The sequence below is a fragment of the Gossypium arboreum genome, chromosome 11 (genome assembly GCF_025698485.1).
Source record: "Gossypium arboreum isolate Shixiya-1 chromosome 11, ASM2569848v2, whole genome shotgun sequence".
Taxonomy (NCBI): domain Eukaryota; kingdom Viridiplantae; phylum Streptophyta; class Magnoliopsida; order Malvales; family Malvaceae; genus Gossypium; species Gossypium arboreum.
Genome location: NC_069080.1, coordinates 105225081 through 105297169, shown reverse-complemented (window position 1 = coordinate 105297169; position 72089 = coordinate 105225081). Strand labels below are relative to the sequence as shown.

At 34.9% G+C, this 72089-nt stretch overlaps 2 protein-coding genes across 2 annotated transcripts; both read right to left on the bottom strand.

Annotated features, from left to right (window-relative positions):
- Positions 1-35776: 35776 nt before the first annotated feature.
- On the bottom strand, positions 35777-36817 carry LOC128284313 (probable lysophospholipase BODYGUARD 5). Its single transcript, XM_053022294.1, has 2 exons — positions 36645-36817; positions 35777-36321 (listed from the first exon to the last, which is right to left on the bottom strand). The coding sequence occupies exons 1-2, from the start codon at positions 36806-36808 to the stop codon at positions 35967-35969; spliced, it is 519 nt and encodes a 172-aa protein (XP_052878254.1). The 5' UTR covers positions 36809-36817; the 3' UTR covers positions 35777-35966.
- On the bottom strand, positions 36811-38311 carry LOC108466021 (probable lysophospholipase BODYGUARD 4). The gene is made up of 2 exons (XM_053021337.1): positions 37780-38311; positions 36811-37262 (listed from the first exon to the last, which is right to left on the bottom strand). Exons 1-2 carry the CDS (start codon positions 38276-38278, stop codon positions 36811-36813), a joined length of 951 nt encoding a protein of 316 aa, XP_052877297.1. The 5' UTR covers positions 38279-38311.
- Positions 38312-72089: the final 33778 nt, after the last annotated feature.

Here is a 72089-nt window from a genome sequence, read left to right as displayed (position 1 = left end):
TATTCCTAAGAATACCGAGTTGATTCAGAAGATTTTGCTTGAGGGTCATAGTGGTCATTTGTCTATGCATCCGAGTGGTACGAAAATGTACAATGACTTGAAGAAATTGTATTGGTGGCCGAGTATGAAAAGAGATATTTTCGAGTTTATTTCAAGATGCCTGATTTTTCAACAATTGAAAGCTGAACACCAAGTACCTTCAGGTTAACTTCAGCCTGTGATGGTTCCCGAGTGGAAATAGGACCGTATTACTATGGATTTCATGACGAGTTTGCCTTTGACACCGACAAAGAAAGATGTTGTATGGGTTGTTGTTGATCGATTTACAAAGTAGGCTCATTTTATATCAGTATGTATTGACTATTCACTTAACAAGCTAGCCGAGTTGTATATTTCTAAAATAGTGAGGTTGCACGTGGTGCCTTTATCGATTATATCGGATAGAGATCCGAGGTTCACTTCACGATTTTGGAAGAAGTTGCAGGAGGCTTTAGGTACAAAATTGAATTTTAGTACCGCTTTCAATCTGTAAACTGATGATCAGTCTGAGCGAGTAATTCAAATTCTTGAAGATATGTTATGGTGTTGTGTCCTTGAGTTCTAAGGTAATTGGAAAAAGTATTTGTAACACCCCGAACCCGAGACCATCGCCGGTGTCGGACACGAGGGGTTAGCAAGCCAAGTTCACTTGTTTTGCCCATCCATTGGACATTTCCAGTCAGGCTGGAAAAAACTGCGTCACTGTCGCCTTAAAAATCATATCTCGAGTTTCAAAACTCAGAAACTGGTTTCGTAAATTTTCCCTGAATTTAGACTCATATATCCATCCATGGATTTATTTCTAGAATTTTTGGTCGGGCCAATTGGTACAGTTTATTAGTTAAAGTCACCCATGTTACAGGGATCGACTGCTCTGACCTTCGCGCGGTATAACTTGAATATCTCTCTGTACAGGGATTTAATGCTGGTGCCATTTGTTTCTAATGAAACTAGACTCAAAATGGAATCTGTAAATATAAGGTATGTCTCCTAATTCTTTCTGGATAATTTATAGTAAATTTTTAAAGTTACGACAGGGAACCCAGAAACCGTTCTGGCCCTGTCTCACAATAGCTTTAATATCTCTTAACATGTAACTCCTATGACCATTTCGTTTCTTCCATATGAAAATAGACTCATCAATGTTCATTTACATAGCTGATTCACTATTTAATACCATTCCTACAAATTTTGGTGATTTTTCACATTCACGTTACTGCAGCTGGCAGCATCTGTTTTGAGGTAGGTCTTACCTATTTTGTAGTCTCCATGAACCAACTAGTCTTGCCTTACATAGGTCCACATATGATCATTTTAACCATGCCAATGGCTGATCATGTGACCAACATTCCCATTTCCAATTCATAGTCACATCATGACACCATATATATATATACAAACCGCAAATAGTTTAAGTTGATACTTCACTATTACGAGCCATTTTCGCATGGCCGTATACATATACATCATAACATATTTAAACCAACAAGGGGTAGTCCTATACATGCCATTTCAAGTTCAACCAAGAATTTATACCAAAATGGGGGCTTGATAGTGTGGATGACTTCGACTTCAACGATCCCGAATCCGATTGCTATCGGCGAAATCTAGAAAAGCGAGAGCCAAAGCGGCGGAGTAAGCATTTTTATGCTTAGTAAGTCTCAAGGAATATAATCAACTCTAATTACAGCAATACATTCACATAGTTAAATGCATCATTTCATTAGTGCACATTCACATAATCATACTTACTTCACCATCCCAACTCTTATGTTCATACACAAATAACGGCTTCATTAAGGCCGATAACTCGTTCTATCATAGGAGCGGATATTCACACGCTCTTACTCCTAGCGCGCAAAGCACACACCGCACTTACCTTGTCATTGGGAAATTTCACAAGTGCATTAGCTGAAATTTTCCAGCAAGCTTATAATTTTCAAATCACATACCTTCGAGTTTAACCGGTGTCGCTACTCGATCAATCGCCTTGGGGACATAGCCCGGTTATGGTAACCCGCACCAAGGCCTCACGGGACTTAACCCGGATATCACGATTTGCACAAATGCCTTCGGTCTTAGCCGGATAGAATGACTCGCACGAATGCCTTGGTCTTAGCCGGATGTAGCCACTAGCACAATTGCCTTGGTCTTAACCCGGTTATAATTTCCAGCATAATTGTCTTTGGGGCTTAGCCGGATATCATTCAATTTCTCATGCACACATACATCAATAATCATTGGACATACATATTTATTTTCGTTACTAAGGCTCAAACACAATTATAATCACTAACATAATCGCCTTGGGACTTAGCCGGGTATCATTCGAATACTCATACACACATAAATCAATAATCAATACATCCATATTTCATTCCACATAATTCAAGTAAGGTCACTTCTTGAGGACTTACCTCGGATGTTGTCGAGCGGCTTTTACGGCTATTCGATTACTTTTTCCTTCCCTTGTCCAATTGTGGCCCTCTTAGCTCTTGAGCTAATTCAAACAAATTCAATTTATCAAAACCTCATTGTGCTAGCTTATGGCGAATATGACAAGGAATTTAAATGGTCATATGGCCACCCTTTAGCTTGAATACACAATGGTCATGCACATTTTATACTACATCAAGCAATTCAATACAATTTATTCGAGCATCAAGGAAAAGCTAAGGCCTTCAATAGGCTACCCAAGGCCGAATATACTTGTCCATGTTGAGGCCAATTATGCACTTAATACCACACAAAACAGCATGCATTTTACTAGTTAATGCTTTGCATATTGTAGCTCAAAACTTACAATATAGCATCAAGCACTCATATGTGTGCTAGGCCGAATGTGCTTACAATTTCACAATTATTCTTCAACATCTTCTTCTTTAAAAAACTTATTCATCACTTCCTTCATAACCAAAACATCATGTGCAAGCATATATATACATATATGAGCATGGCGAATTTCAAGGTGTCCATAGCCATCCAAAACACAAATTTTAACTAACATGCAAGAAGCATGAACCATGCTCATGAATGCATCATGGCCGAATATGACAATCATGCTCCTTTTCAACTTCAATCATGATAAAACAAAAGAAAGCTCAAAATCTTACTCAAGAGTAGACAATCCATCATTGCATGCATCATCATCAAGCTTCACACTTAGCATGCAATGGCTTTATCACCATAACAACTTTGGCCAAATACCATTTCCATGGCTTAACAAAGATTTGAGCCATGGCTAACATGCACATCAAGTTAGCAACCAAAACATGCATGAAACTCCTAACACAACCTCATACATACCTTAATCTTGATGCAAACTTAGCCAAATCTCCTTCTAGATCTCTTCCAAACCAAGCATGAAGCAAAAATCCTCCTTCTTCCTTAGTTTTGGCTCAAAGAAAGGATGAACAAAATTTTTTCTTTCCTTCTCTACAACTCACGGCAATGGGGGGATTACCACACTCACACACATTTTTTTCATTTTTTATCACCCATACACCTTTGTTTATTATTTCACCCTAATGCACCAACAAAACATGTTTCATGACATGTTTAGCCCATCCTCCTTGTCATGGCCGCCACCACCTATAAAAGGGGAATTTGACATGCAAGTCCATTATTTTGCATGCATGCTTTAATTAGTCATCACACATTTCCTATCATACTTTCAAAGTTCATTACTAAGTCCTTTCTTGTGGAATTCACCCTTATAACACTAAATCAATCATCATAAAATGTCATACATGAGCACACACATATTATAGGCATCAAAATAAATTTTAATTATTTTTATGCCTCGGTTTTGTGGTCCCGAGACCACCTTCCGACTAGGGTCAATTTTGGGCTGTCACAACTCTCCCCACTTAAGAAATTTTCGTCCCCGAAAATCTTACCGTAAATAGGTTTGGATATCGCTCTTTCATAGAGTTCTCGGTCTCCCAAGTAGCTTCTTCTATCCCGTGCTTGAGCCATAACACTTTTACTAGCGTAACCCGCTTGTTTCACAACTCTTTCACTTCTCGTGATAGGATACGAATCGGTTCTTCCTCATAACTCATATTAGCTTGAATTTCAATTTCTGATGGACTAATCACGTGCGATGGATCGGATCTATAGCGTCGAAGCATCGAAACGTGAAAGACATCGTGAACCTTTTCGAGTTCGGGGAAAAATCAAACGATATGCCACCGGATCGACTCGCTCGGATATCTCATATGGCCCAACGAACCTTGGGCTCAACTTGCCCTTACTACCGAATCGAGTATCTTTTCCAAGGCGATACCTTGAGAAACACTTTATCACCCACCTAATACTCGATATCCTTACGCTTCAGTCCGCGCACGACTTCGACGATCGGAGGCTATCTTCAGACTTTCACGGATTACTTTCACTTTCATTCAAAGCATCCCTAATCAAATCCACCGAAAATCTTGCTTTCACCGAGCTCGGTCCAAAACAATGGTGTACGGCATTTACGATCGCACAAGGCCTCGTAGGTGCCATCTTAATACTTGATTGAAAGCTGTTGTTGTAAGCGAATTCAATCAACGGCAAATACCGTTCCCATGAACCACTAAACTCGAGGACGCAACATCTTAACATATCCTCAAGTATCTGAATTATCCGCTCGGATTGACCATCGGTTTGGGGGTGAAAGGCGGTGCTGAAATGCAACTTGGTACCCAAAGCTTCTTGCAACTTTTTCCAAAATCGCGAGGTAAATCTCGGATCTCTATCCGACACGATGGAAATAGGCACCCCGTGTAATCTCACAATCTGAGAAACGTACAATTCAGCTAATTTGTCCATTGAAAAATCCGTACGTACGGGGACAAAGTGGGCCGACTTAGTCAATCGATCTACCACGACCCAAACCGTATCCTTCTTACTTGCTGACAATGGCAGTCCGGATACAAAGTCCATTGTGACTCGATCCCATTTCCACTCGGGTATCGTGATTGGTCAAGTAATCCTCAAGGCACCGATGTTCCGCTTTCACTTGTTGACATATTAAACATCTCAAACAAAGTCGGAGATGTCTCGCTTCATACCATGCCACCAAAACCGACGTTTCAAATCATTGTACATCTTCGTACTCCTCGGGTGGATTGCCATTCGGCTACAATGGGCTTTATTTAGAATTATCGAAATGAGTTCCGAATTCTTTGGAACACACAGACGACTTTTGAACCTCAAACAATCGTCATCATCGATTTGAAACTCTGAATCCTTGTTCGGAACACACTCAGCCCGTTTTGCAGCCAACTCGTCGTCGACTTTCTGAGCTTCTCGAATTTGATGTATCAATAGTGGTTTGGCTTTCAATTCAGCTACTAACACACTATCGGATCGAACAAACAAGTGCACGTTCATCGCTCGTAAAGCGAATAATGATTTACGACTCAAGGCATCCGCAACCACATTCGCCTTTCCGGGTGATAGTCAATGACCAGCTCGTAATCCTTTAACAGCTCAAGCCAACGTCTTTGTTGCAAATTTAAGTCTCTTTGGATCATCAAATATTTGAGACTTTTGTGATCCGAGTATACATGGCACCTTTCACCAAATAAGTAATGTCGCCAAATCTTTAAGGCGAATACGATGGCGGCCAATTCGAGATCATGAGTCGGATAATTTTTCTCATGTGGCTTTAATTGCCTCGACGCATAGGCCACAACTCGACCTTCTTGCACTAATACGCAACCTAACCCAAGTAGAGAGGCGTCGCTATAGATGACAAACTCTTTGCCGGACTCGGGTTGCACTAGAATTGGGGCTTCAGTCAAATAAGTTTTCAGTTGATCGAAACTTTTTTGGCATTTCTCCGTCCATTCGAACTTAACATCCTTTTGGAGTAGCTTCGTCATCGGCGTGGCTATCGTTGAAAAGCCTTTTACAAATCGTCGGTAATAACCAGCAAGCCCCAAAAAGCTCCGAACCTCAGTAATATTTCTCGGAGGCTTCCAATTAAGTATGGCTGAAATTTTATTCGGGTCGACTCGAATACCCGATGCAGATACCACATGACCCAAGAAGCTAACTCTCTTAACCGTAACTCACACTTCTTGAACTTAGCATATAATTGCTTATCCCGTAAAATTTGCAAGCACTAACCGCGGTGTTCAGCATGTTCGGTCTCATTTCTTGAATAGACCAAGATGTCATCAATGAACACGACTACGAATCGATCCAAATATGGTCTAAAGATCCGATTCATTAAATCCATAAATACCGTAGGGCATTAGTGAGCCCAAACGGCATCACTAGGAACTCATAGTGACCATATCTCGCTCAAGGCGGTCTTGGGTACGTCCGAATCTCGGATTCGCAATTGATAATAGCCCGATCTCAAATCTATTTTCGAGAACACCGAGGCTCCTTTAGTTGATCGAACAAGTCATCGATACGTGGCAACGGATATTTGTTCTTCTTGTCGCTTTATTAAGTCGACGATAATCGATGCACAATTGCATGGTTCCATCCTTCTTTTCAGAACAACACCGGCGCACCCCAAGGCGAAAAACTCGGCGAGCAAAACCTCTATCCACCAATTCTTGCAACCGAGCTTCCAACTCCTTTAATTCCGTTGGTGCCATACGATACGGAGCTATCAAAATTGGAGTGGTACCGGTACCAATTTGATGCCAAATTCTATTTCCGAACAGTGGTAAACCCGCAATTCTTCAGGAAAACATCCGGTATTCACAAACCACGGCACGATTCGGGTTTCTTTTTCGATTCCTTGTCATCGAGCATGTACGCAAGGTACGCCGCACTCTTTTCTTACATATTTTCGGGCCAACATTGCGATATTACGGTGGCAACCCCTTTAAATCCGTAGACTTAACCCGAATTATCTCGTTATTCGCGCACCTCAAATCGATAGTCTTGTTTTTGCAATTTACGACCGCATCGTGCATGGTCAACCCATCCAAACCAAGAATAACGTCAATTCATCGAACGGCAAAAGCATCAAGTCCGCCGGAAACAAGAACCTCGGAACACTAGGGACTTTTCTTGCACACTTTGTTGACAAGCACGTAATGACCCAAGGGTTTGACACCGAATTACAAACTCGAGAGACTCAATAGGCAAAGTCTTCTTTGGATGCTAAGGTTTCACATATATAAGATTGAGTAGAACCGGGGTCAATCAAAGCAATCACATTAGTATTGAAAAGAGTGAAAGCACCGTAATGACATCCGGAGAGGTAGCATCCTCGGCGTCGCGCAGATGGCATAAGTCCTCGCAGAGCACGAGCCTCAGATCGATGGTAGCATCTCTAGATCCTCTCCGACCGCCATCGACATTGCCCATATTTCTAGGTGGCCTACCTCGGCGATGGTAGCACCCGAGTTTCCACTCGACTCACATTCTGTTCAAGCATCCTCGGGCAATCCTTCCTAAAGTGGTCGACCGATCCACACTTATAGCAGAGCGATCACGAAACCAACAGCTCCCGAATGCCCCATTTGCCACAATGTTGACACTCCGCCTCTCTCGGCGATCATTTCCACCATCTGGCGATCGAAGTGACTCGTGTGGTCACAGGGGTCGATCGCGTCCTCGTCTAGAAAAGCCCAAAGCGCCTCTAGACCGGTTCACATCATCTTGAAATCTCTTGATTGCTGTTGAAGAGACTTTCCGAGGACCTCTTCGAATTCTCCGGTTCCCACATCAGCTTTTTGTTTCTCCTTTCTAAGCTCTTCGACTTTACAAGCTCGCTCAACAAGTACTACGATCTCGTATTTCGAGAATGCCAACGAACATCCTTATATCATCATTCAGCCCATCCTCAAGCGTTTACATAATAGCTTCGGACGAAATGCATTCTCGCCAGATCGGCTAAGCCTCACAAATTTCCGTTCATAGTCGGTAACCGACATAGAACCTTGCTTAAGATCAAGAAATTCCCTTCGCTTTTGGTCGATGAATCTCACGAGATATACTTTTTTTTTTTGAACTTGGTTTGAAAGAATTCCCAAGTCACTTGCTCTCTAGGTACCACGAAGTCGAGTACTCCACCAATAGTAGGTGGAATCACGTAGCAAGGAGATGGTACACTTTAAGCACTCATCGGGTGTACAAGATAGCTCATCGAGCACCGGATAGTGTTGTCCAACCAAAATTCAGCTCGTTCGCATCATCATCATCCGTAGCTTTAAATTCAGTGGCCCCATGTTTTCGAATCCTATCGATTGGGGCTTACTTGACCTTATTTGGTCGATTACGGAGGTATTGTAGGTGCGGGGTTGCATTTGTGGGGAATGGAGGTTGTGGGACGATCGTGTTAGTTCGAATGTATTGATTAAACCATTCGTTCATCACACTATAAAAGTCTTGCCTAGCCTCATCATTCGGATTGCTGGCCATAGGTTGAGAGTCCATGGCGGTGTCCCTTGTCGGGAGCAGCGCCACACTCTCCACATCATCAGCTATTGCTCGGTTGGGATCGGGATCCATTGCTATAAACAAACTCAAAGTCAAATTGTCGAAATCACCACACTATCGATTCATCATTTAATGGCATGTATAGCTAGACCCCAAACACCTCACGGTAGTCCTAGAATCGACTAAACCGTGGCTCGATACCAATAAAATTGTAACACCCGAACCCGAGACCATCGCCGGTGTCGGACACGAGGGGTTAGCAAGCCAAGTTCACTTGTTTTGCCCATCCATTGGACATTTCAGTCAGGCTGGAAAAACTGCGTCACTGTCGCCTTAAAATCATATCTCGAGTTTCAAAACTCGGAAACTGGTTTCGTAAATTTTCCTGAATTTAGACTCATATATCCATCCATGGATTTATTTCTAGAATTTTGGTCGGGCCAATTGGTACAGTTTATTAGTTAAAGTCACCCATGTTACAGGGATCGACTGCTCTGACCTTCACGCGGTATAACTTGAATATCTCTCTGTACAGGATTTAATGCTGGTGCCGTTTGTTTCTAATGAAACTAGACTCAAAATGGAATCTGTAAATATAAGGTATGTCTCCTAATTCTTTCTGGATAATTTATAGTAAATTTTTAAAGTTGCGACAGGGAACCCAGAAAACGTTCTGGCCCTGTCTCACAATAGCTTTAATATCTCTTAACATGTAACTCCTATGACCATTTCGTTTCTTCCATATGAAAATAGACTCATCAATGTTCATTTACATATCTGATTCACTATTTAATACCATTCCTAAAAATTTTTGTGATTTTTCACATTCACGTTACTGCAGCTGGCAGCATCTGTTTTTGAGGTAGGTCTTACCTATTTTGTAGTCTCCATGAACCAACTAGTCTTGCCTTACATAGGTCCACATATGATCATTTTAACCATGCCAATGGCTGATCATGTGACCAACATTCCCATTTCCAATTCATAGTCACATCATGACACCATATATATATATACAAACCGCAAATAGTTTAAGTTGATACTTCACTATTACGAGCCATTTTCGCATGGCCGTACACATATACATCATAACATATTTAAACCAACAAGGGGTAGTCCTATACATGCCATTTCAAGTTCAACCAAGAATTTATACCAAAATGGGGGCTTGATAGTATGGATGGCTTCGACTTCAACAATCCCGAATCCGATTGCTATCGAGCGAAATCTAGAAAACCGAGAGCCAAAGCGGTGAGTAAGCATTTTTATGCTTAGTAAGTCTCAAGGAATATAATCAACTCTAATTACAGCAATACATTCACATAGTTAAATGCATCATTTCATTAGTGCACATTCACATAATCATACTTACTTCACCATCCCAACTCTTATGTTCATACACAAATAACGGCTTCATTAAGGCCGATAACTCGTTCCATCATAGGAGCGGATATTCACACGCTCTTACTCCTAGCGCGCAAAGCACACACCGCACTTACCTTGTCATTGGGAAATTTCACAAGTGCATTAGCTGAAATTTTCCAGCAAGCTTATAATTTTCAAATCACATACCTTCGAGTTTAACCGGTGTCGCTACTCGATCAATCGCCTTGGGGACATAGCCCGGTTATGGTAACCCGCACCAAGGCCTCACGGGACTTAACCCGGATATCACGATTTGCACAAATGCCTTCGGTCTTAGCTCGGATAGAATGACTCGCACGAATGCCTTCGGTCTTAGCCGGATGTAGCCACTAGCACAATTGCCTTCGGGTCTTAACCCGGTTATAATTTCCAGCATAATTGTCTTCGGGGCTTAGCCCGGATATCATTCAATTTCTCATGCACACATACATCAATAATCATTGGACATACATATTTATTTTCGTTACTAAGGCTCAAACACAATTATAATCACTAACATAATCGCCTTGGGACTTAGCCCGGTATCATTCGAATACTCATACACACATAAATCAATAATCAATACATCCATATTTCATTCCACATAATTCAAGTAAGGTCACTTCTTGAGGACTTACCTCGGATGTTGTCGAACGGCTTTTACGGCTATTCGATTACTTTTTCCTTCCCCTTGTCCAATTGTGGCCCTCTTAGCTCTTGAGCTAATTCAAACAAATTCAATTTATCAAAACCTCATTGTGCTAGCTTATGGCCGAATATGACAAGGAATTTAAATGGTCATATGGCCACCCTTTAGCTTGAATACACAATGGTCATGCACATTTTATACTACATCAAGCAATTCAATACAATTTATTCGAGCATCAAGGAAAAGCTAAGGCCTTCAATAGGCTACCCAAGGCCGAATATACTTGTCCATGTTGAGGCCAATTATGCACTTAATACCACACAAAAACAGCATGCATTTTACTAGTTAATGCTTTGCATATTGTAGCTCAAAACTTACAATATAGCATCAAGCACTCATATGTGTGCTAGGCCGAATGTGCTTACAATTTCACAATTATTCTTCAACATCTTCTTCTTTAAAAAACTTATTCATCACTTCCTTCATAACCAAAACATCATGTGCAAACATATATATACATATATGAGCATGGCGAATTTCAAGGTGTTCATAGCCATCCAAAACACAAATTTTAACTAACATGCAAGAAGCATGAACCATGCTCATGAATGCATCATGGCGAATATGACAATCATTCTCCTTTTCAACTTCAATCATGATAAAACAAAAGAAAGCTCAAAATCTTACTCAAGAGTAGACAATCCATCATTGCATGCATCATCATCAAGCTTCACACTTAGCATGCAATGGCTTTATCACCATAACAACTTTGGCCAAATACCATTTCCATGGCTTAACAAAGATTTGAGCCATGGCTAACATGCACATCAAGTTAGCAACCAAAACATGCATGAAACTCCTAACACAACCTCATACATACCTTAATCTTGATGCAAACTTAGCCAAATCTCCTTCTAGATCTCTTCCAAACCAAGCATGAAGCAAAATCCTCCTTCTTCCTTAGTTTTGGCTCAAAGAAAGGATGAACAAAATTTTTTCTTTCCTTCTCTACAACTCACGGCAATGGGGGATTACCACACTCACACACATTTTTTTTCATTTTTTATCACCCATACACCTTTGTTTATTATTTCACCCTAATGCACCAACAAAACATGTTTCATGACATGTTTAGCCCATCCTCCTTGTCATGGCCGCCACCACCTATAAAGGGGAATTTGACATGCAAGTCTATTATTTTGCATGCATGCTTTAATTAGTCATCACACATTTCCCTATCATACTTTCAAAGTTCATTACTAAGTCCTTTCTTGTGGAATTCACCCTTATAACACTAAATCAATCATCATAAAATGTCATACATGAGCACACACATATTATAGGCATCAAAATAAATTTTTAATTATTTTTATGCCTCGATTTTGTGGTCCCGAGACCACCTTCCGACTAGGGTCAATTTTGGGCTGTCACAGTATTTACCGTTGGTAGAATTTGCCTACAACAACAGTTTTCAAATGAGTTTAAAAATGGTGCCTTATGAGGCATTGTGTGGTCGTAAGTGTTGAACGCCTTTGTTTGGACTGAACTCAAAGAGAATCAGATTCACAGAGTTGATTTAGTCAGAGAAATCGAAGAAAAAGTAAAGATAATATGTGATTGTTTGAAAGCCGCTTTGGATAGACAGAAATCTTACGCAAATTTGAAACGAAAAGAGATTGAGTTTTAGGTCGATGATAAGGTATTTTTGAAAGTGTCTCCATGGAAAAAGGCTTTGAGATTTGGTAGGAAAGGCAAATTAAGTCCATGCTTTATTGGACCGTATGAGATCACCGAGAGAGTAGGGCCAGTTGCTTATCGGTTAGCTTACCATTCGAATTGGAAAGGATTCATGATGTGTTCCATGTGTCTATGTTGCACCGATACCGATCTAATCCTTCGCATGTGATTTCACCAACAAAGGTCGAGATTTGACCAGATATGACTTATGGAAAAAAGCCGATTAAGATTTTGGCCCGGGAAGTTAAACAATTGAGAAACAAAAGTATTGCCCTTGTGAAGGTTTTATGGCAAAGACATGGGGTTGAAGAGGCTACATGGGAGACTGAGGAAAACATGAGAAACCAATACCCAAACCTTTTCACCGGTAAGATTTTCGGAGACGAAAATCCCTAATGAGGGAGAGTTGCAACATCCCGAATTAGGCCCTAGTCAAAATGGTGGTTTTGAGACCACAAATCCGAAGTAGAAATAATTATTTTTTGATTATTAGGAGTTCTATAATATGATTGCATACTTGTGTGAAAACTTCATGAAGAAATTTCATTAATAAAGTGTCTAATTTGACATTTAGGACTAAATTGTAAAAGTTGCAAAATGTGAGTTCTATAAGCGTTAAGCATGAAATTGCCATGGATTATTAATTAGAGGTCCTTAAATAGCAATTTACCCAATTTCTATTTTTATGGAAAAAAATGGGTCTGAATAGGAAAAATTTGAAAGAAAGGCCTTAAGCGCATTTTTGTCATTTGGTTAATAAAAGAATAAAAAGGGAAAAATAAGTCAAAATTGTGTTCATCTTCTTCATGTGTGTGCCGAAAATTTGAAGAGCTATAGCTAGGTTTTTTACTTCAACTTTCAAGCTCGATTATAAATACTCCCTAGCCCCGTTTTTAATGTTTTTTATGTTTTTAAGATGTTTGAAGCATGATCTACCTATTTCTAGCCTTATTTTGAGTTAAGGTTCATGTTTAAAAAGTGACCCATATGTGACATGCATGTATTTTGATGTTTCATGGAAGAATATGAAAGTTTGATGTATGATAAACATCTTTTACTAAGTGGTTTTTCATGAAAACACATAAAAAGGACCTTTTTGTAAAAGGTCTAAAATGAGTAGTAAGATGTGTGTTTTAATGGGAAATGTGGGTTGATATGAGTATGGGTTAAGTTCGGCTAGGCTTGGGTAACAAAGAAAATGTACAAATTTCATTTTACGAGCCAATGGACTAATTTGTAAATATGTAAAAGTTTAGGGGAAAATTGTAATTTTTTCCTAAATATATTTTTTAGACTGATTTGAATAATGTGATGATTAAATGAACTAAATTTGCTATTATAAATTAAGAAAAATGGAGTTCAGACCGAGACCAGGGAAAGAACAAAATTTTGGACTAAATCGAATTAATTGTCCATATTTTGTACCGAGGTAAGTTCATGTGTAAATAATGCAATGTTGTATCATGTTTTAATGCTTTATTAATGTATGAACTTCTATGTTTAATTGTTATGATGAGTGTATGAATGACATAATGGTCAATGAAAACGACTTTGTGAACGAGTTCGACAACGATGTGACATCGAGAAAATCTCGTTTGAACCTTAGGAATAATTTAGGATACAATGTGACATGTCACTAGGAACTATGTGATTATGAGCTCATGAAATTATGTGTATATGTGACTATGTGAATTTGGGTACTAGTCTTGTACGTTCTACCGGTGGCTGGGTAGCCCGACATGTGTTGCGAGTACCTGTCAGCTTGTGTGAGCAGCCCAAGTAGTTACATCCTAACTGTCAGCTTATGTGAGTAGGACGTGATTAGCTTGAGAGCGAGCAATGTGTGATTGTTATATGAGATAGCATGTGGCTACGTTTGAAGCACTATGTGCAAGTCCTCCGTGTATCCGATAGTATTCCGAGTGTTCAACGGGTAAACCTGTGAGCTTTTCGACAAGTAAGTCAATGATGAGGAAACATAACAATGTGTTACGAGTTGGTATAGGTATATACGAAAAACTCATATGAATAAGCTCGATATGTGATGAACTTTTGGTAAGATTGAAAATGTGTAAGTTATGTCTACAAATTTAAGTTATGCCTATGAATTTATGATAACACATAAGTAAACTATGTTATGCCAATGGTGTTTATATATATATGATTATGTTGCTATTTATTTGCATGTGAACTTACTAAGCTTTATGCTTACTCCCCTCTCTTTTCCATTTTCTTATAGTATCGCCAAGCTAGCTCGGGAATCGAAAGACGTCGGAGACTCTATCACACTATTAACTGAACATTTGGGTATAGTTAGTCTCAACATTTTTTAGTATGGCATGTATAAGGACTTGGTCTTTTTGTTATATGTCATATTGGTCTAGCTAAATTTGTTGGCTTATCATAATATTGATTCATTTTGTATATGGCCATGTGATATGGTTCATATTGATTATTTGGTTTGTAACCCTAATTAATTATGCATGCATGCAAGGTGTTATGCTTGATGTGGTTGCTTGTGGATGATATGTGTGATGAATGATGTATGTGCTAAATGAATGAATCGTTGCTAATAAGTATGACCAAAGCTATGGTAAAATTGAGGAAATTGGAAGTAGGTTTACCATGAAGAATAAATATGAAATTGGTGTGGAATGCTATATGAAAGCATGATGGTTTGGATAGGTGATATGTTGACATTACAAAGTCATGGATTAACCAAGATTATGAGTATTTGAGTGACTAAATATACTATGTTGCATACCATAAAAAATGTATGAGTGAATGAGCATTTATGGGTGGCAAATGGCTTGGGAAATTAGCCTTAAAGTTGTCCACATGAGTGTGTGTCTAGGCTGTGTGTGACACATGGTCTGTCCCATGGGCGTGTGATTTGACCGTGTGTCCCCTGCACCCTAATTAATGCAAAACAGAATGCCCGGTAGTAAACACACGGGTAGAGACACGGGCATGTGTCTCTGCTGTGTGAAGGGCACGGCCTTAGGACATGAGCGTGTGCTCAGGCCGTGTAAACTCTACACCTGATTTTGGAATTTAATTCGCCACATGGTCTGAGCACATGAGCGTGTGACTTGGCCGTGTGACCCTAATTGTGTTGATAATGTCATAAATAGAGAGTTACACGAGCTGAGGACATGGGCGTGTCCCAAGCCACACACACGCCTACCCACACAGGTGTGTGACCCTGTTTCATGAAAATTTTTCTATGTTTTTCTAAAGTTCTCGGATTAGTCCTGAACTACTCCCGATGTATGTTTTGGGCCTCTTAGGCCCATATAAGAAAAAAATTTCATGTGTATGAATGGTTTTAAATTGAACGAAATTTTGTGGCCAGTTGTGTATGTTTGCTGGTGTTTAAGTTCGATAATGCCTCGTATCCTGTCCCAGTGTTGGACACAAGTAAGTGGTGTTACAGCTCACATAGCTTATGAGGTAACTCCGAAGAGTTATTATCAGAGAGCACCGGATAAGGTAATAGAGAGTTCAAGCGAGCCATATCAGGAAGCCCATAAGAGCCTACATCAGGACACTCACGTAGAGCTACGTTTGTGTGCGCAATATATACGGGAACACAACCGATTGAATCATGTAACAGGACACTCACACAGAGTTGCAGTAGTGCGCAACATATGTTAAATCACTACCAATCAGGATGCTCGCAGGAACTATATAACAGGACACTCGAGAGGGTTATATCAGGATTACTCGTCCGAGCTAAATCCTGTCTACAACATATGCAAAATCACTTTCAATATAGGTAATCACTATCCATCGAAATTCAATATTCAAAACGGAATTTAATTTTTTCTAGACATGTTTCAAGCATATGATTATTTCATGTGCATTTATAACATTCTTAAAATCCACAAAAACACATATCACATTCAGTCCAAATACAATATTCAATTGAAACATATTAACATGTATAATTAAGTTACACGAACATACCTTAATAGTCATTCGTACAAGAAATTCTACTAATCCAAAACTTTTTCTTTTCCTCGATCTAGCTTTGAATTTGAGTTGTCTGGATCTATATAAATGAATTTAATTATCAATTTAATCCATTTCATACTTAATTGAATTCAATTTACACTATAGGCAAAATTACCATTTTGCCCCTAAACTTTCCATAAATTCCAATTTTGTCCCTAGGCTCGGAAAATAAAATTCAGGAAATTTAATCCTTATTCCAAGCCTAACTGAAATTTTATTATAACATGTACGGCACATAAATTCCATAAAATTCATAATTTTTCTTCAACTTTCACATATTTATAATTTAGTCATTAATCACAATTTCATCAAAATTCACTTTGTAAAAGTTGTTTACCTGTCAATAACCTTTCATTTTCTACCATAAATTTAAAAATTTCAGCATATTCATCCATGTAAAAGTTTCTATACTTTGATAACTTTTCAAATTAATCCCCAAAATAGATAGATTAGACTATCCCGATCTCAAACTATAAAAATTACTACAAACGAGACAAGAAAACATACCTAATTAAACTTTATTAGTTTCTTTTCTATCTCCTAGGGTGTCCATGCAAATTTTTGGATGAAGATGATAATAATATGATGATATTTCTTATTTACTAATTTATCATCTTTTAATTATTTTGATTTCCAATTTAGTCCTTAGCCTTTTTTTTAATTTTTCCATGGATGAATCACCAAAAATATCTATTAAATTTTATTTAATAGTCTAATTACCATATAAAGACCTCAAATTTTGAATTCCATTGCTATTTAATCCTTCTAGCTACTAGAATTTAACTTTTTGTATTTTATGCAATTTGGTCCTTTCCACAATTAAGCACGTAATCGATAAATTTTTCTTATCAGAATTTTCATATGACATTCCTATCACAATGTAGATCATGCAATAATATTAAAATAAATTTTCTTTCCGGCTCAGATTTGTGGTCCCAAAACCACTGTTCCAATTTCACTAAAAATGGGCTGTTACAATTATAGTCTTAACTCATGCTACTTTCCTTAAAGAAAGTTACATGAATGACTTCAAACCTTGGAGTAAAGAGGTAATCGAGGAGCTTTCGATAAATATACAAAACCTTACGGACATGATTCCAAAACAAACTCCTAATAGTAGACCTATAAACGATTAACAACAAAGGGAGCCAAGTTGTAGTGGGAAGATCTTTCGTACGCCTGAGTTTTTCCAGTCTGGTGAACATGTTTTTAACACTGAGTCTACCGAACATACAGATGATGACCCACTCACATATGACGATGCGATGCAGAATGCTGATTCCAAGCTTTGGGAAATAGCTATTAAAGCTACGATGGACTCTATGTATTCCAACTTAGTGTGGGAACTTGTAGACTTACTAGAAGGGATAAAGCCCATAAAGTGTAAGTTGATCTACAAGAGGAAAATAAATGCAGATGGAAAAGTGGAAACTTATAAGACCAGACTTGTAGTAAAAGGTTATACTCAGAAAGAAGGTATCGATTATGAAAAAACCTTTTTTCCAGTTGCCATGCTCAAGTCAATCAACATATTACTATGCATTACGATGACTCTCGATTATGAGATCTAGCAAATGGATGTCAAGACAACGTTTTTGAACGACTATCTTGAAGAGTGCATCTACATGTGCAACCCACCGGATATATAGCTAAAGGAAGGAGCATAAAGTTTGCAAACTACTTAGATCCATATATTGACTTAAGTAAGCGTCCTGCTCATGGAATCAAAGATTCTTTCAAGCGATGAAGACTATTGGATTTGTGCAAAATGTAGATGAACCTTGTGTTTATAAACCTTTAAGAGATGGAAAAATGATCTTTCTTGTTCTATCTGTCAATGAAATTCTTTTCATTAGAAATGATGTAGGGACATCGTCATCGGTTAAATTGTGGTTAACCCAATAGTTAATTAAAGACTTCAGAGAATCTAATTTTTTTCTAGGTATTTGAATCCTAAAGAATTGTAAGAACAAAATGATAGCATTGTATTAAGCTTCATACATAAACAAGATATTGGAGCGTTATACAATGACCGATTCACAGAAAGGAAATCAACCCTTTGTATTGGGATTTCATATCTCTTTAGAGGATTGTCCTGAGATAATGAAAGAAAGAGAGAACAAGAGAAAGGTTCCTTATGCTTAGGCAGTAGGAAGTCTCATGTATGTTATGCTATGCATATGCCCATATATCTATTTTGCAGTGGGGTTGGTAAGTCGATATCAGGTGAATCTAGGACCTAAGCACTAGCAAGCAATTAAGCATATACTCAAGTATTTACGGAGAATGAGGGATTATATGCTTGTGTATTCCAGAGAAGACTTCACTCCTATCGGATATACTAATTTTGACTTCCAAACATGTTGAGATTCGAGGAAATAAAAATTAGGTTGTGTTTTTGTCCTAAAACGGTGAGTCCATAATGTGAATGAGTGTCAAATAAGGTTTCACTGTTAACTTCACTACGGAGGGACAAATATGAGGTATGGAAAAGCTATGGCACTATAATAGTATTGATATAGCTAAACCTAAAAGAAACCACATAAGGATAAAAGAAACATTAAGTGAGAAGGTAGTGTTTGACGAAATGGTAGACGTAGTCAAAGATCGCATATGAGGACAAACCTCGACGATCTGTTTAGTCAAGACTCTTATAGCTAGAAAGCTCGTTGGGAAACATATGGAGCGGCACAAGAATGCAAAACATGACTCATTTTGTAACATCCCGAATTAGGGTTTAGTCAGAATAATGGTTTCGAGCCACAAATCTAAGATAGAAATAATTTTTATATGATTCTTATGAGGTCTATGATGAGAATGCATGCTTATGTGAAAGTTTCTTGAAGAAATTCTATGCATAAAATTTCTAATTGTACTTTAAGGACAAATTGAATAAAATGTAAAACTTGCATTCTAGAAGATTTTAGCATGAAATTGCTTTAGATTATAAATTAGGAGGTCCTAATTAGAAATTTGACCAATTTGGTCATTTGGTAATAAAAAGAATAAAAAGGGAAAAATCAAAGTAAAATGTGCTCATCTTCTCCAAGTGATAGCCGAATTTTTCAATAGCCATTGCTAGGGTTTTGTTCAACATTTCAAGCTTGATTGTAAGTGCTCACTAGCCCCGTTTTTAATGTTCTTAGCATTTCTGAAGTCCTTGAAGCATGATCTATCCATTTTTACATATATTTTGAGATGGGGTTCATGTATGAAATTTGACCCATGTACAACATGAATGTATTTTGATGATTAATGGAGGAATATGAATGTTTGGTATGTGATAAACATCTTTTACTAGGTGATTTTTAGTGAAAACACCTAAAAAGGACTTGTTTGTAAAAGTGTAAAAGTGGGTAGTAAAAATGTGAAATAAAGGAAACTGTGGGCCGATATGAGCATGGTATAGGTTTGGTTAGGCTTGGGTAACCAAGAAAATGCATACATTTCATTTTACGAGCCTAAGGACTAAATTGTAAATAAGTGAAAAGATAAGGGTAAAAAGGTAAATTTACCAAAGCATGAATTTGGATTGATTTAAAAAATGTGATTGATAAACAAGTTAAATTTGGCATTATAGATCATGAAAAATGTGAACCGGGTCTTGATCAAGGAAAGGATAAAGTATACGACGATTAGGCTCGATTATGATATTTTTTGTACTGAGGTAAGTACATGTGTAAATAATGTGACAAAGTATTATATTTTTATGTGTTGACATTATGTGATAAATGTTTTATCAATATTATGTATGCTATGCCTAATGATAACTTTGTAAGTATGAATGATATTGGTCATTATCCATGACATTACGACAAGTACGATGGAGACACTACGTGTATATAAGAAAGAATCTCGTTTGTACCTTAGAAATAGTTTAGGATACAAGTGACATGTCACTAGGAATTAAGAAATCTAAAATCATTGAGTTGGTCTGGGTTCGTGATATGTATGCGACATCTGATCTTGTTGAGTTGGTCCGAGTTCATGATGGATGTGATATATGTGGCATCCGAGCTCATTGAGTTGGTTCGAGTTCATATTGGATGCGATACATGTAATTGGGTTCTGGGCAATGGTCTTGTGTGTCCTACCGATGGCTAGGTAATCCTTGAGTGGGTCGAATACCTGGCAGCTTGTGTGAGTAGCCCGTGTAGTTACACTTTGACCGATAACTTATATGAGCAAACCCGTGAGTAGCTCCATTGCGAGCATTACATGTTATGAGGTAGCTCTGGTTACGTATGTATATGTGGCACTTATGTGCAAGTTTTTCGCGTATCTAATAGTATTTCGAGTGTTCAACGGGTAATGCAATGGATGTGATGAAAGTCCCGAGGAGAGCATGTTAAAGAGGTATGATTATATGATATACTATGATATGTATAGGTATGTACGCTAAACCCATGAATAATGCCTTGATAAAGAATGATATGTGATAAGAAAGTATATACATGAACACTTGATAAAGGAGCCAAAATGATTAGATGATGAGTAATTCTTGTGATTATGATATTATGTCTTTGAATGATTATAGGTTTCTATCATTGCATATTATTTACATGTGGACTTACTAAGCTTTAATGCTTACCCCCTTTCCTTTCCATCCTTTATAGTTCCGCCAAGCTAGCTCAGGGATCGGAAGCTATTGGAGTATTCGATCACACTATCAAAAGAATGTTGGGTATAGTGAAATTGTTATTTTGAGTATGACATGTATAGGGGACTTGGTTATTTTGTGATATGTGTCATGCTATTTGGCCAAATTGTGAAGGCCTATGATGTTGATGATTTATTTTGTAATAGCCATGTTATATGTCTCATAATTGATTATTGGGTTGTAATGTCTAATTGTTCATGCATGCATGTGTTAATGCCTTAATGATGTGCTATTTGGTCAGTTTGGTGGATATGTGATGAGGAATGACTTAATGACTTAAGATGACTATGGACATAAATGTGTAATTTGAGGTTATGGTAACAAATTTGATTATGCATGAAATTTGTGTGGAATTCTTCCAAATGGTGTGACTAATTGAATGTGTAATAGAAAGACCTTATGAAGATGTGAAAGTGCCATGGTGTTGAATGATTGAGTGTTTTAAATAGGTCATGTTACATGCTATGAAATATGTTTGAGTGTATGAATGATTGAGGGTGACAATTGGCTTGGAAAATAGCCTATAAATGGTCCACACGGGTAGACACATGGGCATGTGTCTAGGCCGTGTATGACACACGGTCCGCCCCACGGGCGCGTTGAATAGTCGTGTGTCCCCTGCACCTAAATTTTTACAAGTCAGTATGCCTAGTAATAAACACACGGGCTAAGACACGGGCGTGTGTCTTGGCCATGTGAAAGACGCGGCCTACGCACATGGGCGTGTACTCTGGCCGTGTGAAGTCTGCACCATTTTATGAAAAATTCATTTATTTTTAATTGACCAAACGGTCTGGCCACACAGGCATGTGATACAGCTGTGTAACCCTAAATTGGTGCTGACGTCATAGTCAGTGAGTTACACGGTCGGAAGACACGAGCGTGTCGAGAGCACACGGGCGTGTCCCCTGTCTCACACAGGTGTGTGGCTCTGTATTAGGGAAGATTTCCCAAACCTTTCTAAAATTTTTTATTTAGTCCCGAATCTTTTCCGATGGTTGTTTTGGGCCTCGTAGGCCTGTATCAAGGACAAATTGTGTATGTATGAATGAAGTTGCTTTGAAGAAAAAAATTTATAGCATGATTTTTGCATGAATGACTGTGTATGTGTCCGATAATGCCTTGTATCCTATCCCGACCTCGAGTACAGGTAAGGGGTGTTACACATTTACTTCACTAGGGCAAATAAGAGATTGTTGTATCTAGTGCCCTAAGTGTAGTATTTTTGTAACACCCTTTACTCGTATCCGACGCTGGAACAGGGTCCGGAGTGTTGCCGGACTTAAACATAAACATTCATATAAAATCGAGTCATAAAATTTCATCCCAATTTAAAACTTTTAAATCACATGCAAATTGTCCCTTATAAGGGTTTACAAGACCGAAATATACATCGGAAGTGGTTCGGGACTAAACCGAGAACTTTTGGAACCTTATAAACACTTAAAAAAAATTTTCTTGTTTTGGACAGTCACACGCCCGTGTGGCTCGAGACATACTCATGTCATCAGTTGTGTAACTCTCTGACTATGATGTCATCAACAAAATAAGCTAACACGGCCAAGTCACACGCCCGTGTGCTTAGGCCATGTGGCGAATTAAATTCCAAAAATTAAGTGCAGACTTCACACGGTCTGGGCACATGCCCATGTTCGAAGGCCATGTCCTTTACACGGATAAGACACATGGCCATGTTTCTGCCCGTGTGTTTACTACTGGGTATTCTATTTTGCATAATTAGGGTGCAGGGGCCACACGGCTGGATCAACCGCCCATGGGGCAAACCATGTGTCACACATGGCCTAGACACATGCCCATGTCTCTAACTGTGTGGACAATTTCTAGGCTATTTTCCAAGCCATTTGCCACCCTTAAACACTCACACTTTTACACTCACTTCATGGCATGCAGCATGGCACATTTGATTATTCAAACATTCACATTCATGATTAAACTATGACTTAGTAAAGTCATCATGTCACCCATTCAAATTACCATACTTCCATATGGCATTCCACACCAATTTCATGTTTATTTATCATCTTTACCAATTTACCTTCAAGTTACACATTTTCTGTAACACCCCCTTACCTAAGACCGTCGCCGGAGTCAAGCACGAGGCGTTAACAGACTTAAATTATCACTTAAACAATTTCAAACAATTTATTTCACCTTTCGTAATAAACTGCCCATCTGCGTCACAGTTTCTAAAAAAATCATATCTCGAGTTACGAAACTTGAAATTAAAATCTGTAAATTTTTCCTGAAACTAGACTCATATATCTATTTACTAATTTTTTTCCAAAATTGTTTCTCAGGCCAATTAGTACAGTTTATTAGTTAAAGTTTCCTCTGTTTCAGTGTTTGACTACTCTGACCTCTGTTCACTACGAATTAGTTTCCTCTCTGTACAGAATTCATATGACTATTCCATTTATTTCACTCAAAATTAGACTCAATAAGGAATCTATACATATAAAGTATGACTCCTAATTATTTTTTTACAATTTTTAATGAATTTATAAATTCAGAACATGGGATTCATAAATCACTCTGACCCTGTTCCACAAAAACTCAAATTTCTCATAAAATACCACTCATTTACCTATTTTTTTTCTTCCATATGAAAATATACTAAATAAGCTTCAATTTAATATTTTATTCATCATTTAATTATATCTTTACTATTTTTAGTGATTTTTCAAACTCACATCATTACTGTTGTATGATACTGTTTTATAGTAAATTTCACCTTTTTATGAATTTCCATGGATTAGATAGCACATTAAGTATACATAACACCAAAAATGATCTTGATTAGCCATTTCAATGGCTAATCATTCCAAACATTTCCTTACCACCCAATAGTCATATCATAAGATCATATACACAAAATGATTATAATGCTATACATGCCATACTTAAAATATACAAGCCACTATACCAAAATGGTCCACGGATAGTGTGAGCGAGCCTCCGACCGTTCCCGATTTCCGAGCTGGCTTGTCAAAACTACAAAGAATGGAAAGGGGGGAGTAAGCATAAATGCTTAGTAAGTTCACATGTAAATATCAAGTAACATAATCATGCAATCCAACATAAAACATCATTTGTATAAATATCACCAAGACATTCATGTTACATTTGCATTTACTATCTTACCACGATTTCATCATACCATATTCTCAACCCGAGGGTTTAAGTGCATACCTGTCCAAATTTTCTCATTCACCACACTTACCAACATGTCACCTTCGTCTTAAGTATTTCCTTATTCACTTAAGATTCACCTGTTGAACACATCGGAATATAATTTGGATACACGGATTGCACGCACATAAGTGCCATACCCATAGCTAGACAAACTCAATAGCCTGCGGAAATTATGTAGCCAAGCTACCATGTAACCTGCCCATAAGCGAACTCGGACTCAACTCAATGAGCCCAAGCGTTCGCATCCATAAGTGAACTCGGACTCAACTCAATGAGTTCGGATGCCTAGTTACATCTCACGAACTCGGACTCAACTCAACGAGCTCGGAACTCAAATATCCTAGTGACATGTCACTTGTATCCTAATCTATTCCTAAGGTTCAAATAGGATTTTTCTCAATCACACATCTTTGTTGTCTTTCATGGAATGTCGGAACCGATACTTGATAGCTTTTTATATTTATCAAGTAGCTCACATAATTTGCATATTACTAAACAATAATCCACAAAGCATAATATTTCATGATAATAATCATCATATCATATAAATAACATTAAATTACTTAAAATGACAATTATGTTATTACATTTACACCTGAACTTACCTCAGTACAAAATGTTAGAAATCGAGTCTATTCCTCATAAACTTTATTTTTCCCTCGATCACGACTCGAATCTTGCTTCTCTTGATCTAAAATAACAAATTTAGCTTATTTAATACTCACATATATTAAAACAGTCCTTGACTCTAACTTTGGAAAAATTACATTTTTACCCCTAAAATTTTACATATTTACACTTTTGCCCTAAGGCTCGAAAATTAAACTTCATCCTATTTTCTTATGTTTTATGACATGATGATCATTTTTCCCTTCTTTGGCAACATCAAATTCTCACACTAACATGTACTTATAAACATTAGGTATTTTTACCGATTATGCCGTTTTACTCGTTTTCACGTAAAATCGCTTAGCAAAAGTTGTTTAACACAATTTCAAGCTTCATATTCTACCATAAAACATCAATATAAACACATTTCACCTATGGGTATTTTTCCAAATATAAACCCTAGGTTAAATTATTGCTAGAATAAGCTTAATCAAGTTACCGGGACTCCAAAAACGTAAAGAACATTAAAAACGGGGCTAAAATGGACTTACAATCGAGCTTGGAAGCTTGAAAAACCATAACTATGTCTTCCTCATGTGAAATTCGGCCAAGGGGTTGAAGATGGACAAAATTTGGCTTTTAATTTTGTTTTTAATTCATTTTAATAACTAAATGACCAAAATGCCCTTAATTAAAAACTATGGTGTTTTATCTTCCTTTAGGTATTTTTTTCCAAACTAGTATAATGGTCTAATTGCTATCCAAGGACCTCCACTTTAAAAACCCATTACTCACAAGTACTTAGTACCTTTGTGAACTAGAACACACATTTTACAACTTTTGCAATTTAGTCCTAAATATCAAATTGGACCCTCTATCGATAAAATTTCTAAATGAAATTTTCAAAAAATCATGAAATCATGCCATAGACCTTAAAATGATAATAAAATAATTATTTCTATCTCAGATTTTTTGTCCCGAAACCACTATTCCGATTAGGCCCTAATTCGGGATATTACATTTTCACCACATTTATTGCATACTTATTAACCATATCACAATCATAACCATATTAAAGCATCAACACACTTGCATGCACGTATCGATAAATAGGATTACGACCCCGAGTAATCAATATGAGCCACTTCTCATGGCCATATACAAAATAATCATGACACCATCATGAGCCAACACATTTGGCTAATCAATATGACACATGACAAAAAGGCTAAGTCCCTATACATACCAAACTCAAAATAATAAGGCTATCTATACCCCAAATGTTCAATTGATAGTGTGATCGTGCCTCCGACGTCTTCCGATCCCCGAGTTGTCTTGGCGAAAATATAAGAGGTGGAAAAGAAAGGGGGTAAGCATAAAGTTTAGTAAGTTCACATACAAATAAAATGCAACTTAAACAAACATCAATCATGCATATAACATAACAAACATAACCTTTCATTTTATCAAATCTCGTGAACTTATTTCTCATATATATATACATTCTTACCACAAGCTCATCATATTTGATGTCATTCACATGAGTTCGATGTACATACATGTGCCACTTGCACATAATAACTTACTTTCTTGTCTTGATGCAATCATTAAGATCGCTCATTGAGCTTCTCTTGAACTACCCATTAAACATTCGTAATACTATCGGATACATCGGAAACTTGTACCTAAGTGCCTCATATGTAGCCAATGCTACTCCATATCTCAAACCACATGCTGTCACTTATGAGCTACTCACAGGACTGCTCATACAAGCTGTCAGGTATCTGCAACACATGCTGGACTACCTCACCATTAATAGCATATACGAGACCAGTACGCGGATGCCAAAACATGTGTCATACATATCACGAACTCAGACCACAACTCAATGAGTTCGGATGTCACATATATCATGAACTCAGACACAACTCAATGAGTTCAGATTACATAATACCTAGTGACATGTCACTTGTATCCTAAACTATTCCTAAGGTTCAATGGGATTCTTCGATACCACATTTCGGTCGAACTTGCTCGTAACGTCAATTTCAATGCTCATAGCATGAAATCACATATTCATGGAGAAATCAAAGCATAATTCATGATACAATTTAGGTAATAAACACATGATACAACATCACATTAAATATGTATGTACTTATCATACATGCAATATTAAAGCATTTAAAGCATGGTATATGTTGCATTATTTGCAAGTGAACTTACCTCGGTACAAAATGATAGAAACGAGTCTAATCCTCGTAAACTTTGTTCTTCCCCCGATCAAGACCTGAATCACGTTTTTCTTGATCTATAATGCCAAATTTAACTTTCTCAATACACACATTACTCGTATCGACTCATAACATAAACTTTGGTAAAATTACCTTTTTTACCCCTAACTTTTCACTTATTTACACTTTAGTCCCTTGGCTCGTAAAATGAAATGCATGCAATTTCTTAGTTATTCAAGCCTAGCCAATCCATATTCTACCTCATATCAGCCCATATTTTTCTTAATTTCACATTTCTAGTACTCATTTTTACACCTTTTACAAATAAGTCATTTTTAGGTGTTTTTACTAAAAATCACTTAGCAAAAGATGTTTATCACACATCAAACATTCATATTTTTCCATTGAACATAAAAATACAACCACGTTACACATGGGTCAAATATTATGCATTAACCCTAGCTCAAAATAATGGTAGAAATGGATAGAACATAAAAAAGGGGCTAGGGAACACTTACAATCAAGCTTGTAAAGTTGAAAACCCTAGCTATGGAGCCCTGTAAAATTTGGCTATGTTTGAAGAAGATGGACAAGATTTTAACTTCATTTTCCCTTTTTATTCTTTTATTTACCAAATGGCAAAAATGCCCTTAAGGCCTTTCTTTCAAATTTTTCATATTCATGCCCATTTTTGTCCAAATTTTTAAAACTTGGTCTAATTGCTATTTAAGGACCTCTAATTAATAATCCAATGCAATTTCATGCTTAAAACTTCTAGAACACAAGTTTTGCAACTTATTCAACTTAGTCCCTAAAGTCAAATTGGACATCTTAGGCATAAAATTTATTCATGAAAATTTTATACAAGCATGCAATCATATCATGAACCATAAAATAATCATAAAATAATCATTTATATTCTAGATTTGTGGTCTCAAAACCACTGTTTTGACTAGACCCTAATTCGAGATGTTACAATTTTCGTCTAAGTACACTTGTAAAATTTTCAAAAAAAAATGATTAATAAAATTATTTATGAATTAAATTAATATTCTTTATATTATTGTCCTCAAAATGGTTTTTGCACACAAAATGGAAGCAAATGTTGTTGATTGGTTGTCTAATGTTTAACTAATACTAAGCAGTATTACATGGTTGGATCGTAGTACAAAAAGACAACTAGTATTAGTGGACAAACCTAAACATGTCTTTAGTCTAATAAAAAATGAACCGATTAAAAGATTAAGATGTCATCTATTAAGTCCAATTGAGGAGATGTCTTGTTTTGGGCATTAGAATGGATAACTCCCAGAAGATAAGAACATAGATGTGACTGACTGGACTGTCAGTACATTGGACAAGACCCAACCAGAATAAATCCTGAATCCGTTTATGGATTTATTCACTTGTGACGTTCATAGTGTGGCATACTTAAATACTGAGTGGATGGTGGACTATGTATAATTGACTCATATACTTTGATGTAAGTAAAAGCCTGAGTTCAAATAGTTTGCTGCGTTGGGTGTACGACTTCTGTAGCATGTAGTGTCATTCAAAATAGTGGAATTTATAGCCCAAAAATAGGTAAATGATATCCTCTCATTGGTATTACATAGTTGATGAAAAGTAAACGTGACTATGGGTCATCTGTCTTTATGATGGATGACTTGATCTTTATTTGATAGTGATTGACTTTTCATGAATATGTAATGGTTACCATGAGATAAAATAGGATCATATTGGGAGAACGGATATTATCTCAAAGAGGTCAAGGATATCCTATGAGGGTAATACACTTATGACAAGATCATTGGACGAGCACTAAGTAGTTGCTTTTGTAATGGTATGTCATTAGGGAGAGCTCAGTCATGATACTATAGTGGAATAACTTTGTGACTAAATGTGTTTATAATTAATAGGTGAAAATTGGGAACTTAATTATAAATCATTTGAGCCTCAACTACATATGTCCAACTGGTCCCTTCGCTAGCTCGTTGAAACAAAAAATAAACAGAATCAATAGAAGAGAAATGGGAAACATTCAATAATGATTATAGTTTTTTTCGAAATAGAGAAATGAAATCATTTAGAAATAACTATAGGTTTCCAAAAATGAAAATGAAAATGAAAATTTGCAATCCTATATGGATTACTTGAAAAATGAATAGAATAATAAGTTTATGTTTTTGGATCTTTTGAAGCTAGAGAAATGAAAATAAATTATTCAGTCATAGTGAACATGTTGAATTTTGAAATATTGAACATATTTTCTCGAAATTTTACCAGTGGCAAAATCTTCAAAATTTTACTAGGGGTAAAATTGTCAAAATTTTGTTGGGATAAAATAAGGATAAGTAAATTTTTTAGACATAAATATTAAAGTCTATTTTGGGAAATAGAAAAATTGAATAGGGTTGGATCACATTACAGAATACTATGTCAAAAATGCCCATGAAGAACACGTAATTGGATCTGATGTGAAAGAGATCCAAAACCCCTCATGTAACATGAAGGGGGTGGCACTTCTAATAGGAATACTAGGGTGTATTGTCCACTTCTCTCCTACTCTAAGTAGGATGTTATTTTTCTATTTGAAATAAACCACTACAACTCAATAAGGGTTCTACCTTCTCTTCCTATAAATAGCTGGCACCGGTAGAGCTTTTAACACAACTTGGAGAGATTGGTATTCTACCAAAAAATATCTACCAATAAATAGAGAGAGCTTATTCTCAACTATTACATATATTTTTCTGGAATAACAATTTTATGGTTTCTATTGAGAAGGGAGAATTTTCGTTTTCATCCAAAAAAAAGAGAAAATTTTTCTTGTTCTATGTTTCAATTCAATTGGTTTAAGCCCACACTCGAAGTAGTTCATGGTACGAGAATAGCATAGAAGATTGTTTGGTTGAAAGCAGGGGACAACAAATGTCCGCTAAGCCATTGTTTGGTTGAAAGCAGGGGACAACAAATGTCCGCTAAGCCAAAAACATAGGTACGAATTCGATTAAGGTTTATTGCTATAAATATTACAAACCAGGTCAATTTTCAAAATTTTAATTTTCTATTGTACAAGAAAACCGTTTTCAAACTAAGTTTTTTTTCCAGCAATAGCGGTTACAGAAATAATATGGATTACTAGTTTGATCAAAGAAGTTGGGATAAAAGATATAAAACATGTCAAACTTTACGGTGATAATTAAACAGCCTTGTAGATATAAGCAAACCTAATATATCATAAAAGGACTAAGCATATAGAAATAGATTGTCATTTTATTAAAGAAAAAAATTCAAAAAAAAAACTGATTAAAGCTCAACTTATCTTTTAAAAAAAGCAAATAGTTGGTAACTGTGATAATTAAGCAGCCTAATCTTTTTAAAACCTTTCATCTCTAGAAACTAACAAAATATTCTAGCCCAATGGAGAGTATCTAATTTTAAACCATAGTTCATCCACATATAACCCTAACTCTTATTTAATTCAAATAAACCGTTAAACATTTAGCACTTTTTTCAATCATCCTATATTCACAACTCAAAGAGAGCAAAAAAATATATATATACTTAACCTTTCAAAAAAAACTATAATGACTTAATTTTAGTTGGTGTAAAAAAAATACAGTTTTAAAGCTTGATTTCGTAAATTGAATTATCGAAATATTAATCAAGAGGTTTACATGAAAAATATGAAATTATCAGGTCGATTGATCAAGTAATTGAATCAAGGAAGTTGTTAATAATACAGGAACCGAATGTAAAGTGTTCTCACAAGTGAGTTTTGAGTTAATATCTGTTTAAGGCCTTATGAGGCAATTGGATAAAGGACTAAATAGCTAATTAGCCATATTTAGTTTATTAATTAGTGGGAAAGAATGATCCTTACCTTCAATTTCCACTAAATCTAATGACATTGATTAATGGCCATTGATTTAGCATTTATAGTTAAGCTTAATAAATTTATGGAAAAGAGATGAAATAATTCACTTAGCTTATTCATTTCCTTCTCCCACGACATAAGTAAAGAAAGAAAGAACCCAAAATTTGCATGTTTTCTTCTTCATCTAGTCGTGTATTCTAACAGGCTTTATTCCCTTTGGTCATGTACCGATGATCTAGGGTGGTGATATTTGTATATATACGAGTTGTGTTGGTTGTTTAATCCGCTTATCTATCTTGAGTTCGTGTCTGGTTAATAGGGCCACAATATAAGTACTAAATTGATAATGATTCAATTTTTATGTGAACTAAATTACTTGAGTAGCTAAATTTAAGTTGATCATTTTGATATCTATACCAACCAAATAGTTGATAGCATGTGAAAGATCATGCGAAATGAGTAATTATGAGCCTTGGGGGCCAATGAGGATATAAATGAATTAATATATTCGATTTGGTAAAATGAGATAGAAATGACATGAAAATCTTGAGACAATGCTACCTAATATATGCTTATTTATAGTTATGAGATTACAATTAGTTTTTATACTTAATTGGTTTATGCACTGGACTGTTTTCAAATTATGTTAGCACTACTAGGCTCTTTTGCTAAGGGTGCGGATTGATTGTTTTCTGTGAGCAGGTGACATTTAGATACTGTACCAGGGAGTGTAGACAACATCCAAATCCTACGTCTTAGCTCAGCCTTACTATGTAAAATTTTTTTATGATATGTTGTTTCAAAGGCATGTACCTAAATGGTTGGGGTCATCTTGAGTGTTGGTAAAATGTTGTTGTTTTGGCTATCTTGTGATTTTGATAATGATATACGACTATATATACATATAAGCTTGGTGATTTTAAGTGACTAATCTTATGTGATGATATGGTGAAATGGTGAAGTATTATTGTCTATGAATGATTGTTTCTTACTCTAGGTCATTAAAATGGTGATAACTTTTGTTGTTAGTAAGCATGATATTGTTTCATGGAATTCGAACAAATCCTTGTTTGGTTTATGGTGTTTGGAACTTGAACATTAGGTGTTCTTAGCCATAATAATGTATCGGTATTTTGCTAAAGGTCAAGATAGGTGAAATTAGTATGCTCAATGCCAAACAGTAAATTATGTCACGATGTCCTTTGCCCCGATGCCACGACGTTCTTAATTAAAGTCGCGACGTAGTCGTCCCACAATGTAACCTTAGTGCATAAGGACGCCATGATGTCCTTTGTTATCACATTGCGACATAGTTTCAACACTTAGTCCTAGATCACATTCAAAGTTTCACGAATGCCTTTGTGGGCACGAGTAAAATCGTGACACGTTAGACAAATGTATTTAAATATCAAAAGTTATGTCAATTCTTGATCTAGTTAACTAGTGGTATTAATGTTCGATTTAAGTTATAGTAAGTTAGAAGAATAATTGTAAATAGTCTAAGTTAATTTGGCAACGTAATGTGACATCGCACACTTGAATCTGATGATCGAGTCGGGTGTAGGTGTCACGAAAAGAAATAACACAACAAAACTCTCCCCCAAAAAAAAAAGAAAATCTCAACCCAAAGTTCTCTACTGTGTAATGCATCCTAGTATAGTAGTTCACTTCTTTTTTTATTTCACCATCACGACTTTAAGTTATTCTAATCCCTGATTTCTAATTTCTACCACCATGGCTTTAAGTCCAACTACTTCTTGATTAAAAACCCCACTTTGTTGAGAAAATCTCTGCCATCACTGGAATTACTGCTTCCACCACCACCAATAGGATTTTTCCAGCTTGATGGCATACTTGCAGAGTTGGTTGTACATCCATCAATTTGTGGATGCTTTTGCTCGTCATCATTTGAAGCTACATCCATGGTTTCTAACCTTGGAGTTTGATGAAAAAAGTTGAGTAATCTTGCATTCGAGACACATCAACTTTTTCATTCTTCTAATTATTTTGAGTTGGACCCATGGTTTTTTTGCCTTGGATCATCTTCTAATATGACACGTAGCATAATTCTAAGTTTGAATATCGAGAAAATTTATGGAATGACTTAGATAAGAAATTTTATAAAAGGAATTTGATATTAGAGATGAGAACATGTGAAAAGAATTGAAAATGTGACAAAAAAGACTAAATTGAAAATTTTGAAAAGTATGGGACTAATGTGCAAAATTATCCAAAATGAAAAAATATTAATTATTATGGATTATTTGACATGAAATGGATCCGAATGTGATTTAATGTGATGAAAATAATTTTTGGACTAAATTAGAAAAATTGAATAGAATAGGGACTAAAATGTAATTTTTCTATTTTTATCATGAAAAGAGACAAAATATAATTTTCTTTACTCATAGAGTTATAATAAATATTTATAATGAATGATGAACTTAATTTGATTTAAGTATCAAATTTTGAGAAAAATCACTAAAAGGCAAAAGAAAAATTTTACTATAAAAGGATAATTTGATCAATTCTTAAGATTTTTACGATGAAAATATCATTCAAATATGATATTTGATATTATTTTGAATTGTTAGAAATTCGTATTATTGAAATGAGCTTCAAATTGAATAGTGGGTATGGGCCTTGAGCCCATTTATTGATATTTTTAAATGGTTAAATGCTCGTCAGCCCTTCATTTTTTTTTCTTTCTTTCTCAGGCAGCCAACAACCCTCTTGGTTATTACTCTTCTTCCTCTTCTTTTCCTTTCCATTTTCCCCATTTTTCTTTTAAATTTTCCATTACCAGCCTTAAGATTTTTTTAAAATCTTCGTTTAAAGAACCTCTTAAGCTCTATTCCCCCATCCATTTAATCATTCTCAACCTAGAATTTATAGAGTTTTGACAAGTGAAATTGAAACTAGAGTGGGAAAGCTGAGTAGGTGTGAGAAAAGGGTTGTTTAAAGTAAGGTTAGTAGAACATGGAACAAGAAGCAAACCGAAATTAACATCTGAATAAAAGAAAAGAAAAATACAAGTTTGAACTATAAAAACACATCTAAAAGAAAAAATAGAATAGTAGTAAGCTCCTACGAAGACATCATCTTTGAGCCACTAAAGCACCAACTAAAGCTTCTTTAGAAAGCCAAGAAACATGCCAAAAAATATCAATGGAAAGAAGACACCATCTTTGAGCCACCAAGCACCAACTAAAGTTGCCTTAGAAAGCCAAGAAACATGCCAAGAAAAATCAATGGAAAGAAACACCAAGAACACTGGGGGAACACAGACCAACAAACACCAAAAAAAAAATAATGTAAAAAGGCTCCTTAAAGGTGCCAAAATTAAATGCACAAACTTCTAACCAGCAAAGAAAAAACTTCGCAACCTCGAAAAGATTGATCAATACCAACTATCGCGGCCCCATCCATTGTATCAATTGCCGCGAGAAAACCTGAAATGATAAACCATAAACTCCCTCAAAACATACAAATCCAAGGCACTTTCTCCCTAATCCCCATTGAACCCTCCATTCAAGAAAAACTATTTCATTTTTCAATCCCATGGCCACAACAATTCTCATACAAATTATACAAATAAAAAACACAAAAGCTACATGGAAAAAAAAAAAAAAAACAGCCCAAGCTCCAAATACAAGAGAAATCAAGCGTAAAATTTCACAGATGTCTTTGTCATCCCTCTCAATGATCCGCATTAACACAAAAATCACCTCCTCATCTGACCAACAAGCTATGAAACCAAAAGGTTTATCAAGCTCCAAAGTCTATTCCGCTTCAGCTCTCAGTACTTTCCTTCGAACATTTTCGATGCCTTCGTCCAACAGCGATTCCTCGGCATCAATCTATGATCGCATCACTTCCACTTATTGTTTTCCATTTCAACACTCGATGTTCTTCCTCAATTCGTAATTATCCTATCCTTCTTCGCAGATCGCTTCAACACTTTTCATCTAAACTCTCAAGAATTTTGATAACCTGTCGAGTTCTCTCAGACCTGCTCAGAGATAAGACCCATTCAAAGCAACACAACACCAAGGATCATTACCCTACTCGGAGACATTAAACATCAATAATTCGCACACCTGCATATCTTGCTACAAAGCCTTTTGATTCTTGTTCACCTATATCCTTTTGAATGTGGTATTCTTGTTCTCCAATGCATCCATTAAGCGTACTAGCTTGAATCCAACTTCTGTAACAAAACTCCAACAAATCTTACTCTGCACAGGTCTTCAACATGTCGGTTTATAGCTCACTTCAGATCTAAAGAGGGAGAATTGTTATACTAGCTTGAACAAGTTTGGCTGACTTAGGCTAAAGCCCAAAGAAACATGTGGCTCATAAGGCCCAAGCTTTATTAAGCATTAGCTAGCAACTAAAGAACATGCCACATAAAGAGAAAAGTAGCTTTCGGCTTCCAACATACCCTATCAAAAAGGACCCTGACACTGCCCAAGCCACAAGGAACAAAATGGCCATATTCCAGACACATCAACATGCAAGGGGTAAACCAAAGCTTATGTATAATACCGAGTATCTTCTTCCTCTCTTCATCTTCTTCACTTTATTCCGTGACTCTGTAAACTTATCTCCTTACTTTCCTCCAGTATGATACACACATGCTGATTTAAGCATTGGGGAGCATCTTAGTGCCAAAATTTTGAGAGCCCCTGGCTTACATATACTTTATAGGAAGCCTAGTTATCAACCTGAGAATCTAGCCTTCAGCCCAATTCTTTACCCAAAAAGACGCAAAAAAGAAAGATCATTTTCTATTTATATTGAAAGACTGGTTGTAGTAAAATAAAAATGTATAAAGATAATATTATTTTTCATTTTTCCCCCTTCAAACTATTGCTATTATTATAAAATTTCTTCAACAAAGAGACCACAACATGAGATTGAGGAGGAACTTCAAATGAACTTTAAGTTTGATGGATACCATGTTATAAAGATAGTAACATGAAGTAGTTCAATTAAGCTTTACATTTTTTTGTGAAAACCATGTTTTATTTCTATAAATAAGTTCCCCTTGAGGGCTTCTTGAAAATAAATATTTTATTCACCCTCAGTATGGGCATGATGGTGGTGGTGAGATGCAGTATTTTCTTATTCACCCTCGGTATGGGCATTATGGTGGTGGTGAGATGCAGTATTTTCCCAGATATGGAACAAATTGTGAGCAAAATCAGTCTCTCTGGTGAGGATGATAGAGCCGTGGCCAGCATTTGGGATGTTGTGAAGCTCCACATCAGGGAATTTGGTCTTGATGTTGTGCCTAAAATCTGGTGGAATGGTTTTGTCCCTGCTGCCCACAATAACATGCACTCTTTTCTTTAATTTCATCAATGTTTCCAGGTTTTTATCCATTTCTTTTACTCCTCTGTATAGCACGTTATGTGTAGTATGCCACCCTGAATGATGGATATGCTTTGTCAAGTCCATAACCAGAAAGTTCACATCCCTGAATACTCACCAAATAAGACATCCGTTGTAATACGAAAAAATAATACCAATATCATATGATTGTTAAAACATTTTTAAGATTATATATTCTTTTTTAATATATTAAAATCATTTTTGAAAATATTTTATTTAATATAAGATTAAAATTATAAAATAAAGAATTTCAAAAATCAAGATTTATAATTAAGAAAAAATGAATATATTTTGTAATTAATTTTACTAATACATTAAATAATTTTATAATATAAATTCAATTGTTAATTTTCATCCATCGATTATTATTGTTTAATGAAAGACATGGTTAAAATTGATTTTGACTACCTTGATGAGGTGAGGCGTTTAATAAGTGCTTCCCAAAACCTATGATTTCGGCACACTAATAAGCAGACACATCGACTCAAGTGTTCATACCACACCATTATCGACCAAATAAAGGCCGTCGGCGGCCACAATCTTTTAGGTGTTAGCCATTTCATTGCCCTCATTTCTACTCCTTCCTTTGATGGAAAGTATGGCTGAAACCATTCAATTTTAATATTAAAAAAAAGGCATTGATAAATTTAAAAAAAATTTGAAACAATATATATATACTTACAGGGGCAACAAGGGTGATAGATTTGAGGGAAGTGGAGTGCTTTGCAGCTAAGGCTAATCCAATAATACAGCCCATCGAGTGAGCAACCACATGAAATGAACTTAACTTATATTCAGAGACTAATGATTTCTCAATCCATTCCACGTGCTCTTTTAATGTGTATAAACTGTCTCTTGGCTTTGGACTTTTTCCATGTCCCAAAATATCTACTGCATACATCTGGTACTCTTTTATCTTCTTTGATTCTGACAGCTTTGGAAAAAGTGTTTTTGTCCAAAACGATGAAGAACTTAGTATCCCATGTATGAATATCACGTTTTCAGTTCGATTTGGATTTCCAATGGCTGTCAAAATTAAAACAAAAGTAGTTGTTAATTTTTAAAATTGTTGATGGGAGATTGTTTTCTTCGGAAGAAATCTTGAAAATGTAGCTTTATGGGATATTGACTCATCCCTTAATAATAGAAGATATTGTCTTTCATAATTTGTCAAGAGTTAATGGACTATGAGCAACTGTCTTTCATAGACCCAAGAGTGCTTCAATCACACATGACTTTACAACCTATTAACCTATTTCCATAGGTTAAGGGTTTAAACCCCACCAAGGATAAGATGCTCACGATACTTATTAGTGGGTGACTGTATGTTTATGTACGGTTGAGGTGTCCCCTTTATGAATTGTATACGTCTCTCCGTATGTGAGGAAGAGAGGATGAAATCCTCCTTCGGAGGACAATACCTTCTATTATTGAGGGATTAAGTCGGCATATTTAAAAATAATATGTTAAAAGACTTCTTCACGAGGAACCAATCCCTCTTAAAAAATCAATCAAACTAAAGCAACATGAATCAATTACAAACCTTGTGAAGAAGCCTTGTTCACCTCAACATGAAGCTTGGGATCATCCGTCTTCATCCAAGAGATGCAAGAATCACACCCACAATCAGACCACCTATTTCCAACCCTATAAAAATCACCATTTTTGCGATTCTTCGAACTATTTATAGCTTCAAAGCCTTTGCTTTTGTTCAACAAATCTTCCACAAATCGAAGTAAAACAACCAATTCCTTCAATTTCTTTCTTTTCCCGTATTGCAAAGTCTCTGATATCTCATTATCATCAGACAATTGGCCATTGATATCAATCTTTTTGGTTGTGCAGTAACATGGAGAGGCCTTCCCTTCAAATAACAAGTCAAGATGTTTGTATATGACACAGAAAACAGAATCAAGAAAATCAAGATATGAAAACACCACAAAGTTGGGAACTGAGAGGAGGTGTTTGGCACATTTTCTTCTCCATTTTACTAGGAAAGTTGAATCAGACATGGAAAGGAAACTGGTGATTTGATTCAGCATCTATTTGGTTTGAAGACTTTAGCTTGGATTTAAGGACCTATATATATATATATATATATATATATATATATATATATATATGTTGTAGAATGGAGCAATCATGGAAGAGAATGTGAACAAGGAATTTATATGATGAAAGCAAAATATAAAAAGATAAAAATGTAATATGTTTAACACATGATGGATAATAAATTTGAAGGTTAACGTAGTTCATACAATTAACTAAAAAATGCAAATAATAGGTTTAAAGCCCTAACTTGAATTATTGCTTCTGGGTGTTTGGTTGGATTAATTAATAATCCCATCCAATTTCCATTAATGGAACAATCTGAAATTATAAAAATATTAGGGTTAATTAAACTAAACCCAATTTTGTTATGAACAAATTAATGAAACTGAAATAATTTTATCATTTCATTTAATCCAATAAAACTAACATTTCAATTTATTTTTTTATAAAATAAACCAAAATCTAAAAGCAAAAATAATAAAAACGTTAATAACTTTTGGGTACAAAATTGAAACATGCTAAAAGTTTAAATCAATTAAAATGAAAATATAAAAACTAAAAACATTGTAAATTAATGATATCTTGGTGTAATTGGTAAAGGTTGAAGCCTTTTTGTAATTGTTATGTATGCAGTTGTATATTTGTATGGTTTAGGGGTTAAAATGTAACTTTATTATATATTAATTTAAAATTTTTAAAATTATAAAAGAATTAAAAGTGAAAATTTCCATTTTAGGGGGACTAGGACACTTGCCAACCCCCTTGCGTCTGCCCTATATGTATAAGTTTCATTTCTACTATATGTGCATACCATATGTGAGTTTCATTTGTGCATTATACTAGTTTGAATTGAATTTTAAGTTATAATTGATCAAATATATATTTGTACATGTATTGTACTTATATTTTTACCAATAAAATTTTCAATAAAAATTTGATAAGATAAAATATAATCTATAATCGAAACAACATTTAACTAGCAAATTCTAGTTTATATAGGTAATTTGATTAATTTTGCTTAACCAAGCTGGATTTTTCTAAAAATATCTATTCAGTTAATTTTGTTATAAAATAAAGAGAGACAGAGAGAATAAATAACAAAGAAAATATGAAAGTAATAAAGAATGTACTTTATTGATCAAAGGGATGATTTACAATGTTTCATCAGAGTCTCTATTTATAGGCATAAGAAGTATAAAAGAAGTAGATATCTAATTCTAATAACTATTAGAATTTAAAGTACATCAAAACTTTATCTTGATCATGATAGACATCCACTTAATAAGATATTCATAACACTCCCCCTTAGATATAATTGGTAGATAATGTGCCTCGTTAAAACCTTATTAGGAAAAAACCTGTGGGATAAAAAACCTAATGAAGAAAAAAGAGTATACAATCTTCTATTACAAGCTGCCTCATTAAAAACCTTTACCAGAAAAATCCAATGGGATAAAATCTTGGTTAAAGGAAAAGAGTACAAATTGTTTTAAGACTCCCCCTGATGGCAACATTACTTTACATATTTGAGTCGACGCATTCCAATCTTGTGTAGTAGTTTCAAATGTTGAAGTTGGCAATGCCTTAATAAAAAGATCTGCTAAATTATCACTAGAACGAATTTTTTGAACATTTATGTCACCTCTTTTCTCAAGATCATTGGTGAATAATAATTTTGGTGAAATATGTTTCGTTTTATCACCTTTGATGTAACCACCATTAAATTGAGCTATACATGTTGCATTATTTTCATATAAGATTGTTGACATCTTTTTCTGTAAAGGCAAATTACATATCTTTTGGATATGTTGGGTCAATAACCTTAGCCAAACACACTCTCGACTTGCCTCATGCATTGCAATTAGCGACAAGTAATGTTTGCTTTGTTGACACCATGATATGGCAGTACCTCCACATGTAAATAAATATCCTGTTTGAGATCAACCTTTATGTGGATCTAATAAGTATCTAGCATCAGCATAGTCAACTAATAGGGATTTTCAATCATTTGAATAAAACAACCATATATCATTGGTGCCTCTGAAATATCTAAACAATTATAATAATATAAATCTATTGTAAATACATTAATAATGGATATCTATAACTCCTTTAAACATTTATTAAAGTAATGCGATAAAACTCTCTACTTCATTTATGAACATGGGATGTTTAAATGAAGTAATTAAGAAGGCTTAATTTACATTTATTGATTGAATGTAAAGGAGCTTATAAATAAATCACCTTGAAAATGAAAATTAAATAATGAAAATTCTCCTGTATTTTTCATCCACCTTTTACTTATTATTATTGTTTTATTAATTTTTCTATAACACGTTATCAGGACGAGCTTCTACAAGTTCATAGTGAAGTTCACGTCATTTTGACTTTATATAATTTGCTCGTATATCTCTGTTAAACTATATATGATATATGTATTTTCATCATTCTTTTATTTTATTTTCCTAGATGAAATATTTTCTTTGGGTAACATTTGCACATTTATTTTTACAACTCAAATGTTATAATGATAATTATATATACATATTTTATTTTACTAAAAGAAATTCCAATTAATGCAGTTTGTTTTAAGTTATTATTATGACTATTACTCTCTATGCCAATATTTGACATACATATTATTATTTCACAAATTTGGTATATATAATTGGATTATTTTACGATTGAGAATGTGTAACACCCTGAATTATTGAACTTTATTTTTATGAATATTGTCATAAATAAGTATATATTTTAGTGGTTAAGTGATTTGAGTGTGTGTTTAAGGTCTTGGGTTCAAGTCCCACTTTTGGAAATTCTACTATTTTTTTGTTCCTAGCCTTGTCCTTAATGACTTGGCTTATAACATATTTTCAGTCAACTCATATTAGAATAAGCTTGCTGGTTCAAATGGTAAGGTGTTAGCTTGCCTTAGGGTCCTGTGGTCAAACTATCGTGTGAGCGAAGGATGATAATTTTTGCTTTTAGTGTGTGTGTATCAGTTGTGTAGTAGAGGTTCGGTGGAATTGAAATCCTATGGTTGTTGGATAGGGATCAGGTGTCAGTTTTAGTGGGATTCAGTTGTTAGTAGGGAGTTGGGATTATTTTTCTTATTTTTATTTTTATTTTATTTTGGTTCCCAAAAACTCCTTTTCTTCCTAACGTTCTTTTATGTCTTTTTCTGCAAATCTTTTTTTTCTTCTTTCTTTTGATGCTGTTTGAAAATCATTCGTTCAAATAGTTGCATTTTGGTTTCCTTGTTCTCTGTTCAGATTGGCAGGTAAGTCTTTTTTAAATTCATGTAATAGTGGATTTGTTCTTCGAATGTGTTAATGTTGTGAACTCCTGTGGTAGATGTTAATTAAGGGGATCAAAATTTGTCTTCTACCGTGCAGTTGTGGTTGGACTAACGTATTAGTCTCGGTAAGTGGTTTAACTTTGGAAAGATTGATTTCAGTTTATAAGGCTAATACTTTCGAGTATGTCGTTTGGGGTTTTGGTAATTTATTGTTTCAATACGTAGAATTGATCATTTGTATGATGTTTCTAGGTTTCATAGGTTTAATGGTGGTATCCGCGTAAAAAATGAACCAGGTATGTAGCGAGAAACTCGAAAAAAGGCGATCGGTGAAAGCCAAAATTGGGGCCAGGTTACAAAACTTAGGCTATGATATTTTGGGTTCAAAATTTTATTTGTAAAAACTTTTTTTCGAGTAAAGTTTATTTTTGAAATCTGAAATGTAAGTATGTGGCACACCGAGTCTCCAGCGCCGATCCTATAAGTATGTGGTCGAATACTGGTTGGAGGCCATCGAAAGATAATGAATGATATTGACTGCACTCTTGAGCAAAAATTGAAGGGTGCAGTATCTCTGCTTCGAAATGAGGCATATCAATGATGGTTTACAGTTAAGGAGGCACTCAGCCGAATTGGGTTAACTGGGAATATTTTAAGACTACCTTCTAGAGGAAATATATGGAGGCGAGTTATGTGGATGCTCGCAGACGCGAGTTCATGAACCTTACCCAGGGGGATAGGACAGTGGCCAAGTATGAGGTTGAATTTCTTAAATTGAGCAGTTACTCTCGTGGGACGGTGGCGTCTGAGTATGAGAAGTTTGTCCATTTTGAGGATGGCCTAAGAGATAATTTGGGAGTCTTGATAACTCTGAAGAGGGAGTAGGAGTTCATCGTTTTAGTGGACACGGCAAAGATCACCAAAGAGGTTAAGTGTGTTAAGCCCCGGAATAGAGACCGTGAGAGAGGTAAGAATAAGAAGGATTTAGAGGCCTCTAGTTCTGTTCAGAGGCCTAAGAAGCAGGCCAAATCTGGTGGGCCTCCTAGGAATAGAGTTCCAGTTGCTCTACTATAGCTCAGCTATGTAGTGGTTGTGGTAGATGTCATCCGAGCAAGTGTTGGAGGAGGTTGGAAGTGTGTCTGCAATGTGGGTCGATGGTCAGATGCAAGCTTCAGCTTCGGGTTTTGTTCATCCTTAGAGGGCAGTTCAGTAGCCATCAAAGGGTCGTGGTACAGCTAGGGGTGGTAATGGTATAGGTAGAGGACAGAGAGCACCGAGCAAATGTGCTAATTAGAGTGAGGTGAGACAATCGACGTTGGTTTATGCTGCTCGACGTCGTGAGGATAGGGACGTCGCTGATGTGATAACGGTTACGTTCCTTATTTATAATGTTTCATACTTTGCAATGATAGACATAGGTTCAACACACTTATATGTAGCTAGCTTTATTTTTGTAAACCTGGGGGTTTCAGTTGAGAGCATCTTTGATGAGATTACTGTACTGTGTCTGTTGGGTCAATTTGTTCGAGTGAATAACTGTATAGGAATGTACCGGTTAGAGGTACAAGGGGTTATGTTTCGGGTCAATCTGATGGAGCTACCGTTTGGGGAATTTGATTTAATTTTGGGTATGGATTGGCTAGTAAAGCATTGAGTCAGTTTGGATTGTATGATTAAAAGGGTAGTTCTGAGGTTTGAGAATGATGTAGAGGTGGTTATGATCAGCGAGCATCAGGATTACTTATCCAATATGATCTTCGCTTTTGTGGCTGAAAAATTGGTTCAGAAATGATATGAAGCGTATTTGGCTTTTGTAAGTGATTTAGCTTCTGTGGACTCTTCTGTTGGGAATATCTGAATAGTTAATAAATTTTTAGATGTTTTTCTTGAGGAATTAATCGGTTTGCCTCTGAATAGAAAAGTGGAGTTCGGTACTGAACTTCTACCGAGTACAATTTCGATGTCCATCGCTTATTATCGCATGACACCAAAAGAGCTTATGAAGCTAAAGGCTCAACTTCAGGAGCTCTTGGATCATGGGTTAATCCGTCCTAGTGTGTCTCCGTGAGAGGCACCAATTTTGCTTGTAAAGAAAAAAAGATGGTACCATGAGAATGTGTATGGACTACCATTAGTTGAACAAGTTAACGGTGAAGAACAAGTACCCACATTCAAGGATCGACGACCTGTTTGATCAGTTTCGTAGGGTTTCTTTGTTTTCTAAATATATCTTTGTTCTGGGTATCATCAGCTTAAGGTTAAGGAAGTTGATGTTCATAAGACTGCTTTTAGGACTCGTTATGGGTACTATGAGTTCCTAGTCATGCCCTTTGATTTGACGAATGCTTCAGTTACATTCATGGATATGATGAATTGGGTTTTCCAGCCGTATGTGGATTAGTTCGTCTAGTCTTCAATGATGACATTCTAGTATACTCTAAGACCGAAGATGATCATGATGAGCATCTTAGAGTAGTTTTTTAGATTCTGAGAGAGAAATAGCTTTACGCTTCTTTAGATTCTGTGAAAGAAACAACTTTACGCTAAGTTGAGAAAGTGTGAATTCTGGTTAAGGGAAGTGACTTTTCTAGGACAGGTGGTTTCTACTAAGGGAGTCTGAGTTTATACTAAAAATATTGAGGTTGTGCTTGATTAGAAATAACCTAAGAATGTTTCTGAGATCAGCAGTTTTTTGGGTCTTGCATGCTATTATCGGAGATTTGTCAAGGGATTCTCGTTAATTGCAACTTCTCTGACTAAGCTATTGTGGAAGAACGCCCCTTTTGTCTGGATTGATGAGCAGCAAACAAGTTTTGAGAAGCTCAAATCTATTTTAACTCAGACTCTTGTTCTGATACAGCCTAAATTTGGTAAGGAGTTTGTAGTATATATTGATGCATCGCATATCGGTTTGGATGTGTTTTGATGCAAAATGGTAAAGTCGTGGCTTATGCATCCCAACAGCTTAAGTCACATGAGGGGAATTATCCGACACACGATCTCGAGTTAGCTGCCATTGTCTTTGCCTTAAAGATTTGGATGCACTATCTATATGGTGAGAGGTATATCATCTACACCGATTACAAGAGCTTTAAGTAACTCCTTACCCAAAAGGAGTTGAATATTAGGCAATGTAGATAGATTGATTTGCTTAAGGATTACAGCTACACTATTGAGTATCATCCTGGTAAGGCCAATGTGGTGGTCGATACTCTTAGTCGTAGGTCAATGTCTAATTTGAGGGCGATGTTTGCTTGCCTAAGTTTGTTTAATGATAGGAATCTGTTAGCCGAGTTGCAAGTTAAGTTGACATGGATTGATCAGATTCAGGATAAATAGTTGGGGGATGATTCTCTGGTTCTACGTTTTTTTCAGGTAGAGAATAGTAGTACGTCTGATTTTGGGCTAAATAGTAATGGGGTTCTGTGTTTCCGAAGATGGTTTTGTGTAACAAATGCTTTTAATTCGAGACAGTCTATTCTGAGGGAAGCGCATAATAGCCCATATGCTATGCATCTCGGTGGAAATGAGATGTATCGAGATCTTCATGAACTTTACTAGTGGCCTGGTTTGAAACAGGACATGACAGACTTTGTTTCTCAATGTCTGACGTGCTAGCAAGTTAAGGCTGAGCATTAGTTGTCTTCAGGTTTGCTTCAACTCGTTAAAATTCCCATGTGGAAGTGAGAGTGTATGACTATGGACTTCGTTAGTGAGTTGCCCTTAACATCTACTGAGAAGGATTCTGTATGGGTCATTGTGGATCGGTTAACCAAGTCTGCCCACTTAATACTTATTCGGATAGATTACTCTTTACAGAAATTGGCCAAGCTATATATTTCTGAGATTGTGAGACTTCATAGGGTATCGATTTCGATTATTTCATACAGAAATCCTTACTTTATTTCTCAATTTTGGAGGAAGCTTCATGAGGCTTTGGGTTTAAGATTGGACTTCAGTACTGTGTTTTATCCTCTAACAAATGGTTAATCTGAAAAAGTGATTCAAATACTGGAAGATGTGCTTTGGAGTTATATGATTGATTTTCGAGGTAGTTAGGAGGATTTTCTGCCTTTAGCCGAGTTCGCTTATAATAACAGCTTCCAGTCCAGTATTCAGATGGCACCGAGGCTTTGTATGGTCATAAGCGTCGTACTCCGTTGTGTTGGACTGAGTTGGGTAAGCGACGGATTTTCGGTCCTAAATTGGTTTTTGATACTGAAGACAAAGTCAAATTGATTTGGGATTGTCTTAAGGCAACTTCTGATAGACAAAAGTCCTATGCAGATTTGAAAGGGAGAGATATTGAGTACTCCGTAGGTGATTACGTGTTCCTTAAGGTATCTCTGTGGAAGAAGGTTCTATGGTTTGGACGTAAGGGCAAGTTAAGCCCTAGGTTCATTGGGTCGTATTAGATTCTGAAGCGTGTGGAATATGTTGTTTATCGGTTAGAGCTACCTCCAAAGTTAGATCATATTCATGATGTGTTTTACGTCTCCATGTTGAGGCTGTACCCGTTTGATCCATCTCATGTTGTTTCTATTGAAGAGATTAAGGTTAGACCGGATTTGACTTTTGAGGAGGAGTCATTTCAAATTTTAGATCAAAACATTAAAGTTTTGAGGAGGAGATCTATTCCGTTAGTGAAGGTTCTGTAGTGGAATCATGACACTGAGGAAGCCACGTGGGAACCTGAGGACTCGATTTGTCAACATTATTCGGATCTATTTGAATCAAGTAAATTTCGAGGTCAAAATTTCTTTTAAGGGGTGGAGTTGTAATGCCCTGAGTTATTAAACTCTATTTTTTTTATGAATTCTGTTATACATAAGTATCAGCTTCAGTGGTTAAGTGATTTGAGTGTGTGCTTAAGGTATTGGGTCAAAGTCCCAGTTTTGGAAATTTTGTTATTTTTTGTTCCTAGCCTTGTCCTTAATGGCTTGATTTATATCATATTTTCGGTCAACTCATATTAGAATAAGCCTGCTAGTTCAATTGGTATGGTGTTAGCTTACCTTAGGGTCTTGTGTTTGAACTTCCATGTGTTAGCTTACCTTAGGGTCTTGTATTTGAACTTCCATGTGAGTGAAATATGATAATTTTAACTCTTAAGTGTTTGTATCAATTCTGTAGTAGAGATTCGATGGAATTGAAATTCTGTGGTTGTTGGATGATGATCAAGTGTTGGTTTTAGTGAGATTCAATTGTTAGTGGGAGTTAGGTTTATTTTTCTTAAATTTAATTTAATTTTATTTTGGTTCCCAAAAACTCTTATTCTTCCTAATGTTCTTTTTTGACATTCTCTGCAAATCTTTTTTTTTCTTTCCTTTGATTCTGTTCGCAAATCATTCGTTCAACTCACTGCGTTTTGGTTTCCTTGTTCTCTGTTCAGATTGGTAGATAAGTGTTCTTTAAATTCGTGCAATAGTGGATTTGTTCTTTGAGTGTGTTAATGTTGTGAACTCTTATGGTAGGTGTTAATCAAGGGGATCAAAATTTGTTTTTTACCATGTAGTTGTGGTTGGACTGACGTATCTATCTCAGTAAGTGGTTGAACTTTGAAAGGATTGATTTTGGTTTATAAGGCTAATACTTTCAAGTATACCATTTGGGGTTTTAGTAATTTGGTGTTTCAATATGTAGAATTGATTGCTTGTATGATGTTTCTAGATTTGAGAGGTCTTGTGGTGGTATTTGTGTCGAAAACGAAATAGGTGTGTAGTGAGAAACTCGAAAAATAACAATCTGCGAAAGCCGGAATTGAGGCCTGTCGAAGCCACATGGTCATGTGCAAGGCCGTTTGGTAGGCCGTGTGGGCCACCCCAGCTATGCAATTTTGGGCCACGTGGACCACATGGATGTGTAGGCCCTAATTTCAGAAATTTTTTTTAGGGTCGTACATGTCGTTCTGATCAACTGTATACCATCCGTAGGGTCGGTATGTGTGGTATAAGCCTTCAAGCATGAAATCTATCACTCTGTTAGATTGAAATTGACATAAATAACATCTACATGAGTATTGTGTATTATGATATATATGATCTGTTCTGTTATGTTTCAGCATGTTAGTATTTGTTATACGAGCATGCATGTGATATACGTTCTAGTATCTGTCATTCTATTTTATTTGATGTTATGTATGTATCTAGTTATGGAGCGAGTTATGTATTATGAGGAGAAAGTATTCTATAAAAGGCGATATTTCACCAATACACTGGCAGCAATGTTGCGATTATTCAGAAAAGTGTCGTATGAACACTATGCAGTGTGTAGGACTGAGTGAGTGTTTTATACCCCATGTGGTGTATTAAGATGGTCAAAGTTGGTGTGTAGAGGATGAGGGTAGGATTTTGCATATCTGTATCTGTGTGAATCTGTTATAATTCTGATTCTGCAAAAGATTTACGTCTGTATCAGTTCTGCTATGAGATTGAATTTAAATTTATGTTTATGTATGTGTTACACACTGAGTTATCAAAACTCACTCTCTATCTATCTGATAATTTCAAGTAGCCCTTAGACTTAGGTGGGTTGGTGCGACGGGAGCTCGGTTGTGTCCATATTGTTGTAAAACTACTTTTACTTTAATTTGGCTTACTTAAATTTTCTATTTTGAGAGTTTTGTATAATTTGGACTCTGAGGAATTTTGGGATTGTTTTTGGTTTCAGAATTTTATTTTGGTATTCTAACATAATGATTGATAAAATGATTTTATGAAAACCACAATTTTTCTAAAATTAACAGTTTTCAAGGAAACAAAATTGATTTACCAAAATATAACATTTTAAGAAACTCCGCTACAAATTATCTGATTTATTTGAAAATGTAAACAATTGACAGTTTAACTGATAAGTATAACAACATGTTTTTAAATAAGTGGACTCTTTTAGTAACAAGTTATACGAAGATTTCAAAATGAAAAGGTCAGATTTATAACTTTTCTTTGTAACACTTCCGGAATAATGTCTAGGCCAAGTTTAGGGTGTTACAGAATGCTTATTATTTTACTATTTATTTTTATTTTGATTCAATTGATTGTACTGTCAAATCTTACCAAACTTGAATTTGCGGCATTAGATACCTCAGCCAAAAATTATTTGTCATGGGTGTTAGATGCTGAAATTCACCTAGATGCTAAAGGTTTAGGAAATACTATATTAGCAAATGAAGAAGTATCTAATCAAAACAAGGCAAAAGCAATGATTTTCATCCGTCATTAACTACATGAATGATTAAAGGTGGAATATCCCACTGTGAAAGATCCTCTTGATTGTGGAATAATTTGAAAGAATGATTTGCCCATCAAAAAATGGTTATAGCCCCTAAAGCTCATTATGATTGGATGCACAATACAGAACTTTTCAAAATTAGTTCTCAACTAAAATTATGTGGAGAAAACATAACTAATGAGGACTTGTTAGAGAAAACATTTTCAATCTTTCACGCTACTAATGTGCTCCTTCAATAGCAATACCATGAAAAAGGTTTTATAAGGTATTCTGAATTGATTTCATGCCTTTTGGTGGCTGAACAACATAATGAGCTATTGATGAAAAATCATGGAATTCATCCCATTGGTTCTACACCATTCCTTGAAGTGAATGTAGTTGCACACTAATTATGAAAATGAAAAATATAGATGTCTTAGTCGCGACCATGGTCATGGTCGTGGTCGTGGTGGGAGACGTGGTCAAGGGCATACTAGTAATCATTATCGTAGTGGTCATAACAGTGGTACTTTTAACCACCAGAAAAAGAATAACAATGAAGGACAAGAAAAATGTGGTCAAAATAATCCTTCAAAGATTGTTGAGAATTTATGCTACCGATGTGGTATGAAGGGGCATTGGTCATGTACCTATCGTACGTTTGAGCATTTAGTGAAACTTTATCAAACATCCATTAAAAAGAAGGGAAAGAATATGGAGACAAATTTTATATCCCAAAATGATGGAATGGAGGTAAAAAATGAAGATATTCACTATGATACTAAAGCTGACCATGCTTACGAGGGTGATAAATTTCATGACCTTAATAATATAACTCACCTAGATGTGCCAGATTCCTTTGAGAATCATTAGAAAAATTGATGTTATTTTTGACATTTTTATGTTGTTTTAAGTGTTTTATTTTCTTACATAAAGAATAATTTATATATTTAATAAATATTTGCAATGTTTCTCATATTATATTTTGTTTATTTTATGAAGAATATGAATATTCAAAAAAATTTCATTGGACCCAAAATCAATAGAGACATGTGTCTTGCAAATAGGGCTACAACAAATACGATACTCAAGGGTAAAAATTTTTTTTTCTCATTGACAATAAGTGATGCCCATGTTAATAAAATATCGAGTAGTTCAAAACTTATTGAAGGCTCCGGAAAAGCTGTTATATTATTACATAAAGGTACAAAATTTGTTATTGATGATACTTCATATTCCACTAAGTCTCAAAGAAATTTATTGGGTTTTAAATATATTCATCTTCATGGATATCATATTGAGACTATGGAAGAGAAAAATATTGAATATCTATATATTACAAATGTTGAATGTGGAAAGAAATATGTTTTGGAAAGGCTACCTGCTTTTTCATCGAGTTTATATTATACGCATATTAGTGCAATTGAGACATGTTACTACAAACTAGAAGTTTGTAGAACCACCTACTTTTATTATTTGGCATGACCAGTTAGGCCATCCCGGATCTATTATGATGCGAAGAATAATTGAGAATTCAATTGGGCACCTATTAAAGAATCAAAATATTATTGAATTCAAGGATTTATCTTGTGTTACTTGTTCTCAAGGAAAATTGATTATTAGACCATCACCAGCTAAAGTTGGGATTGAATCTCCCACATTTTTGGAATGTATTCAAGGTGATATATATGGGCCAATTTATCCACCATGTGGACCATTAAAAATTTTATGGTATTGATAAATGCATCTAGTAAGTGGTCACATATGTGTTCATTATCGACTCTCAATCTGGCGTTTGTGAGACTACTTTCTCAAATAATTCGATTAAGAGCACAATTTCCAGATTATGCAAGCAAAAGAAAGTAGTCAACGCCTAAAGCATGGAAGACCAGTCGATTCCAAAGATAAAAATCCATGGTTATTTTATTGAGGCAAGTGTCCAAGAAGAGACGAAAGATATAACTAATAGAAAAACCTCTGAAGAGGTTCAGGTACCTAAAAATGGTGATAACGAAGAGATCTCAATAAGTTATGTTACTTCAGGAAAAAGATAGAATCAGAAAAATATAGTTGTCGACAACAATTTTTCTTATAATGTTGTTATTAAAATAGCAAAAGAAAATGAGGATCCTGAGTCTAAATCTATTAAGGAATGTAGAAATAGAAAAGATTGGCCAAAATGGAAAGACGCAATTCAAGTAGAATTAAATTCACTTTCTAAATGAGAGGCTTTTGGACCTACAGTCCAAACACCTAAATATGTAAAGCTGGTAGGATATAAATGTATATTTGTGTGAAAATGAAATGAGAAAAATGAAGCTATAATATATAAAGCACGACTAGTAGCACGAGGATTTTTGCAACGGTCCGACATTAATTATGAATAGACATATTCTCCTGTAATGGACGCAATAATGTTTAGATAACTTATTAGTCTGGCTGTACATGAAAAACTTGACATGCATCTAATGGATGTTGTTAAAGCCTATTTGTATGGTACACTTGATAGTGAAATTTATATGAAAATCCTTGAAGGATTTAAAACAATCCCTAAAGGATATAGGGTTTCTCAGGAAAATTGCTCAATCATATTAAAGAAAAGTTTTTATGGATTAAAACAATTTGGACATATGTGGTATAACCGTCTTAGTGAATATTTTTTAAAAGAAGGTTATAAAAATGAACTAATCTGTTCATTTGTTTTTATAAAAAGGTTGGATCAGACTTTGTGATAATTATTATTTATGTTGATGATCTAAATATTATTAGAACTTAAAGAAATGCAGTAAATTATTTAAAGAAAGAATTTGAGATAAAAGATATTGGAAAAACAAAGTTTTGTCTTGGGATGCAGATCGAGCATTTAAAAGATGGAATTCATGTCCATCAGTCAACTTATACGGAAAAGATCTTAAAGAAATTTTACATGGATAAAACACATCCATTGAGTACCCTGATGGTTGTACAATCATTAGATATGCATAAAAATCAATTTCGTCCTTATAAGAATCATGAAGAGTTTCTTGGTCCTGAAGTACCATATCTAAGTGCCATAAGGGCATTTATGTATCTTGCAAACAACATAATATCTGATATAGCTTTTGCTGTAAACTTATTAGCAATATTTAGTTCTTCTCCAACACGCAGACATTGGAATGAAATTAAACATGTATTTAGATATCTCAGAGGGACAATTAATATGGGGTTATGTTATTCAAATGGTTCTAAATCCCTATTAGTTGGCTATGCTGACGCTGGATATTTATCAGATCCACATAAAGGTCGATTTCAAATAGGATATTTATTTACATGCGGAGGTACTTCGATATCATGGTGTTCAACAAATCAGACATAGTTTTTACCTCTTCAAATCATGTTGAAATAATTGCAATGCATGAGACAAGTTGAGAGTGTGTTGGGCTAATGTTATTAAACCAACGTATCCAGAAGATATATAATTTGCCTTTACAAGAAAAGATGTCAACTATCTTAATAATGCAACATGTATAACTCAATTGAAGGGTGGTTACATTAAAGGTGACAGAACGAAACATGTTTCACCAAAATTATTCTTCAATCATGATCTTGAGAAGAAAGGTGACATAGAAGTTCAACAAATTTGTTCTAGTGATAATTTAGCAGATCTTTTTACCAAGGCATTGCCAACTTCAACGTTTAAAAAACTACTACACATTATACTCTTTTCCTTTAACCAAGGTTTTGTCCCACTAAGTTTTTGTGGTAAAGGTTTTTAGCGAGGTAACTTGTAATAGGAGATTGTGTACTCTTTTTCCTTTATTAGGTTTTTATCCCATAGGGTTTTTCCTAATAAAGGTTTTAAAGAGGTATATTTTTATTTCAAAGACATCCAAAGGGGAGTGTTGTAAATATATTAATAATGGATGTCTATAACCCCTTTAAACATTTATTAAAGTAATGAGATAAAACTCCCTACTTCATTTTTGACTATGAGATGTTTAAATGAAGTAATTAAGAAGACTTAATTTACATTTATTGATTGAATGTAAAAGAGCTTATAAATAAAACACATTATAAATGAAAATTAAATAATGAAAATTCTCCGTATTTTCCCTCCACCTTTTACTTATTATTATTGTTTTATTAATTTTTCTATAACAAAATCGAGATTTAACTTAGTTTACTTTTCCTAAATTTTGATGATCAAGATAATTTTATATAAATCGACATATTTATTTTATATAAATATCCTACTCTTTCTCTTATCAAAGTTTTAATTTCGTCCCTAAAGAGTTTTCTATAACAATAAAAAAAAGGATAAATTTGTTTAGTTTCAATTTTGTTGTGGTAAGGTGAGGAGAGTGGATTGTCCAATTCAAACTTTCAAACTCTTTTCTTTGGAAGTAAAGTATATGGTTTTCTACAAATAAAAAGAGTTTGTGTTTGATTTTATATTTATGTTTTGCCCTAATTAGGTTATATCCTTTCCAAACAAAAACACACTAATTACCTTAATTAGTTAATATCAATTTGATAAGGATTATGTTAATTTAGTCCAAAACTTGATGTCTAAGACATGTTCTCCATTTCTCTTTCAATTTAAAACGTATGAATTCTACTAAATTATCACCATCTGTGACATTTGAAAAAATTGCCCCGCTATGCACAAGTTAATTAAAATATGCTTAATTATTTTTAATTTTTATGATAAATTTCTAAAGAAATATTTATTTAAAAATTTCAAAACAAATTTTTTACATATCTATAGAAATGTTAAATTATTATCTACTTTCAGAAAAGTTTTAATTTTAAACATAAAATAAATTTCGAAGAAATATATGATAATTTAGTCTTTAGCTTTATGTATTTTAGTTAATGTAGTTTAGATTAATATTTTTATAATTGATTATTTAAATAAGATTTTAATAGTTAAATATATTTCAGCAGCGTAAAAAATATGTCTCAATTAAAATTAAAATATTTTAAATACCTATATCAAACATATGTATCAATTAAAATTTAAAAGTGATTAAAATATGTAAAACATATTCTTTTAATACATATTTTATGACTATCAATTTAAAATATGATATATTTTAATCTTTTTTAATTCTTATTTAAATATGTAAAAAATATTTTTTAAGTTACATTTTTAATTACATTTTTAAATGATAAGTATAAAATGGTCACTAAACTATTGACTTTGTTTTATTTTGGTTATTCAACTATTAAATTTTCTAGTTTAGTCATTAAACTTTTGAAATCAAATATTTTGGTTACTCTCTTATTAGTTGCCGTTAGATGAGTGATGAAAAACTGATGTGAGGTTTTTTTATTAGTCTAATATTAAATTTAACCCTCTAATATTTAGATATTCTATTAATTTGATTTTAAATATAAAAATTTTAATATTTACAAAATTATCATTTTAATTTAAATTCTAAAAAATTAATAAATTATTTTTAATATTTACAAAATTTATCAATTTAGCTCAATTTCGAAAACAAATAAAAAGTACAACAATCATTCCAAAAAAGAAAAAAACTCAGACCTAGAATGTCGAAATTCAGTTTTATACACTCTAATCTTCCTATAGCAGTGCAAATATTTACAATCCAAAAAAATGGAGAGTTGTAACCTTTACTAATTTAAGGTCAAACAATCGATTAAAGGAAAGAAATCCAAAATTCATCACAAAAGAATGCCCAATTAAAACCAAAACATATTAAACTCTACCCCAACAAATAATAATAATAATAAAATTCCTGTTATACCTTTTTGGAGCTGTTGGGTTTGGCATGGTTGCCATTAGACGATTCTTGGTTGTCATAGACCTCATAGGAGCAAAGTATATCATGGGATCCAAAATCCAACTCTTTGGAATTAATTAAAATATAATTAATTAAATTTATCTTATTTATAAGTTAATTTGATTTGTAATGTTTGTAAAATACGATACTTATATCAAACAAAAATCATGTTGATAGAATTAATTAAAAATCAAGTTGATAAATTCGAATTTGTATAAATATAATTCATATATAAAATTAGAACTAAATTAAAAAAATACAAATCTTGAGGGTTAAATTAATTGAACTTTTTAGAATTTGAACTAAAATGACAAGTTTTATAAACAATGAGGGTTAAATTTGTTAAATAATATTTAGGATTAAATTAATAGAATATGTAATTATTGAAGGGTTAAATTTGTTATTAAACTAAGAAAAATAAGCTTATGTCAACTTTCTATCACTCGACAACCGAAAGCGAGTGACCAAAATATTTAATTTCAAAAATTTTAATGATTAAACTAGAAAATTAATAGTTCAATACCCAAAATAGAATAAATAGAATAGTTTAGTGACATTTTTGTATGAAAATATTATAATATCTAAAAGCATATTTTTTAATATCAATTAAAATATATTTTAATGGTTAAACATATCTTCAAAAGGATATATCAACCAACTTTGTACACATATTTTAATGGTTTTAAATTTATATACAATTATAATCAACAAAGTATTTTAAACAATTTGTTTTAAATAGGTTTGTCAAAACTTTTAAAACTTTTTAGGCTTATTTTAAAAAAATAATTATTTATAAAAATTGATGTAAATATTTTAAAATTTTAGACTTATGACAAAAGATTCTATTGTTTTAGTAAGGGTCACAACATAAAAAGCATTAAAAAATGCTATTTATCTTCTTATCCAGCATTGGTATCACAATGCATCTATTCAGATCTTCATATGCCAACCGAGAAGGCTCCTTACATTCTAGAAAAGTAGTGACAGTTACACGTCACAAGCAGTTACCACTCGAGTTCTCTGTTTTCACATTCTCGGGCAGTTACACCCACACACGGTAAACACCTAATATGCTTATCTATACTTGTCTGTACATACATACATACGTGTGTATATATATATATATATATATATGAGTTTGAGAAATAGAACTTAGGAGGGATACCAGTGGAGAGTTATACCCTTTCATATATGTATATTTGTATCATGTATGTTGTTAGACAAAGAACTCGTGAGGGAATCCCGTGGATACTTACATCCACGGTTTATATTTTTCTCATATCTATAAATTTTATGTTGAATTAGCTTTATTTGATAAATTATTTTGATATAAAAATAAAATTATCTTTAAAAAATTTATTTTTGAACAAAAAAAAATTCAAAGCATGAATAATATTTCAAAACTTCCAAACATCTTAAAAAATGCTTTAAACACTTAGAATATTTCTGACAAAGTTTTGAAAATGAATTTAAACTCTTCAACTTAATTAAAACGATTTCAAAGTAGTTTTAAAACTACTCCCTACAAGAAGTATCGATGCTTTCCAAAATGTATTGATACTTGTACAATTATATCGATACCAAATCAACTTTCTATTTTGAATAAAAAATTGAACACAAACTTATTGATGCCTAAACTTTATATCAATATCGTTTTTGCATTCTGTTTTAATGATCTTTCAAAAATTGATAACAAGTATCGATACCTTTTACCATGTATCGATAAATCATTTTTGGTACCGCTGGAAACTAACCTTAACGGTCACTGAATAAGACATTAAGTGCCTCTGGTATCGATACTCGTTCGAAAAGTATCGATACTTTTTGTTGTAGGTGAATTTAATGGTCTGGTATTTCCATCTCAATGACTCTATTTATTCTCCCAACAACCACAATGGTTGGAAATGAATTAGAGGGTATAAATACCAGCTTCTGAAGGTCCTACAATAACAAGAGAGATAATTAAGTCTAAAGATCAATCAATTCAACCTTAGTGCTCAATTCTTTCATACTTTTCTTGTATATACTTGTGAGTTTCCATTGTTATTTTTTAGCTCAAGTGTGTTCTTGTCTATTTGTGCTCAATTGGAAAACATTATGATATTGTAAGAATTTCTTCTTAATTTACTATTTGTTTTTACTCTTTGAGAGGGTTAGTGTCTTAAGATTTGGGTAGAAATCTTAAGGAAGTTGTAAGGTTAAACATTGTCCTCAAAGGTTGAACAAATTAGTAAATTTGGGAAAATCCTTAGTTGTGGAAAGCCAAGGTAGTGAAATAGACAATTGGGGTCAAACCGCTCTAAATTGTTGTGTTCATTGTTCTATCTTTTCTTTCTAGCTTTCCTAAATTTTTAAAAAGCCAATTCACCCCCTTGGTAATTTCGGTTTGATAATCAAGCTAATAATTAGCATCAGAGCTAGTCTCCAAAAGACGGTCTAACAACCAAGAAAAGATCCTCGAGGGGGCTATAAATAATTATAGGCTTTATATTAAAAAGAAAAAATATGATAATAACCTATAATGAGATTATTATTAAAAGAAATAAATGAAATAATAATAAATACAACTTGCTTCAAGTGAAAAAAAAACATGCCCCAATATATTTTATTTTATTTTTTAAAAAATTACATAATTACACCTCTAATTATTTTGAAGCAGACGTGGTGTTACGGACTGAGACTTTAGTATTTCATCTATTCAAGCGACACAAGATGACATCTACTTTTGACTCTGTTTTTCTTGGTGAGTCTCAATCCATTTCTAAACCTCCTTACTTCAATGGTGTCAATTATTCCTATTAGAGTACTAGAATGATGTTGTTCATACAAGCTAATAATCTTGCCATATGGGACATCATCATGGATGATTCATCCATACCTCTCAAGCAAGAAGGAGAGCTCTGAGTTCCAAAGAGCAAGAAGGAATGAAAGAAGGAGGATAGAAAAAGCATACAACTCAAAGCCAATGCCATTCACACTTTCTTTTGTGCACTTAGTCCGAAATAATATAGTAGGGTATGATCTTATTCCAATGCTAAGGAAATTTGGGACAAATTGGAGATAACTCATAAGGGTACCGATCAAGTCCAAAAATCAAAGGTAGGAATTCTCACCTTCAATTATGAGATGTTCATGATGAAGCCCGAGGAGTACATCAAAGTTTTATCCAATAGATTCACTATCATCATCAATGAGCTCAAATTCTATGGGAAGACTTATCCTAGTGAAGAAGTAGTGTGGAAAATTCTTAAAAGCTTGCCAATGTCTTAGGATGCCAAAGTTACAGCCATAGAGAAAGCAAAAACCTTTTTCGTTAGATGAGTTGATTGGTTCTTTTCTCACTCATGAAATGAGACTCAAATGAGTGAATAAAGGAGAAGAAAAATTTGAAAAGAAGAAGGCTAGTATTGCCCTTAAGTCCATAATAGAATAAGGTAATTCTAGTGACAATGTGGATGAGGATCAAGAGATGGAAATGTTTGCTAGACGATTCAAAAGATTTATGAGATCCAATAGAGGTAAAAAGTTTGAAAAAAAAGGACTCAAACTTGAATCTTTAATGGAGAATAAACCAATAATATGTTATGAATGTAAGAAATTGAGGCACATCAAGTTCGATTGTCCCCAATGGAAGAAAAAGAGGTCAAACAAACAAAAACTCAAGGCTCATGTTGCTACTTGGAGTGACGAGGATTTATCTGATAATGATGATGATGAAGTAGCCAATATTTTCCTTATGGCCATCGATGAACCAAAAACAAACAAAAACTCAAGGCTCATATTGCTACTTAGAGTGATGAAGATTCATCTGATAATGATGATGATGAAGTAGCCAAAATTTGCCTTATGGCCATCGAGGAACCAAAGGTAAATTCTAACTCATCCATTTCAAATTCTTATTCTTTTGATGAGTTGCAAGATGGTTATAATGAATTAATGATTTCAAAATATAGATAAACTATTTCAAAACTAAAAAAATGAAAATAATCCACTCTTTAAAGTCAAGAATGAACTTGAAAGTAAAATAAATGATATATAAGTTAGTATATAATGATTTTGAGAAAAGAATTGTGACTTACATATAGTATATAATGATTTTGAGAAAAGAATTGTGACTTACATAATTTACTTTCTAAAATCCATGATGATCATCAAAAGCAACTTGAGTTGCTTAAGAGTGAAAAAACACACTCTAACAAAGTTTTACCAAAAAGATTTTTAAAATGAGAAAGTTCAAAAGAAAAATTTTTCAAAACTAAATTTAATTTTTATAAACATAGATGTCCCCTAAGTTTTTACAAAAGAAAATTTATTGAATGTATATGAGTCCCTAAAAGACTTACAAATACTCAGATAAATACATCCTTTCAAAATAGGTACCTAAAGAGACTAAAATTATAGAAACTAATGCTTACGGACCTAAAATAATTTGGGTACCAAAAATCAAAGTTTAATTCTATGTTTGTAGGAAGAGGAGCATTGCTTCAAGGTGGAAGATTCATTCAAAAACTCATGGTACCTTGATAGTGGATGTTTAGAGCACATAACCGGTGACAAGAGCCACTTCATCAATTTGAAGCCAAAAAATGAAGTAGTTACATTTGGTGACAACTCTAAAGGACAAGTAAAAGGAATCTTCTATATTGGTACAAGCTCTTCAATTTTTATTGAAAATGTTCTCAATGTTAACGGTGTTAAGCATAATCTACTTAATATTAGCCAATGGTGTGATAGTGGTCTCAATGTTATTTTTTACTCTAACGGATGTAAAATAGTTGACATTGTGTCTAATAAGATTATACTTGTAGGACATAGGATAAGAAATATAAATATCGTGCATTTAGATGATTTGCATGATTGACTCATATGCCTTGTTGCTAAAAATGAAAATAGTTCTTTATTATGGCATAGAAAACTAGGACATGTTAGCATGAGCATATTGCATAAACTAGATAAAAATGACTTAGTAAGAGGATTAGCTAAAATTAGTTTTGAATTAGATAAAGTTTGTGATGCATGTGTTAGGGGTACGTAAACATAAAAGAGTTTCCTTTAAACCTATTAATGATGTATCAACTAGTAGAGTTCTTCAATTAATTCACTTAGATTTATTTTATCTTATTAGGAAAACTAGCTTTGGTGGAAAACAATAGCATTTGTGCTTGATGATGACTATTCTAGGTTTAGTTGGATTCTTTTCTTAAGTACTAAAGATGAAGCTTTAGAAAAAGTCATCACATTTTCAAAAATGAATCAAAATGAAAAAGGTTATTCTATCACTAGTGTTAGAAGTGACCATATAAACAAATTTCAAAATCTTGATTTTGAAAATTTTTGCAACTAAAATGGAATTAGCCATAAATTTTCCGCACCTAGAACCCTCCAACAAAATGGAGTTGTTGAGAGGAAAAATAGAAAGAAATGGCTAGAACAATCTTTGTGAAAATAATTTACCAAAATATTTTTGGGCGAAAGCCACAAACACTACTTGTTACATTGTTAATAGAGTGATGATTAGACCTATTTTAAAGAAAACTCCATATTAACTTTTCAAAAATAAAAAGCCTAACATTAGCTACTTTCATCTTTTTGGATGCAAGTGTTTTGTTTTTAATAATGAAAAAGAAAATCTTGGTAAATTTGATGCAAAAAGTGATGAAGGAATTTTTCTTTGTTAATCTTTAAATTCTAAAGCCTTTCGAGTGTTTAACAAAATAACTTTAGTAGTAGAAAAGTATATACATGTTATTTTTTATAACTCTAACCTTCCTCCTAGAAAAAATTCTTGTATTGATGATAATGATGTAGAAATTTTTAATAATAATGATAAAGTGAATCAATCATCAAGTGAGAAGATACAAGAAAAACACAAAATGATCTAGAGGAGCTTACAATAATGTAAAGGGAAGTCACTCATCTAAGAGAGTTCAACTATGTGAAGGATGGTAAGTCACTCATCTAAGGGGTAACTACTAGATCTTCTCTTAAAAATACTTGTAATTGTGTTGCATTTTTCTCATGCATTGAGCCTAAAAATATCAAAGAAGCATTAAATGATGAATATTCGATATTGGCTACGCAAGAAAAGTTAAATCAATTTAAAAGAAGAAAAGTATGAGCCCTAATTGAAAGACCTTTTGATAAATCTATTATAGGTACTAAATGAGTTTTTAGGAATAAGCTAGATGAGAGTGATAACATAATGAGGAATAAGGCTAGACTTGTTACTCAATGATACACTTAAGAGGAATGAATAGATTATGATGAAACTTATGCTCCTGTAGCTAGGATGGAATTTATTAGAATGTTTTTAGTTTTTGCATGTTTTAATGAGTTTAAACTATACCAAATGGATGTTAAAAGTGCTTTTCTAAATGTTTTATAAATGAAAAAGTATATGTTGAACAACCACCCAATTTTGAAGATTCAAAATTTCCAAATCATGTTTTCAAACTTTTAAAAGCTTTATATGGTTTAAAACAAGCTCCTAGAGCTTGGTATAAAAGATTATCAAATTTTATCATTGAAAAAGGTTTTTGTAAAGGGAAAATTGACACAACACTTTTTATCAATAGAAAAGATAATTTTTTTAGTAGTTCAAATTTATGTTGATGACATTATTTTTGTTTCTACTAATGATCTTTTTTGTCAAGAATTCTCTAAGCTATTGCAGGGTGAATTTGAGAAGAGCATGATGGGAGAAATAAATTTCTTTTGGGGACTTCAAATCAAGCAAAGAAAGGATGACATCTTTATCAATCAAGGTAAACACACAAAGGAAATACTTAAGAAGTTTGGAATGGACACTCTCAAACCACAAACTACTCCCATGAGTTATTCTACAAAACTTGAAAAAAATGATGAAGGTAAATATGTTGATTTAAAGTTATATAAGTCTATAATTGACTCTTTACTTTATCTTATCGCAAGTAGACCTGATGTAACGCTCCAAACTTGGCTTAGACGTTATGGCCTATTACAATAAAATCATTTTCATGTTATTACCTATCTTTATCTCTTATTAGTTCTAAAGGGAATCATTTTACTTATTTAAAACATTTGCCTTAAAATGTTTCTCATTGCAGAAGCTTTTGAAACAACGTAGTTTAAGTAATCTTGAGTTTAGAAAATACGTTAGCTTTTTGAAAACCAAACTTCCTACGACTAGCAGTTATAATTCCATAAATAAATAAATAAAAACCAAACTTAAGCAAAATTCCCAAGAGTCCTCAAATTACATCTCTATAATAATAAAACCATAAAACATAAAATAAAAAAAACGTAAAGTCCAAAACTATGGTCATCATCGAGTCCTCCGCCGCAACGACCCGTCTAGGTCTGAGGATTACCTTTGCACATTAAACAGAAAAGGGTAAATTTACGTAAACTCAATGTGTAATCCCACAGAAAAAAAAACAGTAGACACAGTGCATAGTCAAATATTGTTTTGGGCCTAAGCCCTTTTTAGTATCAGTAACGGTTTGGGCCTTAGCCCATCTCAGTACAATATCAGATATGCAGTAAGGCCTTACCCATCACAATATCAGTATGCATTAGGGTTTTAGCCCATCACAGTATCAGTAGCAGTCATGCAATAGTCAGTAACAAAGTCCTACCCAACTAGTTTCTACACACTATCTCTGTCAAACCCTACAGTCCAACTGGGGATTAAATCAACCCACCCATCTCTACACTCCAGGTAGTACCTAATGCAGCAAAAAACAGTAGTTTGTAGCTGAGCTGCCAGTATATTAGGCTTAAGAGCCTTTCAGTACACTTCTTCCAAATAAAATCAACCCACCCCAATGCAATGCAACATACAATAGAATGTCATGCTATCACAAGTCTATTAGATACACATACAGTTCAGTATACATGCTTATATATAACATGCTCAGTACATAATTCTCATAATCAATTTCACACAGATAGGGGTCTAAGTAGTGCTTACCAACCCTACGGAAGGTTCACAGTCGACTTGGGCCATCCATGCAACCTTAACAGTCATTTCAGTAAAAATGGGCTCACACACCCATGTGGCCTGCCCGTGTGGAGCCACACGCCTATGTGGTCCACACGGCCCAAATCGGTCCAGCCCGTGTGTCACACATGGCCTGCCTGGCCATCACAACCTGGCCTCGTCGAACATATGCAAGCCCAAGTGGAGTCGATAGCGGGGATTTCGACTTTCGCAGAAACCTCGTTTTCTACACACCTGGTCTCTATTAATGCGAAAACACTCCCTAAGCCCAGAAACCTAATAAAGAAGCATCCAAAACCTATTTAGCAGACTAAATAACAAGTTTCAGCAATAACTTATCAATAGTAACTCATCTTACCATCGACAAAAACCTCTGTTAACACTGTTAAAACTAGAAATACAAGATTCACTGATCAGAGTCTCCTCCTACAGCATTAATTGCAGAAGAAAACAGATTACTAAACAATTGTTAAAAACTTCCTGACAGAAAAATAGGAGAGGAGCTTACCGAACCGGCAAGAGTGTTAACAACGATGCAGAATCAAGAGAAAAGGATGAATTAGGGGAAAAACAAAGAAATTTTTACAGCAATTAAAGAAAAGAAAAGAAAAAAACCGGAGGAACAGAAAAAGACGGAGGAACAGCGTCAGAGAATTTTGGAGAATAGATGGCTACTGAATTTTGCAAAAAGATAACGATAATGCTCAGGAAATCTGATAACCTCCAAATCCTTTCCCCTAAATTCTCTCTACCAAACTCCCTACTACTCAGATGTTTAACACAATTAGAACTCTCTAACCGACTGCACAAATAAAAATATTAGTCTTTACGCTCACGCAGGGATTTGAACTCCTGACCCTCTGCCAACTAACACTCCACTTAACCACTAGACCAGCAGACCCATTCTGTTAAAGACTTACAAACTTCTAATTAAAAGCCTATTAGCCAGAGATAGAGCTTTATACATGAAAATTACCAAAATTTTGCCAAAGTCAAGGCTTCAACCCAAGACTTCTCAGACACCTTAGAACATATAACCACTGATGCAGATACATAGTTTGAGTCAAAATTTCACAGAAGCCAAAATTAAAATTTTGGGGCGTTACAACTCTACCCTTTAAAAAAAATTTTACCTCTAAATTTACTTGGTTAGAATAGAAATCCTCAAGTTCCCACGTGGCCTCCTCAGTTCTATGATTTCTTCGCAAGACCTTTGCTAGTGGAACGAATTTCCTTCTCAAAACCTTAAAGTCACAATGTAGAATCTGAACCGGCTCCTCCTCAAAGGTTAAGTCTGGCCTAGCCTCGATCTCCTCAATAGGGACAGTATGATTAGGATCAAAGTGGTAGCGACTCAACATTGAGATGTGAAACATATCATGAATGCAGTCTAGCTCTGGAGGTAGCTCCAACTGATAAGCGACCGGTCCCACTCGCTTCAGAATTCGGTAAGGCGAAATAAACCTAGGGCTCAACTTGCCCTTACGACCAAATCTGAGAATCTTCTTCTATGGCGAGACCTTGAGAAATATGAAGTCCCCTACAAAATACTCAATCTTGCATCTTTTCAGATCCGCATAAGATTTTTTCCTGTCAGAAACTACTTTCAAACGCTCCCAAATCAATCTAACCTTATCCTCTATCTTAGAGACCAACTCAGGACCTAGAACACGTTGTTCACCCAACTTAGTCCAACATAGGAGAGTGCGACACTTACGATCATACAGAGCCTCGTAAGGTGCCATCTGAATGCTGGACTAGAAACTGTTATTGTAAGCAGACTCTGCTAGTGGCAGATAGTCCTTCCAACTGCCTTGGAAATCAATAACACAGCTCCTCAACATATCCTCCAGTATTTGAATCACCCTCTCAGCATGACCATCGGCCTGAGGATGGAACGCAGTACTGAAGTCCAACCTTGAACCCAAAGCCTTATGCAACTTTCTCCAAAATCGAGATGTGAAATGAGGATCCCTATCAGATATGATCGAAATCGGTACCCCATGTAGTCTCACTATCTCAGAAATATAAAGTTTCGCCAGCTTTTGCAGAGAATAATTAGTACGAACTAGTATGAAGTGAGTGAACTTGGTCAATCGATCCACGATGACCCATACTGAATCCTTCTTAGTGGCTGTTAAAGGCAACCCACTAACGAAATCTATAGTTACACGCTCCCACTTCCATAGAGGAATTTTAACCGGCTGCAGCAAACCCGAAGGTAACTGATGCTCAGCCTTAACCTGCTGGGACGTCAAACATGTCGCCATAAAATCAGTAACCTCATGTTTCAACCCTGGCCACCAATATAACTCACAGAGGTCTCGGTGCATCTTATTTCCACCAGGATGCATAGTATAAGGGCTACTATGTACCTTCTTCAATATAGACTGTCTCAGATCAGTATCATTCAGAACACAGATTCTCTCATGGAAATAGAGTACCCCATCACTATTCAGTCTAAAATCCATAGTGCTACCACTCTCAATCTGTCGGGACTGAAGACCTAAAGACTCATCCTCCAACTGCTTACCCTTAATCTATTCCATCCAAGTTGGCTTAACCTGAAGCTCGGCTAATAAGCTACCATCATCAAATAAGCTTAGGCGACCAAACATCATCCTCAAATTAGTCATAGCTCTATGGCTCAATGCATCAGCCACCACATTAGCCTTGCCAGGATGGTACTCAATGGTGCAACCATAGTCCTTAAGTAGCTCAATCCATCTACGCTGCCTAAGATTTAGCTCTTTCTGAGTAAGGAGGTACTTAAGGCTTCTATTATCAGTGTAGATGATACATTTCTCACCGAACAGATAATGCCTCCAGATTTTCAGTGCAAATACCATGGCAGCCAATTCCAAGTCATGCGTCAGATAATTCGTCTTATGTGTCTTAAGCTAATGAGACACATAAGCTACTACCTTACTATCTTGCATCAACATACATCCCAAATTGATATGTGACGCATCACTATAAACCGTGAACTCTGTTCCAGGTTCTGGCTGTATCAAAACAAGGGCCACAGTCAATACAGTCTTGAGCTTCTCAAGGTTCTCTTACTGCTCATCAGTCCAATCAAATGGTACACACTTAAGTAGCAACTTAGTTAAGGGTGCTGCAATCAATGAGAAATCCTCCACAAATCGCTGATAATAACCCGCCAACCCCAGAAAACTGCGGATCTCCGATACATTCCTAGTCTATTTCCACTTCAACATAGCCTTAATTTTTCAAGGATCAACTCGAATCCTCTCAGCAGAAACCACATGACCCAGAAACGTCACCTCACGTAACCAGAACTCGCACTTGCTAAACTTAGCATAGAGCTGCTTTTCCCTCAAAGTCTATAAGATGACTCGAATATGCTCATCATGCTCCTCCTCAGTCCTTGAGTAAACTAGTATGTTGTCAATGAATACTACCATAAATTGATCCAAATAAGACTGAAATACTCAGTTCATCAAATCCATGAAAGCTACTAGTGTATTAGTCAGTCCAAATGGCATCAGAGGAACTCGTACCATAACGAGTCCTAAATGTCGTCTTATATACATCAGCTTCCTTAACCCTCAACTGATGATACCTAGATCGCAAATCAATCTTGGAGAATATAGAAGCCCCTCGAAATTGGTTGAACAGATCATCAATCCTCGAAAGTGGATACTTGTTTTTAATGGTCAGCTTGTTTAGTTGCTGATAATCGATACACATCCGCATGGACCCATCCTTCTTTTTTACAAATAGTACCGGTGCTCCCCATGGAGACAGACTAGGGTGGATGAACCCACGATCCAATAACTCTTGAATCTGAGCCTTAAGCTATGTAAGCTCATTCGGTACCATTCAGTAGGAAACGATGAACACCGAAGCTGTACCAGGAAGGAGCTCTATCCCAAACTCCACTCACGATTCAGACGTAACCCCAATACCCCTTCAAGAAAAACGTTCGATAAATCCTTTATCGTCCTGATGTCCTTACCAGTGAAGTCCCTAGAATTAAAAACACTTACGTAGGCCAAAAATGCCTCACATCCTTTACGAACCAACCTCTTCACCACCAGCGCATAAATAACATTAGATAAATAATTTCGGCGTTCTCCAACCAAGACTACCTCATTATCCTTCTCAGTCCTTAACATGACACTCTTAGTCACACAGTCTAGGCTGACACGGTTCTTGACTAACCAGTCTATCCCCAGAATTAAGTCAAACTCCCCAAATGGAATCTCCATCAGGTTAGCCAGAAAGATTTCCCCTTGAACCTCTAAAGGGGCATTTCTAAACAACTTGTTAACCTTTATAGATTGCCCCAACGGACTCAGTATAGTAACCTCACTCATAGTGCTCTCAACCAAAATCCCCAAGTTTTTAGACATAGTACAGGCTATATAGGAGGGAGTGGATCCTATATCTATCAATGCAATATAAGGTGCATCATGAATAAGGAACGTACTCGTGATGACGTCCAGAGCATCTCCATCCTCTCTGCGACGTGTAGCATATACTAGAGCCGGCTGCCTCATCTCAGTCTGTCCAGCACCTCTGCCTGGTGCTCTGCCTATGGCCCATGCCATTACCACCCCTAGCCTGACCACGACCTCTCGGTGGCTATTTTACTACCCTCTATGGCTGTGCATTACCTGTATGCTGAGCTTGCATCTGATCAGCTATTAGTGGACACTTCCTGATACGGTGATCCAATGATCCACACCTCAAACACACCCTAGTCCTCCTCCAACACTCGCCCTAGTGGCGTCTACCACAGTGAACACACGGCTGCTGTCCAGTAGCAGCAACAGAGGGCCTAGCTCTAACTGGCCCATCAACTTTGGCCTTTTTCTTAAGCTTCTATATAGAACTCGAGGGCTCATAATCCCTCTTGTTCCTACCTCTCTCTCTATCACGGTTTTGGCGCTCAATGCGCTAAACCTCCTCGGCGATCTTTGTTTTCTCAACTAGTGAAGAAAAATCACGCTCCCTCTGTGAAGCTATCAGGACTCTCAAATTATCCGAGGATATCCTCAAAGCGGATACACCACTCATACTCAGTCGCCACTATACCTCGTGCATAGCGGCTCAGTCGCAGAAATTCGGCGTCATACTCGGCCACAGGTCGATCTCCCTGAGTAAGCTTCAGGAACTCCTTCCTATAGGCATCCATGTAGCTCACTCCCACATATTTCCCCTAGAAGGCAGTCTTAAAGAACTCCTAGGTTAGACGTTCGGGCTGAGTACCCTCCTTAACAGTTAGCCACCACTGATAAGCTTCATCTCGTAGCAATGAGACTGCACCCTTTAATATCTGCTTAGGGGTGCAATCTAGATCATCCATAATTCACTCCATAGCCTCTATCCATACTCAGGCACATTAGGGGTGACTCCAGTGACACCCTTAAAGAGCTCAGCTCCATTAGACAGAGTCATTCTGTAACTGACCCATGGCCCCTAGATCCAATATTAGGCCCAGCGACCCTCTCTAATATCCTTAGCATAGCCTGGGACAATACATCATCCCCAGCCATGTGATCTTGAAACCCAGTCTCAGTAGCAGGTGACACTGGTGTCTCAGTTGTGTCCAGGTTTGGCATACTGCCTAGTGAAGAGGACTCAGCTCGAACCACTCTACGGCCTCTTCCTTAGCCTCTAGTAACCCGTCTACTGATATATCACGTGCTCATATCTAATCATGTTTATCTGTATTAACACTTTTATGAATCAGTTACAGTTCCAGTGTTTATTAACAAATGTTTTATGTAAAACAGTATCGGCAATTCAGAGTTCATTTTCCTAAATCGCAGTCTCACTACAGTTTTCAATATGCACTAACTAGAGTGTTTTCAGTACAGTATACTACTTATAGTAGTTCCAAAATATGCTATCTATAACAATTTAAGTTTAAAACATATCATAGTTTCAGAATACTTACAGGATCGGCGCCGAAGACTCGGTGTACCACATACTCGGTAGAAACATTTCAAATCATTTGAAAATCAATTCTTCAAAAACCAAATTTTAAAACCCATAATTTATAGTCGAGTTTTGTAACCTGGTTCTAATACCACTAAATATAACACCCCAAACCCGGCCTAAATGTTATGGCCGAATTTGGCGATGTCACATGATAGTGTGTTTGAAAAACTAAACTATTACAATAAAATCATTTCCATGTTATTACCTGTGTTTATCTCTTATTAGTTTTAAAGGGAATTGTTTTACTTATTTAAAACATTTGATTTAAAATGTTTCTCATTGCAGAAGCTTTTAAAACAACGCAGTTTAACTAATAGTGATACATTAGCTTTTGAAAACCGAACTTCCTATGACTAGCAGTTATATTTCCGTAAAAAAATAAATAAAAACCAAATTTAAGCAAAAGTCCCAAGAGTCCTCAAATTACATCCCAATAATAATAAAACCATAAAACATAAATTAAAAAAAGCGTGTCCAATAAGATTATACTTGTAGGACATAGGATAAGAAAATATAAATATCATGCATTTAGATGATTTGCATTATATGCCTTGTTGCTAAAAATGAAAATAGTTCTTTATTATGACATAAAAAACTAGGACATGTTAGCATGAGCATATTGCATAAACAAGCTAAAAATGACTTAGTAAGAGGATTGGCTAAAATTATTTTTGAATTAGATAAAGTTTGTGATGCATGTGTTAGGGGTAAACATAAAAGATTTTCCTTTAAACCTATTAATGATGTATCAACTAGTAGAGTTCTTCAACTAATTCACATAGATTTATTTTGTCTTATTAGGACAACTAGCTTTGGTGGAAAACAATAAGAATTTGTCCTTGTTGATGACTATTCTAGGTTTACTTGGATTCTTTTCTTAAGTACTAACGATGAAGCTTTAGAAAAATTCATCACATTTTCAAAAATGAATCAAAATAAAAAAGGTTACTCTATCACTAGTGTTAAAAGTGACCATGTAAACAAATTTCAGAATCTTGATTTTGAAAATTTTTGTAACTCAAATGGAATTAGCCATAAATTTTCCGAACCTAGAACCCTTCAACAAAATGGAGTTGTTGAGAGGAAAAATAGAACGAAATGGCTAGAACAATGCTTTGTGGAAATAATTTACCAAAATATTTTTGGGCGGAAGCCACAAACACTACTTGTTACATTGTTAATAGAGTGATGATTAGGCCTATTTTAAAGAAAACTCTATATTAACTTTTTAGAAATAAAAAGCCTAACATTAGCTACTTTCATCCTTTTGGATGCAAGTGTTTTGTTTTTAATAATAGAAAAGACAATCTTGGTAAATTTGATGCAATAAGTGATGAAGGAAATTTTCTTTGTTAATCTTTAAATTCTAAAGCCTTTCGAGTGTTTAACAAAATAACTTTAGTAGTAGAAAAGTATATACATGTTATTTTTTATGACTCTAACCTTCCTCCTAGAAAAGATTCCTGTATTGATGATGATGTTGCAGAAATTTTTAATAATAATGATAAAGTGGACCAATCATCAAGTGAGAAGATACAAGAACAAACACAAAATGATCTAGAGGAGCATACAATAGAGTAAAGGGAAGTCACTCATCTAAGAGAGTTAGCTATGTGAAGGATGGTAAGTCACTCATCTAAGGGGTAGCTACTAATCTTCTATTAAAAATACTTGTAATTGTGTTGCAGTTTTCTCATGCATTTATCCTCAAAATATCAAAGAAGTATTAAATGATGAATATTCGATATTGGCTATGCAAGAAGAGTTAAATCAATTTGAAAGAAGTACAGTATGGACCCTAGTTGAAAGACCTTTTGATAAATCTATTATAGGTACTAACACTACAGGAAGATAGGGCTTTAGCGGCGTTTTATCAAAAAACGCCGCTAAAACCAGGGCATTAGCGGTGCTTTTGGTAAAACGCCGCTAAAAACCAGGGCATTAGCGGCGCTTTTGGTAAAACGCCGCTAAAAGTCATATAACCTCTAAACCCCAAAAAAATTATAAACGCTAATCTATAACCCCTAAAACAATAATTATTAAAATTTATGGTTATACAATATATTAAATATTTTCTTATATAATCGTAAAAGAGATAGTATTGAATTTAAAATATTAAATTAATTATCATTATAGTTTAAGGTTTATGGTTTAAGATATATGGTTTAGGGTTTAAGCAGGTTTATGAGTTAACTATGGTTTAAGATGTACGGTTTAGGGTTTAAGGTTTAGGAGTTAACTAGTATTTGAAGGTTTATGATGAATTATGAGTTTAGGGATTATGATTTAAGGTTTAAGGGTTAGGGTTGAAGTTTACAATGGGACAATTATTAACTTCTTAAGAGATAATTTCCTTTCCAGATTCTTACTTGGGACGCTATTAAGAAAGGGTGATTTTGATTGTGGCAAGCTTAAATATTAATTAGCATTTGTTGAACTATATATAATTTCCAAGTTTATATAACATAGAAATATCTTACGGAGTGGACATTATAACTAGAGTGTTCCAATAGAGAAATTGTTTTATTAAATTTTATTAATAGTTTTTGTTTATACTATTTTAATATTTATCTATCTTGACTAATTAAAATATATATTTATTAATTTATACGAAAATCCTCTGCACTCATTTGTGTCTCCACATCTTTTAATTGTAACTCATTTTCTTTTTATAAAACATTCCTTTATTCAGTAAATCAATCTTCTTATTAAAAAGTTGCAACTCTTTTTTGTTTTTTGTTTTGTTTTGAAATAAGTGTTGTTTTAGTTCCAACTTGTTTTATAGGGTATTTTTTATTCTTTTAAGGTTGATGGTTTATGTTTTATGATTTAGAGTATGAAGACTATAATTAAGGGTTTAAGGTTTAGATAATCTCTTTATATTAAATAAAAAGCTTAAAATTTAAAATTTAATATTTTAGTCCATATTTCAGTTAAAAGTTCAATATTCAAAATTTAAAAAATTCAAAAATAATAATCTCAAACACAAAATTTTAAAAGAAAAATAGAAAAAATATGTTAAAAATAAAAATAAAATAAAATTGAGCAATAGTGGCGTTTTGGGTAAAACGCCACAAAAAACCATTATTTTTTATCCCTTTTTCAAAATCCCGCTCACAATTTTTTGGTTACCCGCTTCTCATCTTCTTCTCATTTCCTTTTACTCTCAAAATTTGCCCCCAAATATCCCAAGTGTACCCAACTCTTTCATTTACCTCCGTTTGTTCTCTGAAAACTCAAGCATTCCAGTTTCTTTCTCCTTCATTAATCCAACACCAAATTCAACCCAAAAGCAAAAATAGCCATGGCAGTAAAAAATTCAACCTCTGCTCATGCCAAACGCTCTAAAAAAAAAGCTGCTGCTTCATCTTCTTTGATCCCCAAATTCATGAAAATCCCCAAAACAACAATGGCGTTGGCTTTACTCATCATTGACTCCCTCCTCGTCTCCTTCATCATCGCTTACGTCCCTTGTAAGATAACCAAAATCCCATCTTCACTATTTTTTTTTCTTTTTCTCTTCCCCGTATAATTGAACTCATGGTGACTTC

Excerpts from the sequence above, each read along its gene's own strand:
- LOC108466021 (XM_053021337.1), bottom strand. The coding sequence starts at position 38,278 with ATGCTGAATCAAATCACCAGTTTCCTTTCCATGTCTGATTCAACTTTC. Across the intron at positions 37,263-37,779 it reads GAACAAGGCTTCTTCACAAG|CCATTGGAAATCCAAATCGA; the intron begins GTTTGTAATTGA and ends TAATTTTGACAG.
- LOC128284313 (XM_053022294.1), bottom strand. The coding sequence starts at position 36,808 with ATGAGGGCAATGAAATGGCTAACACCTAAAAGATTGTGGCCGCCGACG. Across the intron at positions 36,322-36,644 it reads AAACGCCTCACCTCATCAAG|GGATGTGAACTTTCTGGTTA; the intron begins GTAGTCAAAATC and ends GTGAGTATTCAG.